The following is a 72,089-nucleotide window of genomic DNA, read 5'->3' on the forward strand; positions in this document are numbered from 1 at the left end:
GTATTGGTACATCCCCAGCAGTACCTGATATTAACTATGGAAAAATAATGAAAAAAGGTCAAAGAAACAATGACAAAAATCAAAATAGACGACACTGACCCTACCTATGATGCAGGAGGAACATGGTAGAGTCCAATTGGCAATCAACATTATTTAATAGGGTTGAGCAAATACTCGGCTTAAACAAGTATCCAGTACAGATAATGTGCTTTGTAGGATTAAGAATATCATCTGGGCAAAATATGTCAATATCCTTACCTCATTGGGTAATTATTAAAGAACTATTTCCGTAAATAGTTCTCTTACTCTTGTGATCAAAAACATTGATCTGAAGCTCAGTTCTGAGGCTGTTATAAATAATAAATATAGCAACTTCAGATCAACTCATATCAATTTCAGACTTAAATGAAAAACTTCCAGTTTAAGCCCCACCAATCTCGAGTATGGAAACGAAAACAGATCATTCAATTGGTTGAACAAATACAGGTAATGGTGTACTCGCTCATCCCTTTTTTATTTAAGCAGGTCTGATGCAGGTCTATTGTTGACCCGCCTGACAACTCCAGCAGCAATCACCAGGAACTGGTAACACAAAGGAAACTGAATTAATGTCATGAAAATGAAATAACTGAAGTTAATAGAAATAATGCAGCAAAACTGTGCTGTCATTAATTTCTGATAAAAACTGAGAATGTATTAAATGAGACATATATAGAGTATACTGTATCTTGTTGCTCATATCCATAAAATTCAAATGGGGTTGTTATTATTAGAGGTAATGTCAGCTGTTTAAAAACATCTACAGTGTTCACTCTTGTCTCTGCTGCTTTTATTATAGACATGTCGGACTCACCCTCACAAATATGGGGCAATATATCACCAGAGTAACAGCCAACGGCTGCTAACTCTAGCAGCCGTTAGCTAGTTTGCTTGGTTAACAGTGCATCTAGTGGTCCAGACAGGGAGTGTTGGTGTTTATGCCATCAGCACAGGAGCTTTGGACCAGGACAGGCCGGGTCCAGCCGGTTAGCATGCTAACTTCAGCAGATGTCTCTGCAACTCAACACATAGACATAATAATGTCTATGTGTTAAAAACTGTCATCTCTATGTGCTGTATCGTAGGCAACTGGATGCGTTTCAATTTTTTGAAGACATTTCACCTCTCATCCAAGAGGCTTCTTCAGTTCTTCTTCAGACCACTTGGCTCTACCGACTCTGAAACTCAGAGCTCACACGTGTCCTTAACGACTCTGTCAGGACACTCCCACACAGAGTTTAAAAGCCTGCAGCTCCCCTCCAGTTAGAACTAGAGCCCAGTCCAGTTGCCAACAGTACAGCACCTAGAATAACCATGGCCTGGATGATTGAGAACCTTCATCAACAAAACTGTTATTTCTTCACATTCTGTTGATAATTTCAATTCATCTTTTGAAAATTAAATTCCACTAAACTTCTTACATATTGCCCCTTTAAGTAGACTTATAATTGCAGGACATTCAATTGTAATTAAGTATTTCTACACTGTTGTATCTGGCTTTTTTAAAAAACTTAACTAAAGAATCCTTGTACTTCTTCCACCACTTATAAGTGACAAGATTACATGATAAACAATGAATTATCATCTCTGTGCAAACACTAAATGATTTAAGTGAACAGAGTTGTGTAAATGGTAAAGACAAAGATTCAAAAAAATCAATTAAATCAAGCTGTTGTTTGTTCGTGGATCTGTTTTAAATTGAAGACCACAGCTTCCATCAGCTCTATTTCCCATGAGAGTGAGTTCCACTCTGTGTTACCCTCGCTCATGTATATGCAGTGATAACTATTCAAACACTGTAACTCAAAAGGCAGGTAGTCATTGGTGTGCATTGCTCGTTGTGAGACAGCAGCTTCGAGATGAATGAGTAAATAGATTGATTCAAATAGAAGAAAGACAGGAATAAGCAACAGATGGCAAAAGAAAGAAGCTGCCATAACAATTCACTGCACCTCTTTTTGTCTCCACCTTCTCCATCACCCTCCCAAGAGAGAGGAGCAAAGTAAGGATGGAGGTAAGAAGACACAAGAGGGATGATGTATCATCCTTAAAACAAATATATTTCAGAAAAGTTTGTGTCAATCATTTATTGAATATTTCAATTTCTGTTTCAGCCAGTCACATGACAGTTTAGATTGTCTTGACACATGTCAGATAGTCTGATGATTCATCTATTGATCACTTGTCTCTTCTCCACCTGCAGGAACTTCTCCTCTCCCACATTATCAGGGTCTGGGATGTTAACACTACTAGACTACTACCAATGTCAAGATCATAAAGAAAACAGAACAGGGAAATGTTGTAGCCTGATTATATGACTGATCTGACTTTACCCCTCACTACATTATTCAGTATGATCAATTACTAAGTACGTGTACCTGTCCTGCCAACAAAATTTTCAATCTATGAAGCTGTGGGAGAAAATTGCAATGAAGACAATTTTAGATGTGGATTGAGGAAAATACAGTTGCGTCAGTTTGCAGCCATATTCTTGTGATCTGTCCTGTCCAACTCTGTCTCCTAGAAACTGGAAACCAGAAACTACAATAAAAACTACAATAAAAGATTGGTAAAAATGTAATGCTGCTCACATTACATTTTTTATCAACATAATGGAAAAAACATGTGAATTAATGTATCTGGCAAGTTACAAAATGTTGATACTGAACATATCAGCAAAATGTTCATTGACTGTGTGAATTTCATTTGTTTTCCTTTGATATCCACCACTGCAATACCAATGTCCACTCATGGCAAATACAGCATTATTGAAATTGTCATGGCTATGGTCAGGCCCAGACATCTTGGTAAATACCTGAATACTCAAAGCTGGGGTTGGTAAGAACGTAGAAACGAGGAAGCACAAGCTAAATCTTTAACGTATCCAAGCGAAAAAAATCCAAAACACGTGGATGCAAACAGCCTGTCTACACCAACACTGACTGCCCTGTAGCCCTCGCTGGCCAACTGAGAGATGTGTTAGTGGTTAGTTAGCTACGTTACACAAGCTTTTTTTTTTTACTTCATTAATACATGAACAACATAAACAAATGCCACAATCATAAACACAAGCTAAGTATTTGTCACAAATGTACCTCAGTCCAAAGAGGCTACCTAGTGTGATTGTTACTCCTTACTGCTGTAAGTGTGCTTTGTGCTAACATTAGCTCCTGAACGAGTCTGTTGCTGCTGCAGTGGCTCAGTTCTTTGGCTCAGGGGCTGTGTGCTTTTTGCTACTTAGTTAGCTGCTGAACGACAGACTCAGGGGATGTGTGCTTTGTGCTACTTAGTTAGCTGCTGAACGACAGACTCAGGGGATGTGTGCTTTGTGCTACTGAGTTAGCTGCTGAACGACAGACTCAGGGGATGTGTGCTTTGTGCTACTGAGTTAGCTGCTGAACGACAGACTCAGGGGATGTGTGCTTTGTGCTACTGAGTTAGCTGCTGAACGACAGGCTCAGGGGCTGTGTGTTTTGTGCTACTGAGTTAGCTGCGTAACAACAGGCTCATGAGCTGTGTACCGTGAACTCAGAGCAATGTTGTCATTGCTAACTGTATCCAATGAGTTTTACCTCATGTCTCATTCACATTTAAGAAAACACCTAACTTTATCATAATGAGCATAGATGAAAAACATGGCTATTGTTCATACTCACCGTTGTCAAGACAGCATGTTAATATAGGGAAATTTTGGCTGCTCTTTCTCTTCCATTCTTTGACAACTAGCTTTGTTAAAAGCTTTAGCAACACAGCCGCCTAGCCCTGTGGAAAACTCTAGTCATGTGCAGTGAGTGCAGAGTGCATGCAGGTAGGTGCGTAGGTATACAGACAGGTAGCCTGGCCAAACTTTTTAAACGGGCTGAATGGGACAATTGGATGGACTGTCAGAGAATTTGTTTTTTTGTTTACTGTCGGGATGTTAAGAGATTTTCTCCAAATATAACAAAAAATACCTCTGGAGTAACCTACCAACCATAGGGTATAGCAAGCACTCCCTGATCAGCTACAAGCTGCTCCTTGCTCCAGATCCTTCACTAAAGTTAAAATGATCCACTGATCTGTCTTGAAGATACTGTTTTCATGAACCATTACAATCACAAATACATTGTGTTTCCTGTCACTGCTCCACAATACATAAAATAAACCATTTTTCACCAATTGAATGGTTTAAATGTGACATTAAAAGCAAAGAGAAACTGGGATTGTTCTATGTGTAAACATACTTGGACAATAACGCTGACCTGGCTGCAGTCTATTCCATTTGCATTAGCAGTAACTCCACACAGCTCTGACATGGGGTGGTATTAGGGTGATATTAATGCGATGAGTGAAGGATTACATGCGTACAAATCCCTTATGATTAATCTGATCCCAACGCTGGAATGGCGGACTCCACCACTACCAATTAAAACTATAGACGTATATAGAGGTAGTTGGTAAATGTAAATACATCGCAATGGCGACTGCAGAAAAAATGCTGACCTTAAAAAAACAAAAAATTTGATTTCATGATAATCTTAAGGATTGTAACTTTAGAGGAAAGATTGGCAATGTTGGTTTAATGCAGATAAAGTCTGCAGTGAATTGAAGCAAAAGACACAATGTGTTTACTTTACAAAACCACATTATCCAACCAAAAAGCTTTGATTGCCCAAACCTAGCCACACACTGATATGAGTCCCATTTTCCAATCTCTAATACTAATACATCAAACATGATGGGAAATCAAATTAGTATTACTGAAACGTCTATTAGACAGGGTTTTCCTGTTGCTACTTTTCTAGCTCAGATACCAATTCTTAATCCTGCCTACAAAACTCTATTTGAATCATTGATAAATCTTGAGATGCGGGTGGTGGGCCCAATTTAAATCTCTGAAAACAGGTCGGCAATGTCAAGAAAGGATGAAGAAGCGTTGAGATGAATGAGGGAAGTGAGATCTGAAATTTAAAAGCCTGCGATGGAATAATTCTATCTTCTGTTCTTATGGCACTTTACCTCTCCTCCAAGTCTTCTCAGGGACTCTGATTTACATTCATTTGCCGCTGCTTAAAAGATGAGAAAGGATCAGCCTAATCAAACAGCAGTGCCCACGTCCAGCTTTCTGCAGTGTGTAAATAAAAGGCTAAGTTCACTGTGATTTCAGTACTCTGTAAGTGGTGGTAAAATACCAAAACGATTGAATGATTGCTAATAATTATTTCAAAAGACATCAAACAAATATAAATCTCCCTGGAGGATTTTTTCCTCCTCAAGTCGGACTCAACAAACAGCTTTGGGGCTTTGATGAGATGCTGTAAATAACTATGTACAAAGTAAATGACTTGTGAGACTTAGGGGTGTGTGTGTGCGTGTGTGTGTGAAAACATGAAGCATACACTGACTTTGATACGTCAGAAGCTCCAGCAGAAGAAGAAGCTCCAATAGAGAGCCGAAGTCACGCCTCTTCCGGTTTCCCTCATGGGACCTTATTTCAGAAAAACTTCATATGGTGTTGAATGGAGAGGCAAATAAGTTTCTGATCCTGTTTGAATTGTGCTGTGAGCTAGACATATGATGTCTGTCAATTTAAAAGATCATTTTTCAACTTAAGAAAGCCGCAATTTGTCGTAAAACTAATGAAATAAAAGACGTGTTAGTGACATTTCTCTCGTTGAACGGTCACCAAAACCCGAAACTTAAACCTTATAGAGCTGCTCCTGTATATTAGCAGCTCGCAAAACTGACAAACTACCCTTTCACTTAACTGCACTTGTCAATATGACCAGTTTTATTGTGATTGTCACCTTTGTTCGGCCATGTTGGTGTTGGTGAATTATGCTTATGAGACGATGTTGTTCACTCAGCAGTTTAACACAAAACCAGATGATATTTTATTTTCTTTAAGAAAAACTATGACTTTCTTGACTTGGAAACTTATCTTTTAAATTGACAGACATCATATGTGTGATTCATGGCACAATTATTATTATTTGACTCTCTCCATTCACTACCTTAAAAAGGATTTTCAGAAATAAGGTCCCATGGAGCACACCAGAAGGGGCGTGGCTTCAGCTCTCTATAGGGGTTTCGCCACACATTCAGACATGAACAACAGATTTCCTGTTGGGCTCCTGATTGTACCGTATTTTTTGGATGGAGTTACATTTACACCTGCCATTGAAATGCATCTACAATATACACTCAAAAAATCATTTCCCTGAAACACTGACTTTATGTATTTCAATCACACATAAAATGTCCATCTCATTTTTCTACATAACCTCTACGTACGGTTAGATTACTGTTAAGAAATCCATGAATAATTAATTTGTGGATAATATTTGAAAAATTGCATTAACTTAATTTAAGCTGACTCAACATGATGAAAATACTTTGCATTAAATGACATTCTTTATGTGGCTCATGTAATACAATTAGATGGACATTTGTGTGATTGAAATACATAAAGTCAGTGTTTTGTGGAAATAATTTTTTTTGTGTGTAAAAATCTGCTTCCTCTCTCTCCTGCTGAAGTTCATGCAGATCATTTCCTGCCTTAATCTTTAGAAGCAGTTAGAATTGACAGTAAACACCTCGTCTCGTTTCCATGCTGACAACTGACAAGAGGCTGCCTGAGCTGCTCGACACCCAACATTTGTTGTTGTCACTTCTCTAAAAGATTTGGGTTTCTGCAGTAGTAATTGTGGAGTTTAGAGGCACTGCATTTACATTTTACATTAAAGCTACAATGAGCAACATTTCTTATATGGAGTGGACGAAACGACTTTGCGTAATGAGAAACGGGTTGTTTGTAGTGATGAACCCATTCAGAGTTATAACCAAACTCTGCAGCTCCCCTCAGCGTTTTCACTTGTTTATGTCATTGTTCTGTTTTTCCGGCCTTCACAATCATGGCACTCAGCTGTGTCGTTTTTGGCCACAGCTGGCAGATGTTTTCAGCAAAGATGCTTTAAAAACCCAACATTCACAACTTGATTAGCTTCAAACAGCAGACAGACAAAGTCAACAACTAGCTGGTGAAAACGGGGAAGTGTTTAGCAGCTAATAAAAGAGACACTTCTCTCAGAAATTGGAGGGATACCAAAACAAAGCCAAAAAGAGAGCTGAAGGTGGTCATAAACAGAACTCTAAATGAATGCTAATGTTGCTCTGTGTATGAAGGAAGGGTAAACTGTTTTCTTTTAATTGATAATATTTGAATTTTGTGTTTGTAGATTGTTCCACTGCCCCCAACTTTCAGACATTAGTCTAAGGCCCAATCCCATTTCCAAGTTTTACCCCTACCCCTGCTTTTGAGTGAACTCCTGCCCCTGAGAACAGAGTAACAAGGGGTAGTGGTTGAAATCTTCCCCTTTGAAATGGGACAATCCTTCAAGACCCCCATAGGTCATCAGTTGACGTCAATGGTGTTTACTTTATGACCGAACATTTCCAGCATGATGTCCTCCACTGTGGTGATTTCTCAAGTGTTTCTGTGGCAATCCTGGTGTTAAATAAAAAAGAGCACCACTTCATTCCCTGGCCACTAAAGTTAGCTGCACTTAGGGGCTAACATTAGCGAACTGTGCTCCTACTCTGCCAGTCTGTACTGATATTAGAGGAGCAAGCGCAGCAACTTCACTGCTAGACATTAGTTACATTGCAGGTGTCATACGCCAACCAAGGCAGGGATGCAACATTGAAATACCTCAAAATGTGGGACTATCATGCACAAATCAGTGATAACAATGTAACATTAGCGAGCTTGCTAGTTAGTAACCGAGACATGAGCAAACTGGTCGTGATCGTTTTTTGCTCATTACAAAGAAAAGTACTATAATACATTTGAAAGACAAAGAGAGCTCATAACCCTCAGTTTGGAGGGTAATGTAGCCCTAACACTTCACCTTACTCCTCTAGCCCAACAGGAATGACACCCTACCCCTAGCCGCGAATGCAAAACGGAGGGGTAGTGCTAGGAACAAGGGGTGTATTGGGTTTGGGCCTGATGTTACTTATGCTAGAAGATATGTCAGAGGGAGGCAGAGATCAGCAGCAAGTAGGATAATTAAAAAGAAAAGCTCACCCAGTATCTAAAAGCGGACATCTGGGCACATGTTGGATTTTATTAACTTGCTGAGAACTGGCTGAGACACGCTGTGTGTAAAATCTGCCTCATGACAATTACTTAGCTCGTTAGCTGTTTTCACCCTGAGCTAACGTCCGCAGTCAAAAAGAATACAGTGGGGGTTAGCTATTCAGTCATGAACTGAGGAGGCGCTGTCAACTTTGTATGCAGCCGAGTCATGTTTGTGCTGTTTGCCACGTTCAGGAAGTGCCCTGTCTGAGAGCTGCTGTGTGTTTTTGTAGATTACAGCACTTTGTGTGATGCACAGCAGACAGATTCACCCTAGCGGTGTTCCTTTAGCTCACTTGGTTAATTGGGTCTTGGCCGAATTAAAACAAGTCTGTGTGTTGTTTTCTCTGAACAGAATGTGATCACTGAGGATAAATACGTGTTGGACTGGGCTTTTCTCCCCTGTTGTGTTCCCATTTCCTGGTCAACGAGCCTTGACTTGTCTCGTCTTTGATGTGAGCAGTCGATCAGCAGCGGCCTTTAAACAATGAATGAGTGAGAGGGGAAGGGATTACAGATGGAAACAGCTGTCTGTAGCTCTGTGTGTGTGATTGATAATGCTCAGCCTCTGAGATCGTCATTGAAACAGAAAGATGATCGTCTCTATCTGTACACTTGTCCCATCTCCCTCTGATCCAACAGCTGCAGCTATTAGCAAAGAGAGACAGAATATATTTAATGTCAAATGATGCACTGATATTTCTGATGTTTTCTCAGATGTTACACAGTGTGTTAACATTCAATTTATCTTTTCTCTCTGTGTGTGGTTTTGTGTGTGTTTCCCAGTGCTGGGCCCGTGCCCTGTTGCAGAAGCCAGAAGGTGTAACTCCATCTATAAGGGTTTCGCTCAGTGTCTGATGGCTCTGGGCGACAGTCTGACAGACAGCGCCCGCAAGGATGAAGACACACACGAGATACACTCCATCTGCAGGTCAGTGTCCATTCACGCACATACACACCACATTAAACACAAACACTCTCTGAAAAAATCCCAAAGCACTGAGTCAGTTAAACAGAAAGTCTGCCAAGTTTCAGTATTCAAATATGCATTTCTAAACCTGGCGGGGCAGTTAGGGTCAGTATGAGTGAGTATTCAGTTTAGGAGAGAGAGTTTAGAAAACAAAGAGAAACTGTAGGGAGAGCAGTACACATTCTTTGAGGTGGAACCGAGTATGCAAGTCTTTTGGAAAGAAAAGTTTAGACAAGCATTTTTCAATTCCACAAAGTCATTCTGCTATCTGATATCAATAGGGCACATCCAGGACGTGCATCTGTACAATACCACAGATCCACGTCTTGGCTTGCTAATCCCTCACTGGACTTGCTCAGGACCTGCTCAAATGTTACGGACTGGGCGAATATTCAATTGTGATTGGCTGCAGGGTGTCAATTAACCCCTGATATACGAACACCTATGGAAGAATTCAAGTAGTTCCAGTGAAACTGTCTGTTCACTGTGAGTTTATTGAATTGATTTGGGGACAATAACACAGCTGGCTGGTCTTGTTAAACATACCGTCAAATTACATTTGAGGTTTTTCAAGCCTACACAATGTTTTTGACTTTGAATCTTGCTAGCATAACATTAGCTTTCTAGCTGAGCCATTCCCAAACTTAAGAATGACCCAGCCCAATTTGAAATTAGAACATTTTTCGGCGGCCCACCCAAAATTGTAATCACAACTCTGATCATCACGAGACTCAGATTAATTATTTACCTAAAAATAACACAGCTCCCTTGTTCTCTGAGTTCAGATACTTCTACTTACTATTTATTTGTTTAGCCTATTGTAAATGACTTCTCGAGGCCTACCTGCAGTACCTTCACGGCTTATCTTTATCTTCTGTTGCTGAGTCGTAGGTTTGTCCTATTTACTGAAGTAGTGAACAACGTCACTATTCCATAAGAACCTTTTGAGATTGTTATTATTGTTCCAGCTATAAGTTGAACCCTCAGCTGTTGCCAGGCAAACAGAGTTAATGCTTGTGAAAAACTTTAGGGTTATTTATATTGAAAATATTAATGAATGGACTTTTCTTTCTTTGGCAAGTGACCATGGTATAAGCAGGATAATGCCCTTCTAGGTGTCCATAATCAGGAATTATTGGACTCCGCTGCACGTCGAACGGTTCTGGCCTCCACATCATCTTGATAATGAACACCTCATCGGGCACAATCCCTTACATAAGGTGTACAATAATGGACGGGGGCTTTAAATGTGTTAAATTTACTACCTGATTTAAAATAGACTCCTCAGTGTTATTACCTACATAAATAAGAGAACAGTGCTGATACAGTAAGGTTAGCTGTCTGTATGATACATCTGACATGGAAAAGGGAATTCTGCACAGTGGATATTGAAGATGCTGTCGCACCAAACTGACATCATGACTCTTGATATTTCTTCCTCCATTGTTGCAAACTAAATTTTCATTTGCTATTAAGAGTGTGAGAGAATGTTCGTTTGACAAGCACACATCACAGGATGGTGATATAGTCTCTGATAAAATAAAAAATGATTTTACTGACTATGATTATATGTCTAGGGCTATTGAGTCTCTCATTCACACAAACAGAATGATTACAGTGATTTATGGAGCATGGCTGCTAGATTGGTGTCTCTTGAAGCTGAAGGAGAAATCACTTCCAATATGTTTATCTTGTTCATTGCATCATTTTTTATATGCACCGCTATGTTCATATGACACTGATGTAAAAAAAAAAAAAAGCTACCTGCAGCACCTTTAAGCTTTTTTTATGGCTTTATTGATAGGACAGCTCAGGGAGGACAGGAAATGGGGGGGTGACATGCAGCAAAGGGCCTCAGGTAGACGCCCGCTCTACCAACTGAGCTAGTGGGTGCCCCTGCTGAGTGCTTTTAACCTACACTATGAAGTCCTACCTTTAAGATAAATATCTTTTCTATTAGCTGCTAAAAATAAATAAACATGAAATAAACAGTAATATAACGGTTGTTCATATTATTACATTTTTCAAAAGTGGATAAAACCACTCCAGACCTCTGGCTGGGTGTTTCCTGTGACAGCCGTGACATTTGAGAATCACAGCCCCGTATAGCATACAAACATCGATACGAAACTTTTCTCCCCAGTTTTCAATTTGGCCACATAGTGTTGATTATTTAACAATGTAAGACGTCACGACGAAAATGGGGGGCACAACAAAGTGTGAGGTGGAGGGGGTTCTCAGCTTCTTAAAAGCAACACATTCTGATTAAGATTTCTATCATCCATAATTTAACACTCTCTGTGTGTTTAACCCAGAAATGAACCGTAATGAACACCACATGCTTTAGTATTCAGTAAGAGACATACTATATAGTTTAAAGAATAAGGCTGGCAGCATGAACAGATAATGTTCCATTTTCAGCTTTAATCAAAACACACTGTATCGGAAAAACATTAACATATAAAATTGAATTTAAAGAAGTCACACACACTCACTAGTTCTATTAAGATCAATGTACAGGAAATGAATGAATCTATCTATAATTAAGTTTTACATTTCGAAATGGTTAAAGACATCAATTAATCAATGACAGACGCACATCAAACTTTAATTGTAAAGAATGTGTCTGTCTTCTCCTCCTACATTTCTCCGTGTAGTGAACCCAAATGATAATGAACCAAAAATAGTCCGTTCATACTGTCTCCTCCCGTCACTAACAACTAAACACGCGTAGTCACTTGCAAGGATAAACTCCTGGCAAATGTTTTCTTGTTCACTTCATCCAGTCTTTCTTTGTGAAAATGGCAGACTCATCAAGATAACTTTGAAAACCAGTATAGTTCCCACTCTAGTCACAAACTGTCGGACTCACACTGCAAGAGTGAGTCCAAGTGATTACTCTCCCAGTGAACACTGGTGTTGCATCAGCTGGACACAGTTTGCCATCAAATGCTGGGGTGGTAGACTAATAAAGTGGGCCCAATGTTATAGGGGCCCATAAGAATATCAGATGAGAGCAGAATTTCACTGGATTTAAAAGTGTGTGTGGGTGTTGGGAGGGTTTCTTTGACTTTTTTTGACCAAATAAGCATATGAGTCAAAGCAAACACCAAAGATATACTGACTCTGTAGCAAAAATGCATTTTAACTTTCAACATGTGGCCCCTAACAGCACTGCCCCTCCTCCTCTCCAGCATATCTTCACTCTGCAGCTCTCTTTTTAGCCTCTCATTGTTTCTGCTGGAGGCCTGATGATGCTGATTAAAAATGCAGAACATCTCTCACTTCCCTTCTCTCCTCCCCACCTTTGATTTTCTCTCACCACTCCATTTCTCTATATCCTGTATCTATCCATCATTCCCGCCTCTCTCTCTGTCATCATCTCACCACTCTATTTATACATACCTCTGCCATCCATCTTCCCCAGAAGTTGTATCCTCTCGACCAGGGAAAGGAGCCATAATGTCTGAAGCGTTTCAGAGTAGGATCGCTGGTCTGAGAGCAATGTTTCTGTCGAGAGACATTTGTACAGTAACAAAATCATACTGAACTCTTTAATCGTCACAGCACACTGTACACAGATACTGGGAACAGCAGAGGTCAACCAAAGAAGTCAATGTAGGTGTTTCTCTCAAATAAAGTTGCACCACTGCAGAGCTGACAAGTTAAGTAGCTATTTAATGCAACATAACAGGAAGTGTGACCAGCACTCTTTTCTCACTACATTATGAATGAGGCTTTTGCAAACTAAAGAGCCTGATCAGGCAGTGACAGCGTACCTGCTCTATATAAAACAGCTTACAGACATTAGATAGTTCAGAGGGAAGTGTTGGTGCTCAGCTCACCGCGTGTGACTCAGTGGAACTGACTCCAGGGAGGATTTTCCTTTTGTTCAAAGCATATTTTCATTCAGGTCTACAAAGCATGACACTATAGTCCTTGAGAAAAACCTAAGTGAGTTATTTTGAATGTATCCTCCTGTGAGGGTAAATTATAGTATGGATTGCCATGACATTTAGTACACTTTCTCGTCTCCCTCAGGATGAATTGTAATAGATTTGGTGATCCTCTGACTTTTCATCCAACACCATCCATAAGGTCAAAATTGCAAGTCTGTCCAGTAGGCTAGTTGAAGGCTGTACCTGAAAAAAAGCATGACATTACAAGCAGACTCAGATGTACTTTGTTCTAAGTAGCAAAACGAATCTGACAAATAGCAAATCATTTCACAGCTTCCTGATTGATCAGCAACTGAAAAGACAATGCATAGTTAAAAATCCGTAAGGACACCACTATTTCAAGGTAAAACAACCCATAGCTAATGTTAGCATTCAACCACTCTTAGCTAACATTACCATTTAATAGTGTTACGATACGCTAGCTTAAGTTAATTCTCAAATGTCAACGCACATTTGGATACATTTATTTAAAGCTGGAATTGAAATTGTATGTAAACAAACGGTAATGTTAGCTTGGAAGTGGTTGAGTGCTAACGTTAGCTAACGGGTTATCACACATGTTGTTTGAACCAATGTCACTCCAGGTTTTCACTATCCATCATCCTTTTTGTTGCTGATTGATATTCAATCAGGAAGCTGTGGAATTGAAACAGTTTTACATTTATCTTGCAACCTCGAACACAGCAGAATAACATTAATCTGGCATTTGAGCTTCCCACCCTGAGCACCGTTATTATGGATCCCACTGGTGTTCTTGCAAGACCTGCTCTACTCTGCTTCTGATTGGCTTGCATCCATCGTTTTCATATAACGAAGGCCACACCAGCTTCATTGTTTGAATACTCCATTATAAATACAGTGTTTTGATGGAAGAAGGCATGAAAAACGACAGAGTTCAACTGATAGGTGTCCTCTTTCCCCGTCAAACAAAAGGAGAGATTTTTATGGCCCTGGTAGTCCGCTGATCAGTGAGACCTGTTATGGCTGTCCTGGCCTGTGTTTTTATTGCGGTTGGTTTGTAAAACAAGCAGCCAGCTGCAGAGGCGATAACAGTAGATTGTGAGCTGTAGTTTCCTCGGTAAACTCACTGACCATTTGGGCTGTTGCACCCGCTGCGTTTCAGGGCTACTTAGTGGATCAGTGGCAGGGCAGCCCTGCAGCAGACCACCCTGCGGACACCCTGCCTGTTTGCTCTGCCTAACCCAGAGACCCTCTGGCAGCGAAGTGCTGCTCTGGAGGGTGAATGACACGAGAGGAGCAACAGAAGACTAGGAAGGGGGCCAAATAGATTGGTGTGATTACCAGGCGGACTACAGCTCATAAACTGCCAGAACTAGAACTACACTATGCGTTAACAGTTTGAGTCAAGCATAAAGAACGCAACCAACAACAGCAACCAATCAGAGAAAGAGTAGGGCAGGTCTAGCAAAGAAAACAGTGGGATCCATGACAACACCCTTGTGAATATGGTCTATGTTAACCTGCAAAACAACAGCATTTAAGCATTGTTATTGTGAACACGTTAGCATGCAGGAACTAGCATTTAGATTAAAGAACCATCACCTTGAAAAGAGCTAGTTCGTCCAATGTGCCGACCGGCCTTGTTGGAAGGCCAAAGTGTTTATAGATGTTCCAAATGGCCACGCTCGAAGGTGGAACGAAAAGCCGGCTGTCCTACAGAGAGGGGACGTTGTTTAAACACAGGGGTAGCAGCGTGCATTTTCAGGCAGTCTCTCCTGTAGTCATAGTGTTGCATTCAGTTGTTCACTATTCAAAAGAAGTTGTGCAGAGACTGAAAAAGGAGAACTTGAGACAGAAGGTCAAACCCTGGCTCCTTCCTTCACAACGTGAACTGGATGTGAATGCTGGATTGTCTGTTTCGGATAAGTTACAGGAATTGTCAGACAAAGACCCCCAATCCCAGTGTCGGGAAGGTTTCTGAAGAGGGGGCATCCGACCATGTAACAACCACTTTTGATGAAGTATACTTACTTCTTTTGTCTGCATCATTTTATTTATGTAAGAATGATGTGTGCGTTGATTTGTATTTATGTTCGTTACCTTTATGCTCAAAAATTTAGGACCAGAGTTTTGATCAAATTAAGGGTACAAGAATGGTTCGAGAGAATTTTCTCACAAGGAGAATAACAACTTCTGGAAGAGAGGGAGGGAGAGAGAGAGAGAGAGAGAGAGAGAGAGAGAGAGAGAGTGTGTGTGTGTGTGTGTTTGTGTCACCATGGCCCTGCAGCCCACCCGTGGTACCACTCCACTGTTGTTAAGTCTCTTCTATTCCTTGAGGTACCAATTAAACTACTAATCCTGCAACCCAGCCACCTTAGTGTGAGTGTTGCCTAATGCAGGGACATAAGAGCTCGCTCCCTCTCTCTCTCTCTCTCTCTCTCTCTCTCTCTCTCCTACACACACACACACACACACACGGTCCACCCGCCTCTCCCCAATCTACACTCTGTGTCCTCACCTCACTTCTTCCTTCTCTAATTTTTGTTCTCGCTCATCCCTCTCTACTTGCCTCTCTTCCTCTCTTTGTTTGCTCGCTCTTCCCCTCCCTCTCTCCTCTCTTCCTCCACCTCCTTCCATCCCTCTTCTCTGTTTTCCTTTTCAGCTTCCTCTCTCCACTCAGGAATATGGCTTTAGTACTTCTATCAGAGCCACTTAATGAGGAGGTAGCATGGTGCTCCCCTCTGAAGATCCACAAGCACATTCAAATGTTCGCACACACACACGCTACAGTGTAGTCTGAATAAGAGGCTATGATTTGCATCTAGGCCAAGGCTGCTCCATTGTCAGAGTGCTCCCAGGAGTGCAGCACTGCTTTTATTCCTCATATTCACAATAGGCATTATGCGGCTGCAATCATTCACTGTGAATCGAGAAGAGGTTAGGTGAAAAGGGAATATTTGGGGCTAAAGATGCAGAGGAATTAGGCACAATAGACTTAATCAGTAACCTTTTGCTGCAGCTTTAAAAAGAATAGGGGAGGTTCGGATAATGGAAGCACACAATGAGGCAACTTCAAGTGTTTATGGGTTATCAATAATGCACTTAGTAATGGTTAAACCACTTGTTATCAGCTTTGAATAATTTAATTAAGTAGTTATGACTCGTCTCATATAAATAATAAGAAGGCTTGGGTTGCCAGGTTGTGATTTCATTTTTTTTTTTTTTTTTGCTGGGTCCAATCAATACGGCTCTCCCACATGTACAGACCGGGTGACGTTTACCTCAGTCCCAGGGTCAGTATCATGCCTCTGAATTTGTTATTTTTAAAACAGTGTGTGGGCGCTTTAAATAAAAAAGTACAAGGATTCAGTGACCACAAGGAATGTAGCATAAGCTGCTAATGGTAGTGTTACTTGGCCTGTATTGACTGGGGACTCCTTAAAAACACGGTGTTTCAGACTGTTGTGTAACTGATGCGCATTCTCGTCGGCTCACATTGGCTGTCTCACCGCTTGTAACTTCAAACAGAGTTGATTTTTTATTTTTGGTGACCATTGCTGCTCCTGTACCGTAGGAAACCAAAAGTGAATGCTGACTTATTGATTTAAGTTTAATTACCTAAATCTAACCAAGTAGTTTTATTGCCTAAACTTAACCAAACTGCACCTGAAAAATGGAAATATTTTTTTAAATACCTAAAACCTAAAACAATAGATTCACAAAGTCTAATAGTAAAAAGGCATAAACAAAACTACTTCCACACGGGACACTGAAACATTTTTGGTCTACATGGTCAGCGCATCAATTCAGGTGATGCATTCTTGAGTGCTTTTGTACTATATCACCTACATTTCCTACAGGTTTTCCAGCAGGAAACTTCCCATTAAGCCACCCAAACAGTCCAGAAAAGCAGAATATCACCTTCCAGGCACACAGATGAAGTTAAATACACAAATTATTGGAAAACAATGGTCAGTCAGAGCTGGCATATTTATATGATACGCTACAGTAAAGACTCTAAGCTTGTGCATAGCTGTCTCACCTTGTGTATGAGTTGAGCTGAGACCAGTCAGATGTCTCCAAAGAAGGGCTTTTTCTTCAGCTAGTTAAAGGAACTGGTGTGGCCTGCTGTGTAGGGCTGCATGATTATTTGCCAAAAAAACAACAAAAAAACCCCCATCACAATCTCGAGTCTAGTGATCTAATTTCTAAATGACTGTGATTCAATGGATTCTATTTCCCTACCTAGATAGCAAAATTACACCATCAAACACAGACACCATCATCTGGCCCACATCAGAGATGGGGACTCGAGTTTGCGACTTGGACTCGAGTCGCGCTTAAGTCGCACACTCAGTGACTTGAGACTTGACTTGAGACTCACCCTCAAAAGACTTGAGACATGACTCGGACTTGAGACATGACTTGGACTTTGGGACTCGTGAACAATCTTTATTTTTTATTTTTTGGCGCATCAACATAAAGAAAATGTCTGACGAGCTGAACATCATTCCCTCATACATAACATATCTGGTGCGCACAGCCACAGATGACAACAACACTATAGCGGTGAGCACAACTGCTGCTGCTCTCCCATTTGTCATAAGCTTTGTCTATAGGAAATACACACAAGGTGCAAACAGAAGAATCGCCAAATGCAACATTTGCAGAATGATTATAAAGGATGCTGGATTGACCACATCAAACTTTATTGGGCACCTGAAAACACACCTGGAGAGGTCAGTCACTTGGTAATGTGGAAGTTAACCTGAGCGCCTGAGTGCTACTTACATGTAAACCTAGAATTGATGGCAAGCAAACAATCTGAGAGAAAAGCGTGGTTCTGATGGGTTTCATTAAGTCAGCTGATGTTCCCTGTTGAACAACCCAGACAACTGTATCCACAAAAATGTCCTGTTCAGTAAGAAAATGAATTAAGACAGCCAATAACTCCAATGATATTTCATCATGAGTTTTATATTCATGCAAGGAATCACTTTTGTCACAAAGAAAGGAGCCAGTTTTCACAAATGGTAGATATCTCTTTTTGAACAAAACTGTTCTGTTTATATCTCTAGTTTATGGGCTTGCAGTATATTTCAGATAATTTGGCAGCAATAGTGTTTTGCATTTAGCAACTGTAGCTGTGTATTTATATTGCAAAGCAAAACACAGTTATTCATTTTAAAGAAAAGTTTTCAGTGTGTGGTTTTTTTCTTCATATTGCATTGCAATAGCCTGTTTAAAGTGATCATATACCAAACAACTAATCAGTGCTGACACTCTATGCTAATAGATAACGGCGTCTGGATGTGTGTTGTTATCTGGGTCTGCATTCAGGTCACGCTGCTTCTGTGTGTTGACTCATTTGCTTCACAACAATCCCAGGTGCTTCATCAACCACACTTGAGTGCGAAGCAAAACACGCTATCAATTCAACAGTCAGGCATACAACTCAATCAACTCTCTGATTTCTCTTTGTCATTCACAGCGCTCTGCTGTCATTCCCTGTCACTACAGCAAGCGCTGGGATGAAGCGTTTGTGTTGTGAGACAACAAAGCGCTGAAGGTGGGTTTTGATTGGCCCAGCTAGGTAGCTAACTTAAAGCTAAGCTAACAGTACTGACTGAGCTAACAACAATCTTCAAATGATAGGGTAATTAAAGAACAGTCACCAGCAACATTCAGTGCTGCTTCCACAAACAGACTTTTCTGTCTGTGCTGTTATATTTTCTGGCCTAAACACGTGAAAGCAAGATGCTTTTGTCACATCTGATGAACAATGAAGTCACAAACTCGCGTTCAATGCGCTAACGTTAACCTCTAACATCATAATATCAGAAGCGATGCCTCCCTCCTCCTCATCGCCACCTTCAGGTCCAGAACTAAGATATATGTTGTGTCGTCTGTTGAAAGCCTGTCTACAGGGCTAGTTTTATTACTTGAGTGCAATAAAACTTTTTGTTGAAAAAACAGGAAATTGTGTGAGAGAATCGTGATCTAAATACTCAGGGAGAAAAATCGTGATTCACATTTTAGCAAGAATCGTGCAGCCCTACTGCTGCGCCTATACTCATAGCTATTGTTAGTGGGACAAGCACAAAGTAGGATGTGGTCCATGCCCCTCCGTTGGGTACCCACAAGCATAAACACACACCCACTTTACGGAAATCAATAACCAACCCATACCTCGCCAATGAGTCACAGTGCAATGTTGCATCAGAGTATATCTTATGCTCACAGATGCCTGATATTCACTATGAAGAATGAAACTGGAAAGAAAAACATAAAACCTGCTGCTGTTAGAAGCAGAGGTTATTGTTACGCACACTGACAGTCCAGCAGAGAGAGGAGTGACACAGAAAACAGCTCTCCATGTGAATATAGAGGAATGTGGGAGAGCACCAGTTAAAGTATCATCACACTCAATACAGAGTGACTCTTTGAAAACTAAGAGGCATCCTGCAGATAGAGCAGAATGAGAGCAGGGGGAGAATAAGTATTCAATTAGAATAAGTTCTCTTCAAAAGCAAACATCTTAAAAGGTGCAATATGTAAGAGTCGGCCACCGTACTCAAAACAAATAGGGGGCATCATAATCAACAGAGGAACCTCTAACTGCTGCTAACTGTAGCTGCCATTAGTGAGTTAGCTCAGTTAGCTGTGCTGCTAGCATCTCACACTGGGAGCTTATAGGGACTAGGGGAGTATTAGGGCCTGCATCCCAGAAGCGTCCACCTTTTTTGTGCAGCACTTCGAGTTAAAACATCTCTCAACTGTTCAGAAAGGCGCTGGTGACGTCACTGTCGCTCTTTTTTCTTATTCCAGGCCTAGGCGATATCATTCACCGTATTTGTGTCTCCTATGGATCATGTCATACACCCACATCCGACTCGCTCTGATGTCAAACAACAAACAAAGATAGTAAAGATAGTAAACCACAAAGGGGCAGTGTCAATGACACAGCAGCCATTGTCAGGATATTATTGTCATAGTAATGTTTTTTCTCTCAGCGCAGAGTCAGCGCTTTTCTACCTGAAAAAAATGCTATGTGGACATGGACACTTAAGGTTTACACTACTGACCTATTTAAGATATGAGTGGAGAGTTCTTGCAACGGCTTTTATAACATTTCTTGACTCCTTCATTCCTTAAACACGTCATGTGATCTGCTACATCAGTACACTTTAAGACTAATAATTACTGGGTAGAATACACACAATCGCAGATGAACGTTTAATATCCATTAACATTATAGACACGTCCACTGACTGTACATGTCCCAGGCAGATACTAAGCTCAACTTAGTCTTGTTTTCTCCCTCCCCTACTATACATAAAAGGCATACACTTTGTTGGTATATTATAGGTGGACTTTTTTTTTTATTAGACTAAATGTGTTCTAAATTAATAATAAATACATAAAGGCTTTAGTGTTTGATTAGGAGAGCTTCATCATCAGACAGACAGTAATGACCATGTAGTTAAGGTAGGCAGTGGGGTTCAGTGCCCCCATCACAGACCTCTCTAATGTGTGAAACGTCACTGTGAGTACTGAGGCAGGTTGAAAGCCACACACTGTTGATCATACTCACTTTATGTAATTATGCAGTCCAGTCTGTAGACCTTTATCAGGACGGGTAGAGATCTAAAGGAACTCTGATGCTACACAGCAGCAGGGAAAAGGTCAGCGATGCGTCTCACATTATCCTTACTAAGTGGGGTCTTTGAGCAAACAGAAGAGTGTGAATGAGCTGGACTCACAATATAAAAACCCAGATCTGTTATGTTGATTAAACATGTCGGGGACAAATTAGTGACATTGTGAGTCATACAGTGGATACTCAATAGGATGGGCTTAATCAGAGGGATTAAAGACTTATCCAAGAATCTCATAGATTTAAATAAATCAGTCATCTCAAGATACACAAACTGTGCAGCAACAAACACTTAACAGCCCCTGAGAAGGACACGACCATTCATTTAAAGTTTAATCCTACAAAGTCTGAGGAGAGGTCTCACCTAAATTACAGGATGTAGCTGAAGCACAACACTGAGAAAACTCCTCACAGAAACTGTTTAGCTGAAGTATTTTGAAAGTATAAAGAAGAGCAAGGTAAAAATGTGACCTGTGTTTCCATGGTTACAGCCGCACAAACAAAAGCTGGAGTCTACCAGTCGCTACGATGGATGTTATCAGAAAACTGCTCCCTCACTGAGGAACCCAGCTCATAAAGGTACAGGCAGGCGAGGTGTCTAGCACCGTTGCCTCACAGCTTGAAGGTTGTGGGTTCCAATCCCAGCCGGGGCAGGGCCTGTCTGTGTGGAGCTTGCATGTTCTCATGTGCTTGTGTGGGTATCCTGCGGGTGCTCGGGTTTCCCCCACCATCAAAACATGTATGTTAGGTTAATTCCACAGTCAGTGCTCTAAGATGGCCCCTGGGTACCGTACGCTGGCACACCACTGCTCCTCCATGATGGATTAAATGCAGAGAACCAGTTTCATCATGTTGTACGTTGTGTGATATGTGATAAAAATTAAGATTCTTCTTAAACTTTCCTTTTACCGTCTGTAAGAAAATACAATACATCCATTTAAATTTGAAAATGAATAGGAATTGAAGATTGATTCCTTTGGCATTGTGTTCCTTGGTGGTTACTACAGCAGAGGCCAGTAACTGTGCTCGGAGTGGTGATGTGGGTGTCTTATGAATAATCCACCAACTCTTTTCAGCTTTTGCACCCTTTCAGCACCTGCGACTGGCACACACATCTCCTCTCCGCTATCTGGAGAGACTGTGGATGCACAGACTGACAGCTATTATGTTAGTCATACGAGAAAAATAGCATAAACTCACTGTTGAGTAGACTGTTATTATGTGATGAATTAATACTAAGATAATGTTGGGTACGCCACAAGGTGTAAAAATGAAAGAAGAAAGTTACTTTATGAATATTTGAAGTTTTATTGAAAATCACATGCTAGAAGGCAAGCGTTTCTTTTTTATTATTTCTCTACTGTATTAATGAACACTAATCTTAATACTTACTCACTCAAAGACTGTCAAAGAGGGCCCACAAACAAAGCTCCACACCCTTTCCCTCAGCAGACACCCCCTCCCTTCACCCAGCAGTGTTTCCATTTGCCTTTATATTTTTATCCTCTACAGATTTAGATAAGGCCATTCATGCTTTCATCGCATCTCATTGCTGCGTCTCTATTCCTATTCCTGCCTCAGTTTGAAGTCACTTTGAGCTCTACAGCTCATTTAGGATGCAGCAGTTAGGATTTCAACCGCCGCCAAACAAAGATGCCATAATATTCCCAAGTTCTGCGTCGCTTTCTGGTGTAGATTTAGATATGGTTGAAAGGGGCAAAAAGGAAGAGTTTTAGTTCTTCCTTTTCTCATTTTTACAAAAAAGCTGCCACACATACAAGAAAGTGGGGTTACAGATCTGTGAAAGCCTCTGCCGCTCACGAATTCCACATGAAATTGGTTGTTTTACATGTACAAAAATAGTTATTTACTGCTTAAGCCTTTACTGCAGAGATCAAGCCTTGTGTGAGTGGGAAATATAAAGCGCTTTTCAACTTCAGCAAGGTGAAGGAAGCCTCCTTGAAGCACACCAACCCGGTAACCCTGATGAAGGCCACTGCAGCTGAAGTGTGATGATTTTAGTATAAAAGCTTTGTCAAACTCATCAAAAATAGCTGAATTCTTTTCATTTCTATGCTTCTTGCAACTCACTGGAGCTGAGAGGCTGCGACAGGGTTTTTTTTTAACCTTTAGTAAAACAACCTTGGACAAAATAGTCACGATGCTTTCTGAGGTTTCTGCAGGATGTGAAAAAAGATCCACATTACCGACGTCTTCGACAAAATCACTTTTAAATCCATTTTGTGTTATTTCCAGCTCTGTTGCAAAAGATGATTGGGAAACTTGCTGAATGTTCCAAGATAGTTTGGCACTATTTAATGATCTTTTTAAACTTCTGCGAAAAGGAAGCGTCTAGTTTTTAAAATTGAAATATTACCAAAATAATGCAAGTATAGCTGGGATGGAAGTGGGAACTGTGATGGTGATGTATATTATATCATGTTAATTATATATTATATATATATATATATATTATATTCATTAAACCACACCAGAACAAACATGATTATACACACACACACCACAGGATCTGACATACTGGGGCTGGAGGCCATCTATATTGTTATGTAAGTCGTCCGCATATGTTACAACTCCCATGTAGTAAAGCATTAAGGAAGTCACGGACAGATGTGAGGGCCCCTGGGTGCCACTCCCCACCTCATTTAAGCCTTCACAAAAAGGGTGTCGTCACACCATGATTGGCTGTGAGGGGAATGCCCCAAGCTGCTTCCACTCCTCAATCAGGAGTCAGTCTCCCCACCCTGGGCACAGGTGATCTGCATCTCCTGCAATTAGAGGGATTTTGAAAATCAGCCCAGAACAAAGAAAGATAGCCAGTCTTAAACAATGGGACTGCTACAACTGCTCGAAGGTAAAATAAATAATCCAGCATGTAACCCCCTGCAACACTGTCGTTTTACTCTAACGAACAAGATATAACATGCTAATTAGTTAGCTTAAGAGCGTTTTGTTGAGCGCAAAATCATCAGTCAGACATTTGAGGGGAAAAAGCTAGTGGACTGGGGTTTGGGGGGCAAAAAGAAACAAAAGACGCCAGTGTTAACAGTTATCCAGGATCGCCAATGCTAGCTTTAGTGAAACAAAGATATAGAGACCTCAGGACAATGTTAAGCAGCATGGAGGTCAGCTGCTCGTAAATAGTTGCCAGCAGTTCATATATTATTGACTTCACACAAAGGTTTGAGACATAGTAAAACACCTCACATACTGTTGCTGCGTACTATAAAGCATGTTGATAAGACATTTTGGACGCGGCTGTGGCTGAGTTTTGGAGACTTGTAAAAAATGCTCTGATAACATCAACCAAGACAGTGAAAAAACACTGCGTGGCTTTTAGATATATTCCATGTTTTCTTCAGGTAATACAAATATTGCAGTGTGTGTTGCCCTGACTCACTGTGACTCTGTCTATGACCTAACTCTAAGGTTGTGCTGTCAGGTACGGGAATTTTGCACTGATTGATTTAACATGAATCAGTACTCGGTAGTATGGATGTAATTCTGGCTGTACCTGTAAAGGTGCAATATGTAAGAATTTTAGCTTAAAAAATGTAAAAAAAAAAATTTACTAAAACTATCAACAGAATGTAAAGATATAACAGTTTTGACATCATGTCAAAGATGTCTGTCCATTGTGCTGCAGAGATCTACTGAAGTTAGCATGCTAACCAGCTAGCCCCAGGCCTGAAAACCTCTTTCTCCCAACAGGCCAAAGCTCCTGTGCTAGCATGGTAAGTAAACACAAACTATCCCCAGGTAGTCCGGCTAGCTGCATGGCTAACTGAGCTAACAAGCTGACAGTAGCTTCAGTCATGGATATGTAAACAGTTTACAGTCAGCAGTTACTTTTATAAAATGCTACCTCCAACCGACCAAGTGTAATTAAACACAGAAAAGTCTGATCTTGAACCTGTGTCGATACGTGAGTTTTGTGGGAGGGCAATTGTGGACGCGCCTTGAACAGGGTCAGGCTGGTTGTTTTCACCTGCTTCCATTCTTCATGCTAATTTATGCTAAGCGGCTGCTGGTGTCAGCTTCATGTTTATAGTACAGACATGGGAGGCTTCTCATCTAAGTCTCCACAAGAAGGTAAATGAGCGTCTTTCTCAAAATGTCATAAAAATCCTTCAAAGTTAGAAGCAGCCTATCCTGCTCTCTGCTTTGACGTTAGTGCACTCTGAAGCTAATTATGTTGATCTAATGTAAATGAATTGTACTCAACTATATACACTTTCAATGTACTATACAGTATACTTTAGTCCTATGACCTGCCCAACGTCATCTACTCTAGTGTTTTTTCAGCTCTTCTATGAATTCCATCATATTCATACCTGTATAAGCTGCTGTTAGCTTACCTAACGCACATCTAAATAAATCTGTCCTGTCATTATGCATTTGCTCTTGACCCTAAAGTGGAAAACTCTGCTCAAACTCATGCTCCTCCGACGTACAAGGTGCAGACTGTGTCACCGGAGTTGAACACGCAGTACCTTTTAGTTCCTTGTGTTCCCTCACCCACGTCCCATGATGCTCTGCTGTTTCTCTGCTCTCCTCACTTGCACTCTGTTGCCTTCTCCAATTTCCCGAAACAACTTTGTTTAGCTAAATGTGCCCCATATGTCAGGAAATGCCGTGACACAGAGCCACGAACACTCGGTTGACCGTATTGCTGTTTATATTTCAAGTAAAAAAAAAACTGAGCCCAGAGCTGGGGTTTGGAGGTTTTCAGATGTCAGCAGCAGCATGTTAGCTGCAGAACAGACGTACTCTCAGGAGGTTTTTATTATTGTGAAAGCAGCTGGTTGTCTGTCAGTGTCCTCAACGCATTTCTGCTGTCTCTGCACCACCTGTGACTTGAGCAAAGACCCACACACCTACACCTACATACACACCGCAGGAAGACACACACAAGTTCCGACCGTACAAACCGACAACTCTGCACCACTGCACATGACGCCATCTCTTTCTATTTCAGACTTTGTCACACACTCTTACACACACACACACACACACACACACACGTACAAAGATGATAGCCAGATGCTGGTACCCCCACAGCAACCTCCTCCCCTCCATCAGCAGCTTCTCCCACAGCAGCAGGCAAGCAGACGTCCTCCTCCAGCAGCGTTCTGTCAGAGGTGAAACACTGGAGTGTTTAAGCCCTGGACACAGGCCAAACACACACACACACACACACACACACACACACACAAACACAAACACAAACTGACATGCAGAGTCATCACGGAGGCCAGGCCTGCAGGGGTGATGGTTGAAGATTTTGTAAAACTGCTGTGGGTGTGTTCATGCGTGTGTCTTCCCTGCTGTGTCGACAGTCACAACATTCATTAAATAAGTGGGTAGGGCGGGTCTAAAGAAATTATATCTGTGTACACAGTATGTGACAGCAGAGAGACTATTATGTGCTGCAATCTGTCAGATGCAGACAGAGAATATGTGTGTCTGTGTAACTAGTTGCATTTTTCTACTTATAATCAGCAGCAAATGTCCTCAAAATGAGAAAACGTTGTCATTTCTTTCTTTTTAAGGGATTTTAGTAAGAGTTATGATTCAGGAGTTCAGTTCAGGTGAGAATTACAGCTACACTTGGTAATGATATAAGCCTTCAGGGCATCACAATGCAGGACGGAGGAGAGCATCCCATTCCATCATGACTTACCTTATTTGTCTGGATTAGATTCTGGTAATCAATCCCTCATCAACTGCAGTAATAAATCAAAACTGCTAAACTGCTCCATTCAGAGGCTGCTGGACTCACCCACAATGCATTAGATCCTTGTCTCTCTTGTGAACCTTACATGCTGAATTGAATACGTACTTGATTTGGGTGCAGTGCACTGTAAATGTACACTTAGATCAGGACAACCGCAGTGCAAAGCTGCCTTCTGCTCTTTAATGACATACCGTGTATATGGTTAAAGTAACAGCCCTGACATTTGGCGAAATTGAGGAGCAGTCAAACTTGAACTCTGATGAGAAGTTTGAAATTAGAGTCAGACCTTCAGTTCGAGCAGCCCATCAGAAAATAATTCCTGTTAGCCTTGCAGTGGTAAATTTGAGTGAGGAGCTATCAAGAATTTCTCCCAGGCTACGTCTCTCAGTCTCTGACTTGGCGAGGAGAAGAACAGAAGTGTCAACACACCGGTGGCAGAATGGCTGTAAAGTCATAATTGCAGTTACATTTAATCAAATTTACTAGTCAATCAGCTTGTTTAACTAGCTTGAATCCGTTTTGTGTTAATACATTGTGACAAATACATAACACAACAAAAGTAGTTCATCCGGGCCATTGTTTGGTGTGACTGCCAGGCTACCAGCTGTCTTGGAGGAATCACGTTGTGATTATGGGAAGTTTTCCTGTTTTTTCCCTTTCTGCTGACATCGTGTGACTCACAGCAAGTAATTCTTTTTTTTTTTACAACTTTATTTCATAGTTACAGTGAATGGAAGTATACTTAGAGAAAAAAAAAGGGTTAAAAAAAAGTAAAGGTCAATGATAATTACTTGAACAGTTTTGGTAACGCAAACCAAAGTCATTACATACACTGATAACAATAAAACCAGCAAGATCTTGCCAACACAGATGCTAAATAAATGTAGATACAGTTTCCATCAGATTCAAGTTTTATCATGTAATACTTAACTGGCTGATAATCTTACACAGGGCGTGCTCACTCGAGCTAACTCGAATGGGGATAAAATGATTTAATCGTGCTTCTGCTTCTTCCTCCAGACTTTCCAAATTTCATTGGACCTAATGGCTCAAATTCTGAGTCATTTCGCAGGGGTTGTGAGGCTCAAAATAATGTATTGCGCGTCTTTCACAATGTTAACTTTTTTTATCACGTGACGATGTAGTTACACGGTTTGGCCACTACGAAAACTGGCTTCAAGGCCTGGCGCTGTTCCTGGGAGCTTGATCTCGATGACGAGGCCACCCGTCTTCTTTGCAGAGGAAGTTCCGGTCAAGCCAACCGCGTTCAATAGTCCTCCTAATCTTCTTTGTTGGTTTTACCAGCAAACTAAAAACCACACCTCCAAACTCCAACACAAACTGTCTTCTCTTATTCCCAAATGTCCACCAGATCACTTTCAGTAACATATTCAGTCCCAAACAGTATTTCATGATTAAATGGTGACAAAATGGCAAAAAATGTTTCCTCTATACTAGAGGTCCTGAGATGGCAGCCATTTGATTGACAGCTCATTTGAGTAGATAGGAGCTTCACAATATATATACAAAAGACAATTAGTGATCGTTTGGACAAATGACCCACTCTCTTTTCTTTGTCCTTTCTCCTGAGCCACTTACATGATGACCTCCGGATGACTGATGTATCGCGTAGCCAATGAGATTTCAAATCCAGTAACATGTAGTTTGTATCAGTTTTTAAAGCTTGTAACTTGGAAATTATGCAAATCTATGTGGCTTTATGCATTTTGCTCTTTGTATAGGCTGTTGTTCCACTTTAGCACTTGTTTTTAACTATTTCATATGCATCAAGTTAGTGTAAATAAGGAAAGAAAGACCTATAAAGAGTTTGACCTGTTATTCTCCAGCAGGGAGATGTGTTTAGTGTTCATTTTCAGTGATACTGTTATCTAATTTGAACTTGGACCAAGCCAGTCTAAATGGAGTGGACACGTTGTGTTTTCCAGTGAATAAGGGCAGTTACAGGTCATCTGCAGGGTGGTTCAACCACAGTTTTGAATTCACTTTAGACTGGGATCATTTTATAGACATTTTCAGATATATGGTAACAACAGGTTAAAAGGGGCTCTACTGAATGTCATTCTAGTTTGTGATTTAATATGTATGGTCATTTCCATCTACTCTTTGACTGTAAATGCTCTACATGGCATGCAGCTTACAATAACTGGGGCAGATTTAGCTCTTGAAATTCTTAGCAATATTGGAAACATTGTGCCTCTGATTTCAGAAGTGAATAAAATCAGCCTTCTCGATTCTATCCTGACATTTTTCCAGCTGAATTCACAACTACAGCAATTAGATTTTATCAGCTGCAGCTGACTAGATAATTAAGCTGACATTAGCTCCATGAATCAGTTTAAAACGCTGTTACCAGTTGACTTGTTAATGTTTCCGGCTGACTTGTTTTAAAAAAGCACTTGATGGCTGCATACATACCCTGCTGAAGCACCGGGGTTAACATGTCCTCAGCAGAAGTTATTTTAAGTAAAGAGAAATTACAGGTGCAAAGCTTTATTGGACAATTGCCAGTCGAAGGAGGGGATTAGCTAATAGTCTATTAGGCTAAACAATTTCTGGACCAACCTTTGTTCATAATGGACAGGGAATCGATTGACATCAACCTTTTTATCCGACCACAGACGTAGAGTATATCAGACTGTTCGTTTCAGGTTCAGAGCAGACACAAGTGAGAATATTCATAAGTGTAAGACAAAACACATGTACAGTGTGTATTGTGAATCAGGATGACATGAGTGCAAAGCTCTTTTGCTGTGACAGTGGGACATGCTTTTCGGGTTAGTATTATTTATATGGAACTTTATGTTTTTTGTGTTTAAGTGTTTTAAGTGTTTCGTGTCAGGCACATTTTGAACAGAGCCATCTGTTTCTGTTTCCGCTTCCTCCAGCAGCCCTCCCTCCCTCCCTCGCTCGCTCTCGTCTAGTTAACACTCAGCCAGCATCACCTCAGAGACAAGTTAGCCAACACGTTCATGATGAGAGGAAGAATTAGCAGCCAATTACACTCAGACAGACAGAGCTTTGGATGTGGAACTTGAAGGTTATTAGACTAAAGTTTAATGTTGTTTATATTCCAGAGCTCTGTGTAAGACTACTTCCTTCTGTCTCCTCTTCATCATCTTCCCCAGCTTTACTCTTTCCTGTTCTTTTTCTCCTTTTGTTACTCTTGTCAGGTCTAAGAAGGTGTTTCAGAAGTCAGTTTTGCTTCTGATAGATGTAACGCAGCAGTGGTTCAACAAACACCCTGTCCGTGATACCGTTTCCAGCCCTTGAACTAATGAAGGTTTTTCCACATTTCAGTCTAACCCACAGGGCGACCTTTGCTCTCAGAGCAGTGGAGATCAGCAGATGGTCTCTTGGCAACCGCAAAATGTAGTAAAGGGGGCAAACAAATGGACTGAATTTGATTTACTCAGTGAACCAACGCTTCACTGTCACTACATCTGTGTCAGTTATTTTCACAGCTTTCTTGTTTAAATCTTCAGTAGTTATACACTAGTGAGGATAATCATGTGGCAGAAGGAGATTATTGGCTCGGGTGCTTCGTACTAGGGTGTGAAATTAAAATATTTTGTATATTAATTCAGTGAAGTGAGGACACGTCAGCAGCAAGTTGAATATTTAGTCAAGAGACGATGCTAACATGCTGATGTTTAGCATGATGGGTACCAACTATTTTAATGTGTCAGCACACAGCAAGTACAACTGAGGCTGATGGTACATCATCAGTTTTGCAGGACTGACGATGGTGCTTGATGAAAACCAAAGTTTATTCTCTTGAGGTTATGAATGAGTCTACCAAATTTAATGGTAATTGGTTCAATGGTTTACGAGATATTTAACTGAAACCACTTAAGTCAATATATTTGTATTATTAGCCTTTCACGAGACCCAAGGACGCTTTACACAGTAGAATAAACGCTACACAAACAGACAAACATACAAATTGAAACAGGTAACACAGATGGATGTCTGCCAGGGAAGCACAGTGAAGAGAGTTTGTAGTGAGCAGGTGGTGCTTAAGGAGTTTTTTTAAACATGTCCAGACATGAAGCGTTATGGATGAGAGGATTCCAGAGGGTCGGGGCTGCGACACTGAAGGCTCTGTCTCTGAGGGTACGCAGTCTGGTGTGGGGAATGAAGAGCAGGCCAGTGTCTGAGGTGTATGGGTGAAGGAGGTTGGAGAGGTACTGAGGGGCGAGAGCATGGAGGGATTTTTGCCAAATTATGTGAAGAATTGTACTGATTTTATGACCTACTATCCCCTTTTTGCTCATTTGGTTTTAGTTCTGATACAAGTTTTGGCTTTTGGGCCCAATCCCAACACACCCCTTGCCCCTACAACAAAGCCCTAGCCTCCAGTCCAATTGTTGGTATAGAGTAGGGTGAAGAGTTAGTGCTACATCGACCCCAAATGGAGGTTTTTCAGAAGCAAACTTCAAACTGAGGATTATGAGAACTTGTTTCAAAGTATTATGGTCCTTTTCTCTATAACAAGCTAATGTCTCATGAGCTAACTAGCCAGCTAGCTAACTTTACATTGTTACCGCTGATTTATGCATTTGATGCCCAAAACTGAACTGAAGTCCAGCAGCGCAGTGGCTTGGTACTGCTCCTGTAATATCAGTGCAGATCAGCAGCAGCATAGCAGCACGGGTTAATAATGTTAGCCCATAAAACACCACTAGCGGCCAGGTAATGGTGCAATGGTCATATTCATCTGATGACTTGAATGCTAGCATGAAGTTGTGAACAGATTGCAGTTGAATGGCAAATGGCATTGTGATATTACCAAGACTGACACAGCAACGCAGGAGAACATCACCACAGTTGAAGACGACATATTGGAAATGTTGGAGATGTCTGGTTGTATAAACGCTATCACTGACAGCTGATGATGTACGGACCCATGAAGGGTTGTCCCATTTCAGCCTTCTAACTCTGCTCTGAAGGTCAAGGGTGCACTTGAAAATGAGGGGTAGGGGTAGCATTTTAAATGGAATTGAGTCTTGGTGTAATGTGTCCCAAGTCACATCTTAAGGCATCTTCATGTATCTTCATCTGTCTCCTCCTCCTCCTCTTCTTTTCCTCAGATCGTGGGATCAGTTCCATGACTGCGCCAACATGGCGATGGCCGGCTGTCCAGAGGAGGCAGCAGCTGTCTGGGAATCTCTCCGCCAGGAATCCAAGAAGATGCAGTTCTCAGGAAACCTCTACGACATGTGCTCCAACCGCAACAACCACCCGGTAGCCTCGGTTTCCCCGCGTGGCTCATCCAACCAGGAAGAGATCAACCAGGAGTCTCTAAGAGGGTGCGCTGATCATCTGGCAGGCTGCCTCCACCTTCTCATGCTACTGTCTCCTCTGCTGCTGCTGCTGTTTTGGATATAACTACCCCAAAGAAACGGGACTGGTGTGAATAGATATAAACTCTGTGTTTTTTTTCTTTTCTTGCCACATGTCCATAGACTTTCCACAGTTTTTTTTCCTCTGCTCTGCCAGAGGTTGAATATTTCTAAAGTGCATGTTCAGAGACCCAGCAGTCTTTTTGATAATCTATCTTTAAACTGCCTGTGTCTTTTAATGCATATTCTGCCTTTTAATCAGTCTCTCCAACACACAAAAATGTATACCAAGAAACACTACTGCGATACAAACAGACCTGCAAACACATACATAGTTAAAAAGATGCATACAGCAGTCATGTGTCATCTGTCTTTATCTCCTATCCCCCTACATTACATTAGTGTGAGCTCGTATGCACTGGCTCCAGGTGGAGTCTGTCTCCATGAGAGTAATAAGAGAGAAACGATGAGGTCCAACCGGATAAACCTGAAAACTGTGATGAAGAAGCCAGATGTCACAACTAGCTTAGTGCAATCATTTGTCAGCTTTGCAGTGTGAAGCATTGGATATGTAAAGCATACCTGGTTTGCAAGCTATCTGTCAGTCTGTCTCAGTGGGTGCACGGTGCTGCAGTCAGTCCACAACTGGCTAAACGTTCATTTCTCTTTTCAGCTTGTTCTCTGAGCGCAGCACGTCGAAGCCCCCGCTTCTTTGACCAAACATGTAAGCTAAGATGCAAAAACCTAAAGAATAGTTTTTATTGTACAGTCTGGTTCAGTTTGTGGATAGCTTGTTGAGGGGGGGCGACCCCCATTCCGAAGGACCGCCATTCCGACGGTCCGCCATTCCGACCGGGTTAGGGTTTCAGGTTCGGAATGGCGCCCTTTTTTCAAAAATAATTAAGGGCTGGCATTCCGAAACATGAAAGTGAACGTTCGGAATGGCGGCCCTTCGGAATGCCGCCCTGGAACCCTTGTTGAGATGTTTGAGGGGAAAAAAGTTATTAGAATTTGATATTAAAAGTAAAGCAAGATGTTCCTCAAGAAGACACTAACACAACTGAAAACACAGTGAGATAAAAATACATTTTCAAAGCTCTGAGTCTCTTGTCCTGCATTAATTGTTCAGCTATCTCTTGTTATGCTATCTGTCAAATATATAAAAAACAAAACAAAACCCAAACATTTCAAACGTTTGGATGACTAGCTAACCCCTCTTATCTCCACCTAACTGCACCTTGCATTAGCATTAGCTCATAGGTCATAGCATGGAAGCTATCAGAGTCAGCTGGTAAAACCATTCACGTCTATATTTTCAAAAATGTTTGGATGTAGTGTGATTTTATTAGTTGCTCCCTTTTCCTCGACTTTCTGATGTGACAACAAAGATTAGCAAATTGTGGATGAAGATAGATAGCAACCATAGATTTGCTGAACTGTTTTGTAATGTGACAACACTGTGGTTGAGATCTGTCTAGCCTTAGGAACCAAAACACTTGGTTCAGTTTAGGGAAAGATCATGGTTTGGATTAAAATGATCACTCTCGTGGGATCTTTCGCAGGTCTTGCCATCTGGACACGACCTGGATGAGGCTCACCTTCCTCTACAGCTCCATGTCACCTCAGTCATCCAGACACCCTGTGCTTGCTGGTCATGTTCACTTTTTCAAATCAAATCCCACATTTGATACAATCCCTCTCGAAATTATGCTCTACCTGCATTTCCCATCTGAGTCAGAACTTTATCACATTATAGAAGCTTAATATTCCCCTAATGACATTTAGCCCCTGTCTCTTTAAGGCCCTCCTACCGAATACTGAATGAAAGTCTCCTCTGATTGGTCAGTACACACAAGCCTGACTCACCACCGCTAACAACAACAAAGCAGCTTTGCTAAATCAATTCTTACGTGCCAAACTATCAGCTGGACATAAATTATGCAAATGTGGGACTCTGTGGGACTACTGACGAGGCGTTTCAGGAGCAGTGTTTTCAGTGGGAGAGAGGAGCTTCTGTTGTTACTGACTTTGACCTTTTTAACCTTCAAGATTGTTGACATGCACAAGGACATATTAAACACAGAAGGAGAGGAAAAATATGAAAAAGCAGAATAGCTCTTCTTTAAACAGCTTGAACAAATCATCCACAAGGTTGAGTAGGCCACAATACATTCTGCTCACATATGACCAATGATAAATAATACATGTAAATTGCTACAATATTGTAATATAGAGCAAGATGCATTTTAAACAAACAATAATGGCTCTTCAAGAACTTTCTTGTTTGCTAGCAAAGCTAAAATGCATTGTGTATGTAGCCTGTATACCTTCTATATGTAGAAGGGGCCCTGAGTTCTTTATATCAAGCAACTTAGATAACGCTGTTTAACTTAATGTTATTTATCTTGGGTCACTCTAGAAACCTTCAACCTCCAACCAAAAATGATGAGCAGAAAATTTGAGTGTACTCACCCTTTAACACTGTATATAAGCACCAGTCTGATGAATATGTCCCTTCACCTCTAAAATAAGAAACACACCTGGAAACAGTTTTAAAATTAAAATAAGTCATTTTTTACTTTAATTATGAGGCAAAAATAAACAAAAATATGAACTCAAACTCGAACTCAAAAGTGTTGTATCACAGCTTTCCTGTGCTTTTCTTTTTAGTTTTAAGTGACCAAAAACACACTATGCACACATCAAAAATCACTCTACAATAACACGGCGAAAGGATGTGTCCAAAAAATTAATCGTTGCAGGTCTGCGTCGATGCTCGTGAACGTAGAGACCAAAAAATTAGCGGTCGCTTCACTCAAGCAAGATCACAAAACCAAACTGAGCAGTACCTCTTTTCCAGAGTATCTGTTGTGATATATGACAGTGGATTACAGAGCTTACCGAGCAGAGAACTATCGTCAATACGTTCTCCAACAAACTCCATGTTGTTGATGGAGAGTACAATCATGTTCACGGCGATGTCACATGTCATATGTCACGGTGACGTACCAGAAGTGCGCTCACTGTGCACGCAGACGTATCGAACGATGGAGCTTATCTGTAACTTTGCGCGTGGTAAACGTACGTGTGGATTTGCTCTTGAAATATGTCCACGTCTGGAGAAGCGTGTGATTAAGATACAAGTGGATTTGCATCTGTTTGACGTCCATGTGGGTAACTTCTAGCATGACGACCGTCTGCCACCATGAGCATAATATAAGGGGGCGGTTGTTACATCAGTAACAACCACAGGAAAAAAGTGCTTACGTCTTTGAAACATTCTTAAATGTTTTTAACCATTTTACCATTTCTTAACCATGAATTCCACATTTTACAACACAATGACAAATGTATTTTTAACCACTCTTTTTAAACCAATCCCATTTATTTATCTATTCATTATTCTTCTGGACAACTACTTATCTAAACCTAGTCTAATCTCAAGTGTTTTCTATCTTCATTCAAGGACTCTACACAGAATATTGGCTCAGTACAGTGTATAAATACTTTTGTCATTCGGAGAGACATAACAGAATGCTCAAGGCCCTGAAACACAAAATTGAGGATGCGAATAGAGGAATTATTGGGACCAAACAGTGGTACATACAATTTCTAAGCATTGTAAATTGGCTTTAGGTGTACTGATGTGTCCATAAATGCTTTGGGACGCAGAAAATTGTTCCGGATGGTACGAAAAACTAAATTGTCTTTTAGCTGCTCTTGAGAAAAAAAAAAAAAAAAAATCAACCAAGGGTATTGAAATATCAATGTCATCCATCTGGGAGTAATGGCTCCTGCAATTTGTCTTCATACTGAACGTGTAGGCTACTGTTGCCCCATAGGATCATATAGGACCTCGACAACTGAATAAATTAGGGATGATGAAAGAGACATTTGCATACCATCTCAACTGCAGTCGTGGAAAGAAACTCTGAAGCCTTTAAGACTCTAAAATTAGACTTGATATAAAACCAGACCATATATATGAATAAATTAGATCTAAATGATATATTTGTTAAGAGATAAAAATAATAACATTAAACATACAATTTATTTTATTTGATAAAATGAACAAAAATGACTTGAATTTCTTATTGACCAAAACAGCATGACAGCTTCACCGCTTGTGAGCTGAAGTTAAAGTGAAGTGTTCTGGAGCAGTTTTTATTTGGTGCTTGCCCAGGTATGAAATCCTCCGGGGCTTCTTCTTGGCATCCTGCGCTGCAGCCCTACAGAGTGGGACCAATATGTTCTCCACTCACACTCACGATCCTCTCGCATGCCAAGTGTATTTCATGCTCCAGGAGTCGTAGTTTGGCCCTGCAGGCCTGCTGAAGCTGCTTGTTATTCTAAGTGGCTGTGGGTAACAGTTGTTTCTGTCTGGCCCGGATTCAGAAATACGATCAGATTAGAGACAGACGGACAGAGGGAGAGATGAGTACACCTGGAAAACAAACACAGGTCTGCCTATTGAAGATTGAATCCACCTGTCTCACAGCAAGTGTGTCTTACACAGAGGGCTTCAGTTTGCAGGTTTACTTTTCTTTCTTCACGAAAATGAAATCAAAGCAGGGCCGACTTTAAAGAGTTACTCTAGAATGTGAAAAAGCGCCAAAAAAAAAAAAAAATTCTCAAAGGCTGCAACAGTAATGCACACTTTAAGAGAGGTAGAAGTAAATAAAAGTGGATTAGACAAAGACATTCAAGCAGAACCTCGTTTCACCTTAACTGTTGATTGAAGCTGTCTACCTTGCCAGCAGCAGGTTCATTAAACACACCTTCAGGGCTGAATTAAACAGATACATATGAGACTGTTATGATAAACAATAGTGACAGTTTTATTGATCCTATTTGGTTTGTGACCTCAATTTCCAAAGTAGACTTTTGATTGAAATATTTTGTTATTCCTGTCACACAAAAGAAATAAACCTTTGACCGATGTTACATCTCGACGCTGGATTTCACTCACTGGAATGTGTAGAGAATAAACCCAGTAGCGATCGAACCCCACTGGCTGAATACACTGTGAGGAAGTGTAAGGCCAAAGGACTTGAGCAGAAATAAAGAGAGCAGTCTTTCAAAAGGAAAAAAACCTCCAATCAGCCCAAAGCTATTTTTTTTTTACATAAGGGACTTAGCCCAGAGTTATGCTTGGATGGTTTAAAGAGGCTGCTGTAGTTCTGAACTTTAATTAAACTGACAGAATTAGCAATTAGTGGCCTCAATGGCTGATTCACCAAGGTGCAGCAATTTGAAAACCATCGCCGCAGAGCTCGGATAAGATGTTGTCACTGGAGGCTAAATCTGAGTAAACCATAAACTTGAGGCTACACAGGAAAATCAGATTGGATGTGATTGTATAAATATAGTGAGTTCAGTCATCATAGCCCCGGCGATAGCTTTGTTTCATGGGAAAATAACTGCTTCAGATTGGATTTTAAAGTGTATTTTTGCGCAGAGGTGCCCTAAAACACGAAAAAACTCACAACATCTCTTTTATGAGAAAATATCTTTCATGTACAGCAGGTGGACAAATGTGATTTCAGACTGGTTTTCAATAATGCTGCAGGGTAATGCAATGTTATTGACCAGAGCAGACCAGGGAATTATTTCCAGCACTGCGTTTGGGACTGTACATATCTTCGCCTCCGGCAACAGCTCGGTGCTCTGACAAATAAGTTAAATTGGACACAAACGACTACAAGAGAAAGGGAAACTTTCTTAAACACCAATACATCATTGTCACATTAATGGTCCAGTATATTTGGTGTTATTACTGTGAACAAATGGCAGAGACGACTGGTAGCCTCTATATTGCGCGGTTGTTAGTGCTAATGTTCCTTCACATTAAGAGAAGATTTTACATAAACCGTTTGCTTCGTGTCACAACAAAGATGTTGCAACTTTGTTCGCTCTTTCTCTGGTTGGGAGGATAAATACGTTTAGAGTCAGGGTTTTGTTTTTTATTGAGTTTAAACCCTTCGAAATCTCTTGTCAAAGATAAGTCCTCAGGTTCAATGTGACATCTTATTGGTCTTGCTGAGCTGCAACAACAGCTCAGCAGCTGATTTGCAATCCCGGTTCTGTTCTCACATCTGCTGTTAAGCTAAGTTTGTTGTAACTTGGCGCTCTAAGTCCGACCTGTAAGTTAGGTCGGGAGCAGGCCTAAATTCAGGCCATAATTGCATGGGCATACACGTGGACACTCATCAGTAAGATCGGTCGTAGTTAAAGCTGGGGCTGGGAAGTTATTCTAGAAGAATTTTTTGTTATGTTTGTAGAAAATGTCTTTACATCTCAACAGCAATGAATAAATCAAATGATCTGACAAATAAAAGAAAAAAATGCAGTGACTATGGCTGTTGCAGGCCTCTAATAAGCCCATCCAATCGTCTGATCTGTCAACCTATGCATCATTGCTACGTACCCGCCTACCGGCACTCATCCCACATAACTGGAGTCTTCCAAAGGGCTAGACAGATGCAATGCTAAAGCTATTAGAGAGCTAGTGGCACAAGATTGGCAGTGCAGCCAAAATTTCCCAGTTCTAATAAACTATCTTGACAGTGGTGAGTACTAACAATAGCCATGTGCATTGTTTATGTTCATTATGTGAGTGAGACGTGATCAGCGATGACAACAGGACACAGCCCCTGAGCCTGCTCCTCAGCAGCTTGATAACTCAGTAGCACTAAGCCAAAAAATGAGGGAGCAGCGGCGACAGTGACAGACTGTCGTTCAGCCGCTAACCGAGTAGCACAAAGCACACTGCCCCTGAACCCAATAAAAGAGCCACAGTGGCAGCAACACACTCCTGTAGCCACTAACATTCGGCAGCTAATGTTAGCATAAAGCACACGCCCAGAGTAAATGTTGCGCTTGGTTGCGTTTTCGGACTGCAGTTAGTTTGTGGTGGCGATTTTGCTTGTCTTTTCATGGTTGTGGCATCTGGCATTAAACAAAGTTGTTTGTTTATGTATTTATTGGTCTAAAAAGCTAAGAGAGCATGTTGAACATAGTGAACTGGTGGCTAACACATCGCCCAGCCGGCCAGTAGCAAGGGCTATGGGGCAGTCGCTGTAGGCGGGCAGTGCACGTTCATGTGTTTTGGAGGAGTGGCTTTGAAGGGAGGAGCTAGGATTTTATTTGGTTGGATACTTTCAGAATTTATCTTACCAACCCCAGATTAGTCTAGTCTAGGCTTAAGTTTAGTTGGTACAACCAACGTTTCCTACATTGGTCTTTGCTCATAAAAAAGACTGAGGAAAGACAAAAGGTGAGACAGATGATTGATTAGAACCAGAGCGACAGTATAAGGAATCTGTCTATCATAGCTCAACCTTGAATATATCAAAAGTGAAATGACCTTCAACCTTTCATTCCTTCCATCGTTCTGCCCTGATCGTACAGTGCCAAAGCAGTAGATACAAGTCTTCTGTCTCTGTCTAAATTACATTGAGTCATATCTATCTCATTTAATCTGTAAACACAAAAATAACCCAACACAAATGAGAAGTGGTGGTTCTAGGAGTCGTGCTGTTACTATTTAATTATTAAGCTTTAGAATGTGAGTTTTGGAGCTTGGGACCGAGCCAGGCTGACTGTTTACTGCTGCTTCCACTAAATTAAGTTAGCTTCGTACATGAGATGCCGATTTCCACATTTAACTCTCTGAAGGTCAGCAAATACTGCTCCATGTTTGACACTCACTTTAAAGAACATAACACCATGTTGCAGTGGTCAAACCAACAGAGAGAACAGCGACTTAGAGCAAACACATGTTACGTGGCAGATGGCAACAGTGAAAAATGCATGACATTTTGACTGGAGGTTTAAGTGGAACAGATCAGACAGGAGACAAGTCAGACAGACAAACTCTCACCGGGGAACCAGATTCATACACTCGCCTTCAGCAAGCGGCTGCAAGGAAAGCTGTGTTTTCAGACTCAATCCCCGAACCTGAGACCTCTCAGTTTTTAATTACTGATAAGACAAAAGAGGAATTAAAAACTCAAAGAGAAAGTAAAGTACAAGATAAGGATGGCACCGACCTATGTACGTTATCAAAGATGCATTCTGTGGAGATTGACGAGAGCGATGATAGAAAAATAATTCTAGGTTTTCCCTTTTTATCTGAACTATACTGCGAACAGAAGGAGAAGAGAGATTTGAAATACATCTAAATGCCTCCAGTCTCTGTTCACACACACACACACACACACACACACACACACACACACACACACACACACACACATACACATACCTTCCTCAAACAAATCAAGACAGCTATTTCTAAATATGGAAAATGAAATCACTGATTTATGACAAGAAATACACAGACTGACACTGAGTTAGGTCGCATCACTGTGTATAGTGTGAATAATTACAGCTCTATGAATATCAATGTATATAGCAGTAATATATTTCATATGTGTATAGACAATGTCATATATGCCCTGCAAGTGCTACTTTTGAAGCTTTAACATTTTCTATTAGTTGTGCTGTACATCCTGTCCATGTTATTCACAGCCCCATGATATCCTGCGTGAGTTATGGGTGAAACCTCTGATTATTCCTTTCACTGAACCATCTGTGGGAATGAGCAATACGCTACAGGTTTTCTGTGCTGAGAAATAAAAGATGTGGAAATACATCCTGTGACACACATTAAAGGTCCACTGTGTTGGATTTAGGGGGATTCAGGAGGATACATCGGCAGGAGCATAATAATTCTAATTATGTTTTTATGAGTGTGTAATCACCTGAAACTAAGAATCGTTAGATGAGAATGAATGCTTTAAATATATCTACAGATGCAGGTACTCTTCCGCAGAGTCCAGCATGTTGCAACCCAGAACCATCCCAGCCACTGTTTCTGCAAACCATAGATACGTCTGAGGTTTGACATTTATACAAAAGGCATATCACATCACATCTCACACAGGTGAGAACTGGATGGTTTTTTTTAGGAGACCTGGGGATATTTCTGGCCATTTTTGTGCCGACCAAAACTGGCTATTTTTCCCTAGAATTCGGACCATCCGTGACTGTGTCAGCACAACAGGTTTTTTTGTTTTTCTAACAATAACCAGGTGGTTTTTGTGCGTAAACCTAACCAGAGCATAAGCACAGCACTGTGGCAAGAGAGAAAAGGGAAGTTCAACCCAAACAACCATAAAGTTGAAACATAAAGAAAAGTTCAGTTTTGCAGAATCTGACTTAGCTAACATTTACTCTGGCATTGGGTTGACCAGAAAACACAAACTAAACACTGGCTTTAGAGAGGGCCCTTTGTGTTTCTGTGTTTTGGCGACCGCTGTAGGGGAGGGTGATTTGAGGGGTATTCAGGTGGTTTCAATCTCCAACCACACTGCTGCATGCTATGAAATCCTTCACACCTGACCTTTAAATAATGGGATCTTACATTAAAATGTGAAGATGACCAAATAAAAAAAGGTGCTTAGGACTAAAGAGTTCAGGAGCAAATTGCACTGTTCATTGCTGCATCAACAATCAAGCTGAACAAAATTTTGTAGCGTGTTGCCAAAATTTAGTGAACACCGACTCAGTGAATTAGGTCGCCTGTACAGGGCCTAAGTGATCGTTTAATTTTGATGTTCTGTTTCAGAAGAAAAAAACCTCATTCAAATCCCATTGACAATGATCATAACTAAATATCCAGGGGGGACCAGCACTCGCCAGTGTGGACCAGTATGGTGGCCAACAATTATATCAGAGGGGCCTGGCCCCCTTGGCCCTCCCTTGGGGGCACCACTGAGGACAAAGAGTAAAAAAATAGAGTCAATTGAAAACTGTAAACAGAAATTGGAAAAATTACATGAGGAGAGAGCTTTGGTTCTTGGCCATTTGGTTCTCTATAATTCACACATGGTATCATGTGGCTAAAAATAAAGTGAATAGGCCAAACAGAATACACATACTGTGTTATTAAAACAACTAGTCTTACAGGAAGTCAATCCTGTCACACACTTGATTTCCACCTTTAGTCAATGCACAGTATTGCAACTGTAAAAAAAGAAAAAAGAAAGGAAAAAAAGCAGCTCAGCATTAACTCCATGGAGATATTTACGTAGATTGTTTATCCTTTTCTCACTTTATTGTCATTTTACAGCAAATAGTGATTGTACTCTGTGTTCAAGGTTGTGTGCAAGTGTGTGTATGAGAGAGAGAGAGAGAGAGAGAGAGAGAGAGATCAAATATCTCACTGTGGTGTAAATTAGCTTGTTGAATTAATCATTCATCCACACAACATGTTGTACATTTCATTGTAACTGATTAAACCACTCCTCTCTGACGCTTTTTGATCCAAATGTCGCTCACTGACTTTGTTGGTTTGTGGAAATAGCATGCGGTGCTGAGCTTTCTTTGCCTTTTTCTGTGTGAAAAAACTAAAGCCAGTGTGAACATGTATGATCCTGTGACAGATGTCCACTCCATACATCAACCATACACCTGCAGTATGTAAAGCGAGAAAGAGAGATGAAAAAAAAAAATGCGGGGTGGCTTTAAAGTGGCGCAGGCTATGCTTCTTTGGGCTTCCCATCAAACAGAATGGAGATCCAAACATCTGGGATCATGGATGAAGGATGGACTTTTCCAGGGATGAAAGCAGAAGCTACACAACAAAGGCCCTGCGCACATACAGATCACATAGCTGTATTTTTCTGTGGACAGAAACAAAAAGCTCCATATTGTACATCAGTACAGGCCAAGCATTTTCTGCTTTCCAAAAAAAAACTATGTGAAGAATTTCTGTATTTGTCCTTGGCTGTATTTTGATGTCTGCTTCTCTCCCACTTGTACCTCTTCCTTCCTTCCTTCCTTTTTCTTTGCCCATTAATGACCCAGCTATCTACTCATCTGACAGGTATTTTCTGTCAGTCCATCCTTCTATTCATCCATATGTAGAAGGTTTTGCTACCTTTATAGAAAATCATTAAACTGGTGCTGACTGACTAATTGAGTGTGTTTATATTGCTCTCTGATATTCAAAAAAAGGTTTCTGGATGGGAGATTAAGTGCTTGGGGTGAAAACGAGGGTACTTACACAACAAAAAAGGAACAGAAAATGGATAAAGGCTCAAAGGAAAATGGGAAATAAGAACGCTTCGTGACAAGGTTTTATGAGGTTTTAGGAGCTCTGTTTGGACTGCATCCTCTAAAGCTCTTCAGCATGACAAACAAGGCCAAGTACACGAGGTTATTGACAAACTTTTGAAAAAGCACAAGAGAAATTCAAACAGAAATCATCTGCAAGTCAACATGTTGAGACAGAGTACAGGTTTTAAGAGATACCAGGGCCGGAATACAGTCTTGAATGCAAGTTTTAAGCCTGGGTGAAAAGCAGTTTATGCAGTTGATGTAGTTTAGATTGCTTTGCTCGGTATCTTCAAAGCTGTGTTCTCACTGTTTTTGACAGTTTGCTCTCTTGTATACAAATTCAAATTAGGGGATTTGAACGCAACAAAAACTGGCACCCATTCAAGTGATTATTCTGGTTTATTACAATTCCTTTTTTATGTCTATACTATTGGTCAACATTTTGGGAATACCATTAATTGCTGAGATCTGGGAATGTGGTGTTGTAGCTGAAAAGAAATCAGCCGGCCAAGAAACACAGAAAGTCAGACAAGTTTAAAACAAAGCCCCCTGATCCGCCAAACTCACATGTGAAAGAAAACAAAGGTTAACTGTAAAATGATCACCCAAACAATATGTTTTAAACATCCATCAATGTTAAAGATATTTGTGAGATTTCTGCATTAAAATGTCTAAAACAACCTTTCTCACATATTTTGTTGAGTTGTGTATTTATGTAATGTTCAAACTCAGAGAAATACACAAGTTTACTGTCACTACTTTGGTTCTCTAAAAATACTTAATGTACATTAGCCGTATGCTGGTGAGCAATGGCAAGCACCAAGGGAGTGTGTCTGCGTGTGTGGATTCAGGTCAACCTTAACTCAACTAAGCACTCAGCAGAGACTCCGGTTCTCCCTCTTCTTTCTCCTCTATGGTCCAATCCCAGTGTCCACACCCACAGACTCTGAGGCGCGTTCCCATTAACTTTGCAAGGGTTAAGGGCTGTCCCACTGTCAAATCGTAACGGGCATGAGGGCTCTCTGGCAGACATTTTGAGCCACAGAAGTCCACATTTCTGCAGACTTCACCTGAGGGAATTACCCACAGTTCATAGCGTTGTAACATTAAACACAGGGTTACCATGGGTTACCAGGGACGCACGAAAATATTTTTAAAAACAACTATAATCCTGATGCTTTCATTATTCTTTGTACAACATTTTTCGTAAACGGAAATTTTCTAAATCAGTACCTAACATCTGAAAGTCCCCGAGGGCTCAGGACTTCAGGCTTTTTGGAGGAACATTGGGATTGGGTGTCTGCAACGTAACGCAAGAAGCACGTTTCCCCTAACCCTAACCTAAAAGTTAAAAAGTCATCTCTGAGCTCTCCTCCCAGTACACAGCAGCACACACAGAGTGTTTATTCCTCCAGAGCTGGCCGGGTCTGAGCAGCTGAGCAGAGTCTCTGCCCCCCACACTTTGCTCTGCGCTCCCCACAAAACACTTGGCAAACGTCTTTAGTTTTGATTGAGAAAGCCCAAGCGGCAGTAATTACATATTGTATGTTTAATCCCTGTGAAATGAGGCCTTTAAACTGACATCTCAGGACACACTTGCAGTCTCACCTCCAAATGAAGTGTTTTAGATAATCTGGCTGAACTGATGGCTCGCTTGCGTTTCTAACTCTGTTGCGCTTTGCTGTAGCAATAGCTTGTGATTCCAATCTTTATAAAACATTACGCTTCTTCCGGCTTTCTTTTTTGTTTCCTCTATGAACAAACAAAAATTAAATAATAAATACAAAAGTTGATTATGAGCCTAACTGCCAGCCAGATATCTGTTGGGGTACGTTAGCCAAAAAATTGTGAGCAAGTTAACTGAATTTGTTATTAAATTGTAATTGATGAGTTCACATACAGTGAATAAAGAAACACATTTATTTGCTTTGATCTGAAAATTGTATAAATCTTCTCATCGAACTCGCAGCCAGAAAGTAATCAAATAGTCGTATTTCCAAAAACGTTGACCTACATTCTACTGCACACTGTTGTTTTTTCTCACCTCCCTCACTTTTCACTTTTGAGGAGTATTTGTGTCACGATTTAAATTTAAAACACAGATGTGTGACGCGGATGTCTCTGAAAAGTTGTTAAGATTTTTTTTTAAGTGGCATTTCATGACTCTAGATTAAAGGATCGCCGGGCAGCTGAGCATGTTTACAGCTCCAAATGGCAGCAAGAGATAAGTGTTTGAACATTTATGAACTTCAGTTCCCTGAAATCCTTTAAGGTGACATCAGATCGCAGAACAACATTCTTGTCTGTGATGCTTTATACCAAAGGAGAGCAAAGTCATAGAGTTGGAAAAGGTCTAACATTGCTGAGTGCAGCTTTTTTCTGGATGGGGCGATGCTCTCTCTGCTGTGTGGGAGTCAGATTGGATTTCACTCTTAAACTTTGATTCTTCATTTCCTGCGGCCAGAAAAGTCAACACATCCAATAGTAGAATTTTATCCGGGCATGACAGGAAGAATCTGCTACAGTTTAAAGAGCTCGGACATGCTTCATGATTTATTCTTATAAATGAAGAACATTTGTCACTTAAAATTGTGTCCAGTGCAAATAACATGATGTTTTTGGGGTGGATCATTTTTGGAAAGAATTCTTAGTTACATTTTGAGGTCTTACTGCACCAAACACCATGAAGGAGCTCTGGTTGAACGTGTCTGGAATGAAGCTAGCGAAGTGGACTTACAGCGTGTGCCTGACAATAATGAGTCCTACCAGCTGAAAAGGAAAACGTCCTGCTGCTCTCTGTAACAACAGCTGGATATGAGTACAAAAGCTGAACACACAGCCTCACTTTGATTGAATCTTCTCATTTGAGCTTTTTTCTCCTACAACCTATAAAGAAGTTACACACAAACATGATGTGTCTCTTTCCAGAAAATAACTCCTAGGTTCACTGTTTTTCCCTCGGGTAAGGGCTTCATAGTGCTTTCCAGGAACACTATTTTTTCACATTATGGCCATTATGTGAAATATGATTCAGGATACTTACACGCTGCCTCGGCTCCTCGCGTTCATGCTAAACCACCACAGGGATAGTTTTACCCTCAGGGCCTCCTAAAATATCTCCTGTGTGAATGTGGTAAGAGATGTTGTCCTAAAGTGGGAACACTGCCTCCTGACCTTTTGCTGCTGTTTGTATACAGTGAGCTGAAGATGTGTATTGTAATGTAACCCATACATAAATCTGATATATGAGGATATAGATATTTACATAGTGTCCATGTATGTCTATTTATATATAATGCATGTCCATACTGTGTTTACCACATATTTCAAAATATAGCATTTTTATTTTATATATATTCAATATAGCTTTTTACAACTATGCACATTTATGATTTAAGAACATGTTCAATATATAGGGTAGGAATATATTGTTTTTTATATCATATACCAACACAGCTTGCTTGTACCAACAAGTTTATTCTTCAGGAGATGTATTTTCTGGAAGCTCATTGGTGGAAGTGGCTAATTTTTTTAAATTAACACTTCTGTGTCCACATATTGTTTTTGTTCTGAGCACCAGCGTCTTTTTTCTATTGTTCCTATTTGTCTCCTATGGATCATGTCATGCACCCACATCCTCCTTGCTCTGATAAATAAAAAACAAACAGATAGTATTGTAAGTATTGTATTACTTACTGTAATTCGCTTTGGACAAAAGCATCTGCTAAATGCCCTAAATGTAAATGTAAACCGCAGGGGGCGCTTTACGTGCACATGCAGCGTTTTTTTCCCCAAGCAAACAAGAGCTTCATCTCAGCGTTCCTGAGCGCCCAGCCAGCACTTTAAAAAAACGTTTTGTGGAGACGGGCCCTTCTGGTGCAATATGTACCAATTTTAGTTAAAAATATTTAAAAATTAAGTTAAACCAACAACAGAATGTGAAGAAATACGTTTTGATGTTATGTCCAGGATGTTTGATGTTACGTCTATGGTCCCACTAGGCCTGTAAAGTTCGGCTGTCCAAAGCTTCTGTGCTAGTGGTGAGAACACCGACACTCCCCCAGTTCAGAGCTGTCATTACAGGCCGAGTATCTATAAAAGGACTGCTAGCTACACGGCTAACTGAGCTAACTAGCTAATGGCAGCTACAGTTACTGTTACAGCGGTTGTACTTGTTTTTTGTACTTGTACATTGACTCTGATGTATTGCTGCCCCCTATTTGATTGGACTAATTCAACATGTGGCCAATTCTTACATATTGCACCTTTAGTTTAGGATGGTAACACATTACTGGACATAGTAACTGTATCTTATAAGATTATATAACTGTTACCGTTTACTGTTTAAAGCAATATACAGTATATCTGTAATGCTTTACTTTTGTAGTGCGTTAGCCCCAATACTGGTAATTTATGGGTGTACTTCTATCATTATATCATTATGTACAAAGCAAATATTTCTGCTGTGCATATGCTATATGTCAGCATATGTAGCCCATTATTATCAAATAAAAACTATCACTGTCATCCTAAAACTGTAAGCACAGTACCTTTAATATCCATATATTTATAAGCCCTGGAAGATTTTTGTTCTGGTCATCCAGACGGGGGCCCTCAAGCTGTAAATGCAAGCCCAAGAACGAGAGAAGGCTCCAGAAAAACATTGGTGCTGAGAGCGTAACTCAAGCTCTGAGTGTGTTTGTATCTCTCTGGACCTCATTCATGCCCACTCTGTGCTCTATCACCACAATATATTATGAGAGAGCGTGAGAGAGAGTCTCAGGTGAAAACTATGCATGTTATGCAGGAGTTGCTCGCAGTTATTTAGATGGTTTTTGCAGATGAATATTTTATTAGTGCCGGATGCCTCAGTAAACAGAGAAGCAGCAGCAGTTTATAGAGTGAAGATGTCCCAAACCTCTCTGGGTTTACACACTAAGTGCATAAGCATGTGTAAACATACACTCCAATACTCTGGGACACTGACACACAAAAACTACATCTGTACTTATGGTCAGTGATGGTGAAGGTGCTCTAATATTGTTTTGGACTTTTGCAATCTTCTTCAAACATCATCTCCCTTCCTACAGTTTCCTCTGTGTTTCCAGCAGGCAGTGAGCGGTGAACCTCCAGCTCCCGTGGCCTCAATTATAGAGAAAACTTCTTCTCAGGTTTGAGCTGAGAAAACTGTGGGTAGAAATCTGTGTTGGTTATTTATTCATTCTGACCTTGCGGTGTAAATGTTTCCAACATGGCAGCAGCTCTCCTCTACATACACAAAACAGCTGTGAAGCGCATGATTATAACCATGATGAAAGCCAGCATTGAGTTGTAGCACACTTTATTGTAATAGTAATTAATTGTGAGGGTTTAAAAGGAAGTGCTTTCAAGCACACTCAGACCGCTGCATCCCAAAATGATGAAGTGAAGTGTTTCTTTTTTCTAAGCTGCCTTTTGGTGTGAATTAGTTGAGTTAAAAAAATCATCAGGACATGTAGTCAAAGACTAAATCTATTTTCACTAATGAGACCCTGCTTAAAATTCATTTTTTTATTAAGAATGGGCATGACACATGCTGTACATGCTGTTGTCTGGGGATGTAATTAAAGGATTTCAATCATACAGACAGAAAATTGGAGAATGAATTAGACCTGAAATCAATAGAGTTGCCAGTTACCTCACCTGTGTGTTTTTTGGACTGTGGGAGGAAAAACTCAGAGGCACAGGGAGGGAGGAAAAACCCTGTTTCCAGTCAGGAAACAGATTTTAAATCCTGAAACTTCTTGATTTAATTCATTTTTTGAGCATGAAGTTGTTATTAAGAAGCTGCGTATCTTTACAATACTTCTTTAACTTACTCACAATTCCATGTCTGTATCATTTCTTAAGATTATTGAAGTCTTTTATTTATTAATTTAATTTGATAGATATCTGATACAGAAATTAAACGATTTAATTACACAAAGGCCTATTAGGGTTTATGACATATCTAATAATTAGCCAGAAATTACTGGCTGAATGTATTGATAGCTTGGTGTACAGAACAAGCACAACTACTCCTCTCCTGCCACTTTTGCCATTATATTTGTATTTTATAAGGAAACATAGTATGTATAGTATTTGTGTATATTTGGTTAAATGTCTCTTGGCCATTTTCACTTTAATTCACTTTTGATAGCCATCCACAAGTTTCTGGTAGTAGTCTGATTTTTTAACCACTCCTCTTGACAGAAATGGTGAAGTTCAACTAAATTTGTTAGCTTCCTGGCACAGACTTGTTTCTTCAGCACAGTCCTCATGTACTCGATGGGGTTCAAGTCAGGACTTTCAGAAAACCTTTCCAAAACCTCAATTCAGCCTGATATAACCAGTCCTTCACCACTTCTGATGTGTGTTTGGCATCATTGTTCTGTTGGAACACTCAGCTGCACCCAAGAGCCAATCTTCTGCTGATGATTTTAGGTTTTCCTGAAGAATTTGGAGCAGCCCCACCACATAATACTACCACCACCATGCTTGTCAATAGGTATGGTGTCCTGTCTGTCTGTCTGTTTGTCTGGCATGCCCCCCATTTAGAGAAGCACTTTAAGCAGCTTGAGGTACATTTCTGAAGTGTACAAACTTTTTTTTAAAAACTGGAAATGTTTTTATAGTTTATATTTCTTTGTCTCAAACTGATTTTGGGGTTTGAAACCATCTTTATTTCCTTTTTAACCAGATACTTGACAGCTGATCAGCAATGAAACCATTGTATTTGCATATTTCATGCCAAAGCACTGTATTTCATTGTCTTGTCTTTGACGAATGTTCAATTACAGTGTCGTTTTAGAACAATCTGTAAACAATAATATTACCTGAAGTAAATGAAGTAGCAGCAGGACAGCCCTGAGTAGCATCTGTAGCAGACTGCATACTGTCCCAACAACATTTACCAATAAGATAAGGCAGCCCTTAATATCAGACGTGACATGCAGGGTAAAAACTGCAGGTAAAGCTTTGCTGCTGCTCGTCTCTCATTATTTTGAGTGCAGGGTAACACCTGAGGACATCTCAGAGAAGGGGATTTCAACATTTTTATCAACTCAGATCTCCTGGAATCTGGACTCTGGATTCAGGACAGTAAGCATAATGTCCAGAGTGACTTCAGCAAGAAGATGAAGCTGAGAGAATAAAATGTAGGGGTGCATAATTAGGATTTACGACCTTACTGTAGTGACAATGCAAAAGAAGAATTATGATGCACTGCTATAAAGTGAGGGAATGCAACTCGCAAGTGACAATTACAATAATGATAAATGCTACACCATAATGTAACAGTAGCACAGGTAGAGAAGAGTGGTATAGTCTGTGTAACTGACTCAGTAATGTCTCTTGTACAGCCATATCAAGCTTTAGTTTGCTAAGAGCTTACAGTACATTTGCCACCATAAGCTGCTAGTCATAACAGACCAAGTGTGTGAAAGTGTGTTTTATAACTCGGAACTTCTTCATTTTCAGAAAGATTATGGTATTCTTTCTACTAAAGGTGAAACTAAAGTTAAAGGTTTTGTTTGAAATTACACAAACAACATATTCTGGCAAACTCTGCTGAGGGGATGTAAGATGTGTCTATCTAAACTTGAGGTAGCTTTATTTTTGAAGAGAACATTAACATGCATTGTTACTCTTGTCAGTTTTGGAGGCTGCAGGGCAGCCACCGTTTGAGGTACCATATGGCTAGGGGCTAGCTGATTAGCATGCTAACTTCAACATCTGTCTGCAACACAATACGTAGACATCCAGCCATAACCATAACCATACCCAACACACAACCAAAATCAAACTGTTCTTTCTTCATATTCTGTGGATAATGTTAAATTTTGCACCTTTAAGTAACAGAAACGTATAGAACGTATTTATCAAAGCACAATGTTTTTGTTGTATTCTAATTCTAAACAAAATTCAGATCTGAGATCAGATATCTGACTTTGATTTTGCATCGTGTCACCTTTTCACCTCTAGAATTTACAGACAGCTGTAGAAAGATTCAGAAAGATAGAAATGTAGAGTTGTCAGTGGGAGAGCATCTTCCCTTTTCCTCTCAGTTCATTTGCTTCTCAACAGCATTCTAGTTTGAGTGTATGTAGAGCAGAGAGAAGGAAAAATGAATGGATCAGTCAAGTGTGGTGACCAAGAGAGCAAAGGAAAAACTATGAGAGGAAGAAAAAGACACACTGAGGGATACAAGGACTTGAAGGACAGATTGTGAGGTTATATTCAAGGGAGGAGTGAACACGGGGGAAGAGAAAGAACAGAAAGAAAGTGAAGGTTATACTAATGAATGGTTATACTAGGGAAAGCAGAGAGGAGAGAGGAGGAGGAGAAAGAAGAAAGCAAAGAAAAAGTGAGGAGAAGGAGGTAAGGAGGAGAATGTGAGCGTGTCAAGGGATGTTTAAAGAACGATGTTTTAAGAAAAAAAAAAGGTAGGTCTCTTTGTGTGTGTGTGTGTGTGTGTGTGTGTGTGTGTGTGTCTGGTGTGACCTTGAGTGACCAAATCTAGCTACGTGTAATTCACAAAAGTGCAGAAACACACACACACACACACACACACACACACACACACACACACACACACACACACACACACACACACACACACACATTCAGTGTTAGTGAAAACGATAATGTAACAGGTGAGTCAATGGTCTGCAAGGCTCATTAAACACGAGGAGGATCGATCCAATGTTCTGAACAGCAATCAGTTAAACAGCAAGTGCGTGGGTGTGTGTGTGTTAATATCGGTTTGCTCCACTTGAATAGTGTGTCATAGACATGTAACTTCTGTTCCTCTGTCTCTATCGGGTGTGTTTGTGTGTGTGTTGTCACGGCAGTAATCCCAGTGACTATAGTCTTATTACCCCAGCTGTGGCCTGACCTTTTTGCTAATTGACTCCAATCAATTGAGCTCTGTCCTTTCTATCAAGCCTCTCTAAAGGGGGATGATTCTCATCTTCACTCACTGCGTGTTCCAATCAAGCTTTCAATGTGGGATAGCACTTAATTCAACATCCATGTGTAGTGTTTCTGCTTCAAAACCTGGACATCTTCACATTAACGCAGTGATGTTTCGGTCTGAATGCAGAAGCTGTACTGAACTACACTGAATCCTGAGCAGTTCTGCAGCTGCAGCACTGAGATGCAGTATAGTAGTGAATTTATTGTCCATTTATGTGAAGAGAAAGTTAGTTCTTTCCCAAGTTCTGCCAGTATCCTATTTTGTTATTCCACTAAATCTTGTTATATTCTCGTTGGTAAATTAGTTCACATTCCTTTTCTTTAAAAGGGAGTGACACTAATTGCAGTGCAAATGAAAGGTTGTTTCTTTCATCTCTGTTTTTCATGAGAGCCAAGTTCGGTACCCACTCGCTCGTATTATTCTTGTTCATTTTTTCCTTGCAAAATCCTAACCCTAAATCCTACTATTAAAATGAATTCACTATAATGAATACAGTTGGCATTTCCCCTTCAGTGGTCAATATAAAATATCTAAAGTTATTATCTATGAATTGAAAAGCAGGGACAAATACAGTTTCATGTATTTTCACTATGGTAACTGTTGTACTCTAATAAACTATGGTGCATGCAGTGAACTAACTTTATAAATCTTGAAGCTGGTCTAATTGTTAAAATAAGTGTGAAGTGACTGTTTGTTCCAACAGTCATCACTAGCTGCATTTACATGGATCCTTATATTCCACCAATAATCAGAATAAATGCCCAATCAGAATAAAGTTGCCTCACATAAACTCAGAAATGTACTGAACATACAGCATATAACTTTTCTCCACTAAAACCCCTGAACTTTGGTTTCATTGAATCAATATTATGAAGAGGAGGACACTAACACACACACACAATACAACATGTCAGCAGTGACACAGTAAAGACTTATATCTTATATTGTGAGGTAGAGTGTTGGGTTTCATCAGATAGAGAAGCCAAATGACATCATTATTATTATTATTTACATTAAAATGCCACAGATTAGTACACACGTGTAACTAAACACCACGATGAAACAACTTCTAGGTGCATGCTGTAGATGCAACATGTTATTCTAGAGAAGAGGCTGTTCTAATGCGGTCAACTCTCAGCAGACCGTCTCATATAGCTCTGTAAGGGACTTGTGAAGTCCCTGAACCTCTCTCTATCGCTATGTCTCTCTCACTCTCTCCTTACCACCTCACACACACGCACACACACACACATACACGCACACACGCACACACACACACACACACACACACACACACACGCTTTAAGTACTGTGAGTGTGCGTAGTGACATTCACTGTGCTACCAATCCCTCCTCTGGTGCTCACACTGGGAGCCACTCGATCCCTGATCAATACACTGCTTTCTCTGCATTCACACACACACACACACACACACACACACACACACACACACACACACACACAAACTGAACTGTGTCTCTGCTGTATCTAATTGTATCCCGCTCTGTGTCCATCTCTCCTCTCTCTTTTCTTGTATCTCAATTGCTCTTTCTTTCTCCTTATACCCTTCTTCTTCTTCTTCTTCTTCTTCTTCTTCTTCTTCTTCTTCTTCTTCTTCTTCTCCCCTTTGCCTTCTTCCCATCATATTGATAATCAATCAAATTACTAGCTGTCAGACAATTTCTTCTATTTGCTCTGATAACAAAAATATTCTGATAAGACATCTTATAGGTGTACATGAACGCCTCTCATTTGGTCTAAAAGATGTCTGCGTGTGTTTTTCAGTGTGTGAATGCACCTTCACTGTAGAGCTGAGACTGTATTATTGGGGCCAATGCCAATACAGATATTAGGGAGTAAAAGATTCCAATATGGATACATCAGCTGATTGCAATGATTCCTCATATGTGGTTATCAAACTCTTGTGACATAATGTGTATATGTTATGTGTGCAGAATATTTTACAAGTTAACAATGAACTTTATTGTCTAAAATGACATCAGTGAACTGATGAAAATGAGTTTTTAGATCGCCGCAAAGATGCCGATACCGATATACCTGTAATAAGCCTGATAATATTGGCCAACTAATATATCAGTCGGGCTCTAGTTCCCTGACTTGCATGGAGAAAACATAGATTTCAGCACTCACATTTATTCGAAAGCTCTCACACAGTTATATCTTGACTTCTGCAACAGTCCAGTGCACAGCCACGAGGGACACAGCTGATCAAAGATCAGTGTCTGTGTGTGTTTGAGATAGTGAGTGTGTAAAACAAAGGAAAGTATGCTTGAGAAAGTGTGTGTGTTTATATGTGCATCTGTGTCTGTGTGTATGTGTGTCTGTGTGTGTGTGTGTGTGTGTGTGTGTGAAAGTTTAAAGTGAAAGAGAGTTCAAATTAAAAGCAAAAGAAAAAAGTTGAGTGGAACGTTCTCCTGTGTCTATATGTGTGTGTGTTCATGTGTGTGCGTGTGTTTGTGTATACGGGTTAGTATAAGGTGGCTGTGATTAATTTCCCTACATAGCCGTGCCTCTAATTCCCAGCTGAGGTGGGAATGGTCCCTGAAAGAGTCCCAGTGGAAATCACAGTAGGCAGGCAGGCAGACAGCAGCTCTGAGAAACACTGATGAATTATCCATAGAGAGAGGGGGGGAGGGGGTGATGGTGGGAGAGATACAGGGGGGGGGGGGGGGGGGGGGGTGTAAAGAGGTAGAAGGAGAGCAGGAAGGAAGTTATAGAAAGACGGAGGGACAGTAAATACAACAGGGAGGGGAGGAGGTGTGAGAAACTGCAGACTGAAGAAGAGAGAGACTGTTTGCTGATGGATGGAAGGAAAAGTGAAAACCACAACATGTTTTTCCTCCTGGAAAATTTCACAGTCACTCTGCTCATCCCCCCCCCAGCGTGTTCCCTCACACTGCTGGATCAGTGTGTCAGTTTGGTCTGTTATCTGTCTGGACACAAATCTCCAGTTTTACACCTCGATACCAGCAGCGATCCAGACAGTCTCAGATGTGGTTCAAAATCATCCCTGAAATGAATTCAGCACAGAGAGCAAAGGTCAAGCAGACACTGACCTCAAGCGTTCATACTCTACATACTGTGACATTTCTCTGTTCATTTATTCAGCCTGTTTCATTCAGTTCATCCCCTGTGTGTAATTAGTTAATAGAACCAGCTTTGAACAATTTGTAACAAATCATATGTGATGCACACACTTGTAGCTGCAGGACAAATGTAGTGCTCGTGTGAGAGACATTTTTAGTTCTAACACAGAGTTAAATTCATGACTAATTTAAAAATAAATCAAAGAAACAAATGTTCGGCTAATTTAAGACTGAACACAGCTAATGAAGAGCCTGGAACTATGAATGGGACACAGGAAATAAAGGACTTTGGTGAGTAAAACAACACAAACTTGTTACACATTGTGCAGCCAGTCAATGTAAGCGCATTTACTCATGCACACTTCTGAAGGCACTTATGTGAAATGTATTGAATAAGTTATACTGACCCCTTGCTTCCATCTACTTCTATCTTCAGTGACAAATATTGTAGTTTTTACTTTAAACTTCATTTATTTAAGCACACTGCAGTTAGTGACTTCCAGATGATGGCTTCATTCCATTTAGCTTCAGTTAAGGGTATTTTGCATGCTAAATCTCTAGAGTGGCTAACTTGGGAGATGATTTATAGCTATAAACCTTAAGTTAATTGTTATCTCACTATTACAACTACGAATACTTATAAACCATTTATTAAGTCATTTTAAAGGTTTATAAAAAGTTGCAACTTTATAATTGCCATTCAAATAACATTTATGGATGAACTACGTAGTATTTATTAACCATTGCAAAGTATTATAAACATTAGTAACAACATTACAATAAACAATTGCTTAATAAATGGTTTATAAAGCATTTCGTTGTTAAATAACTATTATCTTAAGTTTAAATTTACTATTCATTTGTTGTTTATCAATGATAGTTATTATAAAGTGTTACAAGGTCCAAGGTGATTTATTTGTTATTATACAACACCGGGTTGCAACACCGGGAATGTAAACAGCCATAAGAAGATGGAGATGATAATATGGTTGGCATCTTCATATTAAAAGTTCGATATCTGGGAAACACTGTTTCCAGTGAGATCGCACTGAGCAGCAAGCATCAATGTTAACACAGAGTCCACTGCTCCTCGTCCTGCTCTCTGTCAGCTTGGAACACCGGCCCATCAAGTGCATCAGCTTGATCCGGGATGTTGAGGTGGACAGGTCTCCGTAAAGATGCAGCACAGTCTCTGATATGAAGCTCAGCGTAAGTTCAATCAGGAAGACTATTTTGATTCACCTCTCTCCCTGCTCCCTCCATTCACCTGGCATGGGCTTAACCAACCAGATTCTGCCACGAACACTATCAGCCAATCACGTCTCTGCTGTCAAACTTAAAACTGCTCTCCTCTCTGCTGTAAACTGTCATTTCAGGCATTTGTGTGACCCTCCTCCACCCCATCCTCCTCCAGCTCTTCATCCAGTGGCTAGGTTCTACTCCCCCCATCATCAAATCACCAGGATCTTCCTTCCTCCATCACCGCCACCAGGCTCTAGACTCCATCGGGGGGTTTCCTATTCTACGCACAGCTTCATCAGCTCCCTGAATATTACTTCATCACGATGGAGTCTGACTGCCAAACTTTCTCATTCATTTTTTTGTAGACATGGCAATAAATCTTCATGTTCACTCAAAAAAAAATACAAGTCTCCCCTGATTGAAATCCCGTTGTTTGGCCAGTCTGAGTCCCATTTGTCCATTTTACTTTCCTGCAACCAGACATTAGCCAGGAGCAGCCTTAAATCCAAGGATCTCTCCCTTCTCCTCCCTGGGGGTGGTCCAGCTGGTCAGGTTGGATGGTCAGATGCCGTGGGCAGTGATAGTTTCTGTCTGCTGCTCTTAGTCCAAAACCAACTTTTTTTCTCCAATGTTGATGAATGTATTTCTGTCATAGATACATACGTGTTTTGGCAATAAAGCTGAAAAAAAAAAAAACTGTTAAAAAACAAAAACGTTTGGCGAAATTTAAAGGAGCTACTGGCCGCTGTTGCCATACTCTTCCATCGTTGTGTACAAGCAGTTATTAAAAGCAAACTGCCATTAACACAAAGCTAAAAATGTGTCACTATGTTCATCTGTATGTGAGACTGTACAAACTGATGAAAGCTTATACAGTGTGAGAGTAATTACAGCAAATGTATAGACATTATAATGTATGTAGGGATCAATAATGTGCAAGTGTGTGGGTGAGAGGGTGTGTAGCTTAATGCATGAAACGTCTCCTTCATTTCAGAATGCACAGGCAAACAGACACGTTGCTAACATATCTTTACATATTTCATTATTTCACAAGGCCTAATACATGTATTTTTAATATCTGTTGAAGTGCTGCCTGTCTTGATGATCATGATGTTCTTCTGTATAAAATATGTACATCTGGAGTTGTAGATTGTGCTGTTAGTGACTGAGCTTATGTTCTGTGTGTTATATTGAGACAAGTGATTTCTGCCATTTGAAGGACATTTTCCACGCTGACGTGGAGGTAATTAAACCTCATCATTGACCTGTTGTGTGAAATGTGTTTGACCAAATAGCTGTTTATGGCAGTCTTGGCATTTCTCTGTGACATGAAGTTCTCGGTTTTGTGCATTATGCATTTCATTATTATGAAAGAACATGCAATCCATCATCATGTTCTACATTATGGATCTGTAATGACTGTGTTATGAGGGTGTTACCCACACAATTCCTTCAGAAGGTACTCACTGCCTCAAGGTTTAAGACGTTGTGCAAATTGCACAGAAGATTATTAGATCATGATCATTATGGCTGTAATGAACTCATAAGCTGCTTTTAATGTCTAATGACCAGTACTTAGAAGAGTAGGGCACAGACATTCACCAAAATACAGGACATGAGCTATTGTGTTCTTTTGTTACAGCTCCACAGAAACTTCACTTCTTACCTTGGGGACGTGATTTATATTCTAAAATTATCTAGCAAGTTGAAGGAAGTTGTGAAAACAGGTATGTCAGTGTTTTATTCCTGGACCTACATGACAAATGCTTCACCAAATTATGCAGCTGACACCTCCTTATTGTGGACGCTGGCTCCTTCAGAGGATGACTTTGTGGCCTTCTCAAATCCCTGATCACAAATCCTCCACTACCTCAGTAATGTAGATTGCAAATATGACTACAAAGCCACACAACACCCAAACAGGATTTATGCTGGCTTTTCTTTTCTCTAATACATATCCCAATGGCACGGACAGCTCCACAAAATAAACAGTCCTTTGAGTATTGCGCCAGGATACAAGGTCAAATGTTAAATCGTTGACTGTCTGTCTCAGCTGAGAATACACTGACCTAAATCTACCAGTATTCCCCAATCCCCGGTTTACCAAAAATGTCCTACCATGTGCTTACACAATAATACACCCCATTCAGCATTCAAAGCCAGTGGTTCAGGGTTACTCTCTCAAGGGCAGAATAATTCATTTTTGTTTATGTATTGTCATGTGCTGCTGCTGCAGCTCTATCAGCAGAGATCTGGATCATCACAACGCATGCTAATATTTTGCAGTTACAGAGCTGTAGTCATATGGGAGTTCAGCAAAAGACAGTCCACACAGAATGAATGTGTGTCATTTGTTAAAACACTGGTAGAAATGGTTCAACAGAGATACGCTTAATCATGAAATAAGGTTAATGCTGTTATTTCTCCTCACGATAATAAAATAACATTTTTGAATGTTTTAAACTGAATTTCTTACATATTGCATCTTTAATGGTACTGTAGAGTTTGTCACTTCCTGAAATGCGATGACTCAGCGTTGACGCTACCATGGATGTATCAAAAGAAGACCTTCAGAGCAGTGTGATGCTCAGGGCCGGACCTCATGGTGTACTGTACAAAACCACAACTTTATAACTTCATTCAGTGATTTGGGTGAAAGTGGGTCATGTTTTATGGAGATATTTTTGAGTTTTCCCTCTGCTGCCCTCAGGCTCTTATGCCTTGAGCAACTCTGGACAGAAAGCTTTACTTGTTGCGAAAGTAACTGCTAACAAACATGCTGCTAACCAGCAGTTTTTCAGTAAATACATGAGGTGATTGATGGAGTCTCCTGGTAGACAGATACTGGTAGCTTTGCTGCTAAAGTAAGTGCTGACTTGTGCTGAATGTAGCTGCCGTTAGCTAGATAGCTGTCCTGGCTCAGCCCTGGGGTGCCAGGAGCCAAACCTGGCAAGAAAACCACCTCGGTACTGTATTACCCTTCGTAAAACTGGCCTCCGTCTTCTTGGAGGCTGTATTGTTCTGTCCCGGTGCAGCCCTGTTTACTGGGTGGTGGGGCGCAATGTACATTCTGTGCTATTGGCTTCTGTAGACGCCAATCAGCATCCACGACAAGTCCCTCCTGAGCTGCCTGTTTTTACAGGAAACATGTAATATGACAAAGCTAAACACACTCCATTAGTCATTTCATGGGGATGTTAAGTATAACAATGGTAATTTGTGATTTTATGGGAGGTTGTGTGCTGGATTGGCCAATAAACTGCCAAAAAGTCAGTGACTTTTAAAGGTGATGAACAGAGGGCAAAATTATCACACATATATGATTATTATCACACATCTGGTAACTCTGGGACAGATGCATGTTAGCTGTTTCCTTCTGTTTGCAGACTTTAAGCTTACCGGCTGGCTCCAGCTACATGTTTTACACACAAAGATTAGAGTGGTGTCATCATTTACATAGCTCCCTCAGTGGTTTCTTACAGTTACGGTCACATTGCGTGGTGACCTCCCTTAAATGATGTGCAACAAAGAAACAAACAGGACCAATCAGACGTGATGTCGCCATTTTCTGAGAAAGTATCTAATATCTCAGTGCTGCTCCACTGAGCAGTGATGCTTCTGTACCTGCTTCATCTTTTCGTGTGGCGTTCCTTTTTCTAGACCAGATCTAGATCTGCATCACCCTGTGTAAGTACAGCTTGTGCTGAACTGCTTCTTCCGAGTTTGATTTCCACTCAGTAATGAGATGCAGCACCTGTACTGTCACATTTCCACTCTAGCGGCATCAATTCCAATCAAATTCAGCACATTTGAATCCCCCCATTCAGCTACACAGAGGTAACTCCAAAACTAGCTATACTCCAAAGGGAACCTATGAGCTATTCCCCGACAAATGAGATAATCATTCTCAATTGTAACATTGACCTCTCTGTGCACTCTCTGTTTTCTCTCAAAGCCTCTCCTTTTCCAGTTTTCATATTTTTTGATAAGTTGATGCTTCTGGGTTGAGGAAGTTATTCAACCTCCTGGGATCTCATAACTCCAATTGGATCATATCAAAAATGCATCATCATTCAGCAAAAAGTAATGCTTCTTTCTTACAGTTGTAACTGTCTTTTGTGATGGATGGAATACAAACATATTCCCCCACCTTCATACTCCACCCACAGCTCACTTTTACAACCTAACATTTGTATGCTGTTGTATAACGAGAATAAGACCGGCAACTTGAAAACAGACTTTTACTGGAGGCCATCTTGTGATGGGCTCACACTTGCTGCTGTCACCATGTACATGTTCTGTCTTCATTTTAATCTCAACTACACACCTGTAAAATGTTATGACTGCTTCTTGCAGGGTTGTGACATTATCATAGTGACAAAAAAATCTTCTCTGGTGGTTTACGTTACAGTAGGTGTCCCAGGACCACATTGTGCCATGATGACACGCACACAGACTCACAAGGTGAAAACATTAGCTGCTGTTTCGGCTGGTAACCAGGATTTTAATGATGTTTATGAACAACATGAAGATCTCTGTGTTGTTGTAGTAAATAATGTTAAAATCTGTGAAATCCTTTATATTTCTGCTTATTTGGGACATTTGTTTCTATCAAAGCAATTGCACTGCTGTGCTGCTATTAAAGGGGATCTTCACTGATTTTACACATCAAAGTGTGTTTACAGGTCTGGAGAAGTAATACTGCATATGTGAAAAAAAAGTCGTATTGAGCCTTTTGTGGCACCTGTGTGAAATCTGATAAACTGCCTCAGTGATGTCACTTTAGTCACCATATGTTGGATTTGAAGACTACAAAAGAAACAAATCCGGGTGTGTGGGGTGCATTAGTTAATATTAAAAAAGTTTGGTCGACTGAACTTTTTGCAAACTGTGCGTGTAGATGTATAGGGTTAGGAGGGGGTCAGTTCACAGCCAGTATGAAGAGGAGGAATGATAACAGTCAACAACTCTCTTAATGTACATATGGGCATCGTGGTGTAGTATAAGTGTTGTATCAAGACAGGATCACACAACTGAACTGTATCCTTTAAAAGGCACATGAGCTAAAGCTGATGTGTGTCTGCAGACACACTGATTTCACTTATTTGGCCCTCCTTGCTGCTTTCATGAGCCTCCATAAAACTCACAAGTCATCTTGTGCACTGTAAACAGGAGAGGAGACTCCACTGGGCGCTGGAACTGACAACTCTTTTATGTCCTGTGCCTCTTTTACACCTGTTACTATTTTGAAGGGTTTTCAGCTGTTTGGTCTAGCAAGCCTTTGCAAAGATTTGATTAACACATTTAAAAGAATCCTTGTTTAATGTCTTGAAAGCCTTAAATCTTTGTAATGGGGCTTTGAATTTCTCAGTACTATCAAAGAATTTCCTTCTACCTATATGCTGCCACAAAGTTGTCTTTTCCAGGGTGTCAAATACCAACGTTTTTTCACGTCTGTCGGAGATGATGCAGAGGGTTTACTTTAGCATCTATACGTGACACACTGGGCTTTAAATTAACTATAAGTTAAAAACATCCAAGGAAATATGAGACGATTGCAGTCGCAGCTCCACCCAATCTACACAGCAACAAGTCTTAAGAGGGGTGGAGGACCTAACCAGGTCATTGTTGTGCCTAAACCTAACCACACACAGGACCTTCACCCAGGAGACCAGAGTTTGTGTCTTGTATGGAACCAAAATGTCAACCATAATTTCTGAAACCTAACCAAGACGTTTTTGGCCCTAAACCTAACCAGACTGCCATTTCACCCAAGCCAATTGTTGGGTTTTCTGGCAGAAAGGCTTTGCGCATCACACACAGATGCTAAAGAATACCTTGTGCATCTGAATGAGATGCAGAGAGGCATGACAAAGTGGTGCTGCTATGTGACAACCTGGAATGAGAACGCAATGGCTGATACCATCTTTTTCATTAGGGAAAGCAAATCTTAGATAGTATAAAACTAATCTAAAATGATCCACATCTTGACTTCAAAAACTTTTCATCTTGACAGCTTTAAGACTATATCTTAAAGTGCTTTAAAAGTGAACTCTGTAAAGAAAAAAAACAGCGTATCAGACAAGATCCAACTCAGTGGGTTGTTTCAGTGGTAACATGATGACAGATGTCTGCTTTCAGAGTCTCATCTACCACCTGAGCTGAGTAACAGTAAATAAAGAGAAATATTGATGGTGGGGGGACGTTCAAAACATCCGGTCAGGCCTGACCTATTGGTCCTAACTGGGTCATTGCTGTCTTTGTAGTTTTTCAGGAATAATTTCTCACCATTTCTCAGAGTTTTGTAGGCCAGTCAAGCATCCATGAAGATTCAAATGGCTGGACCAAAGAAATGTTCTACCAGTAAATCAAATAGCTTTTACCTGCTGTGGAGCTCATGTGAAGTGCTAAGATTTGTACATTAAAGCAGTAGTGGAGTAACTGTACGTGAGTAAATGTGGTCCTTCTGCCCAACTGTGTCTGTGGCTTCTGAAGCCCGCCTGCTCTATTTATCTCCGTCTGCCTGTGGATCCCTCTGTGCTCGCCTTTCTACTCTTGTCTCTGAAGCTGAAAGCTAATGAATTAACATCTACCCACACTGCACTGCCTAAGGAGTTCCTAAGTACTTCATCACCAGAGTAGCTTCTTACTCATTTCCACTAAAGTGGCTTATACGGCCTTAGGTTTAACTGGAGTTACTTGTTTCTTTTACTTAAGGGTATGTACTTTCCCCTAACCTCTGCTTACTTCCCACTTTCAAGAGTTGTTATTGGACAGAAGTTGGTCCAAACTTGGTTGCATTTGTCATTGTCACTTTGTCAGCCTGACACCCTGTTAGCTCTGTTTGTATGCTATCCAGACCATCTACCCTCAAGTCTACCTGTCAGTCTCTTTCTCCACCTTCTTGTTTGGATGCTTTTGAGCATTGATTGATTCAGCCGTTGATATATTTTTAAAAGAAGTAAGGGGCAAATCATGTTAATGTACCCCATAGTTGAATATCATATAGGCAACAATGTCCTGCTATATATAAAAGGATCAAACGACTGCATAATGCTGCGTAATGCGAAACAGGTTCAATTGTCACCAAACGACGCAATTCCCTCAGTTCTAAGCAGAGTTTTGGCGGTCGCTGGTTATTCCTTATCTTTCTGGCCCACAACCTTACAGTTTTGGTTCACTCTCGTTGCTTTCGTCAGTGTTGTTTTGGCTCAAAGCAGCAAACAGCAGATAGATAAAATTAGCCACTAGCTGAGGAACACATTGAGAGCTTTTAGCTGCTAAAGAGCTATATATTTCCCTCAGGAGTTGGTGGAGAGCTAAATGTAGAGTGAAAATTGGACTTACATTCATCAGGCAGCCAGAAAAACAACTCTAAATGAAAGATAATGTTGCTCAGTAACTCCTGGATGTGCATGTAGGAAACTGTTTACTTATGTTATTCATCAGCGTGTAGAATACCCACACATCAACCTCTCTGTGAACGCTTCTTTTTACTAGCTGGTTTGATTTAGCTAGCCATAAGCTATCCAGCTGTGAGCCCCTTTAACTTGCATTTTAAACTGGCTATAGACAACTTTTTTGCTTCTACTTATCAGTTTGAATACTGGTTGCACAGTGTAATGGCCCCGTGTATAGATTGGTTTCCTGTAAACCTTGCTTTCACTGTGCTTTTTTTGCCCACCACATGGCACGACGCAGAAACGAAGGATGAATTACAGCACAAAGGAAGCACGGAGGCGTTTTTTTCCCCGGTCGCTGTCCCCGGGTATGTGGCACTCAGTAGAGCGCATACCTCAGCCAAGGTCCAACAGTACCTAAATAAGCCTGATATTTTTCATCATCACCATGCATTGTTCTCTGAGAAATTAACAAAAAAATTGGAAAAAAGCCCTACCTCGCAATGGTAAAGAAAGAGAGAAAGATTTTTTGAGTCCGTCCCTTTCTCCTGACAGACACCAAAAGTTAATGGGGTCTATTCTAGGCCAAGACCCATCCTCCACCCTACTTATTAATACAACCAGGTGTTTTATTCTGCCTTTTCAGAGCACATTTCTAGGTCAAACTGGGATTCTTGCGGTTATTTTTGACTTTGGGAGTAGCCAGGCCGTTAGTGGTAGCCATGTTGCTAATGGTGTCTTTGCTGCAGCGGCGTCAACAGTAAAACCACGGGTAAATGCTGGAAGGGGGGAATTTCAAAAGTTGTGTGTTTCCACTTTAAGGACACGTGGTTGTGATGGTGGTTTTGAGAAACTTCAGGAAAAAAAAGTATAAAAAATTAAACACAGCAGGAGCAGTAACTTTGAGACCGTCAGCTGGACCATAAAAGTTAGTACCGCAGGTGTTCTGGACATGCACAGCTCAACGGGGACCAAATGAAATTCTTCTCCCTCAAAAAAACACCTGCCATTTAGATGCTGCGCCTTCTGACTCGAATAGAGAAATCACTGTAATGTTCTCATAATATTCCCCTGGAAATCAATAGCTTCCCTGAGGTTTTCAATAATATTCCAACAATGAGCATGTTGTATTTTGCGTTATTTTTACCTCCTGCGGTGTCACTTTAGTAGTCATGCAATATTCCTTCAGGGAATTATGCGCCCGTGGTAATCAATAATGAGTTTACTATGACCTGATTGTACTGATGGCATGCAGCGGTGGTCTCTCCATCTTTTTTTCCCCCCTCTTTCTACGCCTGACTCTCTAGGGGGGACCCCTGCTAGAGTAGGGGGGGGGGGGGGGGAGGAGAGGGGGAGGGCACTGAAATAGCAATATCCTCCAACAAGGATCACACCTGACACAGATGTTATTTTCTAGAGTTTCTGCTCTTGTCCCACTGCACCAGACTGGCTGTAAACACACACACACACATAAAGTTGTCCACTCAGTGTAAACCCTCGCTCACTCGCTTACTCATCCTCTGCAGCCTTTTCACAAATACGCAGAAACACATGGCACACAAACACACACACACACACACATACACACTGGAAAACTCCTCTCTCCCTCTCTCTCTCTCTCTCACATGCACACACACAAATGATGGGGGAACCATCATGGGGATATTAATGGAGCCAGAGACACAGACGGAGTCAATTGAGCTTTTAATAGAGCAGCTCCTCTTCCTCTGTAAGGATAAATAATACAGCAGTCAGCAAATCTAGATCTAATAGATGATATTGACCTTTGGGGGAGGGAAAGGGGAGAAAGAGAGCGAGAGACGGGACAGTGTAAGCAGCGGAAATGGATAGAGAGATCGAGGGGAAATAGAGAGTTGCGACAGAGGAATACACAAGTGTCAATAGAAGCGGAGCGCTCAGACAAAGCATCTTAATCAGAGTGCGACAAAGAGGTGATCAATCACGAGGATGACGATGTGGTTGCAGAGCCGGAGAGGCCCTGACCTGAGCTGCACTGCAGATAGAGCCGACTGGGCAGCACTGGCCCCTCAGAGACTCCCTTTCTTTCCTTTTCTCTTCTCTCTTTGTCTTCTCTCTGTCTCTCTGACTGCACCATGTCTTCCTTCCCTCCTCTACCTCTCCGTATCTCCCTCTTTCCATTTTGATTACTCCTTGCCGTTTCATCTCTCTTCCCCTCCCCTCCTTTCTCCCTATATTTCTATCAGCTACCCACCATCTGTCATCCGTTGTCTTCCTCTGTCACCCCCACCCCCTTTCTCCCACTCATTTTCACTCCCTCAATCCAATTCAAGGAGCTTTATTGGCATCATAAGATGAATCTTACTGTCTCTCTGACTCTTTTTCTGGAGCATTTGTCTTCCTTTTACTAATTCCCCACTTTTTAATGCTACTCCACAAAACTCTGCTGCATCCGTTGCAGACTGCAGAAGTCATGGTCAGTGTACAGTGTGTCCAGTACGCTCTGTCTCATAAATATTGAAGTCAAGGCCATGTATTCTTTATTACCTTTACTTATGAACAAGCAGGGGGAAGCTCGGTGCTCCTCATCCTAGGCTCTTTTACAAGCACGGTGGAGGCACGAGTGTCGGGATGTTACAGAACAACCAGCCTTATAAAATGACTAAAAAGTAGCCTCACAGTTTGAGATGGCCTTGAATGTGACTTTTATGTGTATAGTGACACCATGTGGTAATACCTTGTAACAGTATGTGCTGCCAATGCTGCAGGAACCACAACTGAAATGCTTTTTTTTTTGCTGATTTCTTCTGCAAATTAAAGGTGCACTATGTAGTTTTGGGCAAGAAGTTGTATTTATTTTTTATCCCTAAACAAACTAAATAAACACACTTTTTGTTTTCATGACTGAATAAACTGAATAAAGAAACTGACCTTAAAGGACAACACAATATCATACTGTTTACGTTATTGACATGTGGCGGACCCTGCCACCAGCTTCAAATTAGTTTATTTTCCTCTGAGAACAGCTTGTTTATTCAGATTTATTCAGTATAGTTCTGAGTTTGTATTATTATCTCACTGATATTGTATATATAAATATTCTAAGGTTGAACTTCTTCTCCAAAACCACACAGCGCCTCTTTAATATCTTTAAGTAGAGCCGAAACGCATATTTTACCACTTTAAAGATGGAAGAAAATGAAAACATATGGATACACTGTGAAACACATGTCTAAACATATGCTGAGTCTTGTGTATATGATGTGTTTAGATCGGCAGCACGGTGAGGTGGCTTGGTGGTGAATTCAAGTTGGCTTTACTGTGTAAAGCAATACAGAAACTGATCCATCTGCATGTCTGCTCTGAATTAAGAGGATTAGAATATCCTCAAAAGAAGTCCAGAGACCAGCAGGGGTCCTTGAGGTGTCCCAGTAGGACCGCACCACATAAATGAACAACTAAATTACCTATAATCTATCATTTTCACGTCAGTATAACTCCATACTATTCAGATGTTGCTCAGATGTCTGTGAATCAATGCAGATCTGTGTTTATCATCAAAAATTCTCTCAGATGTTCTTCCTTGAGGCGTGATCATATCAAATGAGGGTCAGACAAGAGTCATCCTATATGTAAATCATCTAACCTGAACTTGAGTTAGCTGTGGAAGAAAAGCGCCTTCAGGACTTGTTAGTACTTTTCCAAAGAGAGAAGTCAGCACTTTGACAGAGGGACTTCTCTGTGTATCCAGGAAGTGACGATGAGGACTTAATGGGGTCGAAACAAGCCGAGGGAGGTCGGCCCGTCTCTACAAAAGAAGTTGGGTGGAAGAGGAGCTCCATCACGTTAGCCAGAGACAGATAGAGGAGCGCAGGAAGCTGGAGGACGGCGCCTTCAAAATAAGACCATAAAAAGTGGACTAAAAAAAGATGTTTTAAATGACTTATCAAAGGCTGAATTCCTCCGTTTAGATAATTCTCATCACAACATTAAGAATATGCATATTGGTTAAATGTTCGATGATAACCGCATTGGTTAATTTTGTCATTGCTGAGGGCCCCATTTCTCCCTCGTCCAGTTTTTTCCATGCGACAATACTTCCAGATTTCCTTCCTGGTAATTTAAATCCAAACACAGTCACATACGAATATGCAGTGCATGTGCATGATTGACATAATGAACACCTTCAACACCCCGTCAAAACTGCATGATAACAAAGCAGGACCCATCACTAGGTATCACGTCATTCATTGTGCTTGAATCTTGCAAATTTGTAAACACTTTTTCAATGAACTGTCACAAACCAGTTGACACACAGTTGTGCTGGACACCTTTGGGCCCAAGGATAGTTGTCGACTTGGCAAGAATGTGGACATGGGGATACTGGATACCCCTCACTAATGTGACTTGTCATTTTAAGTACGCTCTCTCAAAGATAAAACTTTTTAATCTGATATTTGTTTGTTTTTTTGAGAAATATAACAGTTTTATAAATGAAAACTCAATCATGCTAACAACTCCAACATGATAAAATATATGAATACATTCAAGTCACTCATACAGAACATATTAGAAAAAGCATGCCTCGACTACTTGGCTTACTTTCTCCTTAGACCTCTAAACGACGGTTTTATTTTGAAAGTACAAAGCGGAACACCCGTGTCGCACTGCGGTGTTGACGCTCGTGTCTGGCTGTGGGAAGGTGGTCCTGGTCGAAAAACACCGTCCAGTAAAAGCGACCAACGGGGCAACTTTGCGTGTTTTTGTACAGTCCCGTCATTTCCAAAACACAGCACGAATCTTCGGAACTGACGCAAAATGTTGCTGACAAAGGAAGTGATGGATTTGAGTTGTTTGTCACCGGGAATAAAGTTGGGAAACTACGAGGTGAAAATGGAGAGCCCAGCTGAGTGAGAGTGGGGTGAGGAGGCTGGGTTTGGCAAAGTTGGGAGTCCTGCCCTGCTGCTAGCAGGCTAGCTAGCACGCTTAAACTGTTTCGTTATCTCGGATAAGTAATGAGGTGAGATGTTAAGTCACTTTTACACCTTTAATGTCGGGTTAATTGTGAAAGTATTAGAGACTATCATGTTAGTCAGTGCTGTCAAAATAATAACGGTCCAATGTGTTTTAAACTGAAGCCAAAACATTGACATGAGTAGGGCCTCGCCATTTTTTAATCTTAACTAAACTTGAATGCAGTTGTACAAGACATTGGTGATATAAATGAACTTTTCACCACCGCGTAGACTACTTTAAACCATGCTGCCAGCTGTGTTTCCACTTCATTTTCTGTTGACATGAGTGAAAAAGTGAAATAAGTTGCTAAACATTTTGTACTGAGAACTTAAACAATATATCAGGCTGACTTCCAACACTGAATACTCGGATAACAGTGACCATCTGTGATAGAGCAGCTATTTCTTAACATGGCAGAGCTCTCCCTTGTTTTCTTGGCCATTTCAAAACATGTCTGGGTAGCTGTAATCATAGTTTGGCTGGAAAGTTTTACAATATGGCCTCATCACGCAACTTCAATACAGAAATGGTGTTTAACTTTGGTGCTAAAATGCTCAGTCTGTTTAGGTCAGTTCCTTTTTTGCCTATCATTTGTTGGCCTGAATGTTAAGACTGCTCCTGTCATGTCAGCGCTCAGACACAGTGCCCATATGTTCGGTGAGCCAAACCATAATCACTCACATTTCATTTTGTGTTCTCCATTTCAGAGCTTCACTCCGCTGCTCTCCAGCCTGTGATTCTCCAGGGGAGCTGCTTTATCTGCAGCAAGACCAAAGCTGACATTACAGCGTCTCCCAATGGATCCAAGCAGAGTGGATGATCTTATTTTCTTTGGAAGTTCTGCCTGATTGTTTCTGCATTTCTCCAAAAGGCAGCCACATTTAAGCCTGTCTTGCTTCCTCCCCTGCCCCGATCGATCATTTTCTTGTCGTGAGCATGCATACTAACTAATTTTTCTCTCAAACATTGAACATATCACGCCATCTGAAATGGGGCCCCGGTTGGTTCTTCAAGGGGCTTGAAGTACCCCCTTCCTGCCAACAGTGCAGCCTGGCTGTACGTGCGAGACCCACCAGCAGAGGCCCGTGAAAGAACTTGTAAAAGACAACCAACAATAGAGCACTTGCTGATGGAGCCGAAATACACAATGTGCTTGCCCTAAATATATTCATGAACTCTTGGACTTTTTAAACTGGACTTAAGTGGACATATCAGGTGTATTCATGAACTGTGATGCTGATGCAAGCTCATCAGGACTTGAGTGGGTATAATCAGCTTTATTCATGAACCCCCTGTCTGAGTCTGGGTACGGCCTGGATGTTGGATACCCTGAGTGTGTTGAATCAGCTGTTGCGGTGATGAGGCAGGGCTCCTGGTGGCCTGTGAGGCTGACTGGGCAGCGGCCCAAGGTGATGTGATGGGGTGCAGGAACAGTAAGGTCCTCCCTGAGCCTCCAGGGGATGTTCAGTTGGACCTGGTCAAAAAGGTCAGTAAGACAATGTTTTTACTAGTACTGGCAATAATATTGTTACCACCAGATACTGTTACTGTTCACAACAGCAGCTGTAGAGCCATTGATGCCGTGTACACCACTACCAGTATAAGCATTGAAAATAATAACGTTTTATTAACTAAATTAACTAAAAGTGCAATTAACAGTTATTTTCTTTATAGATCAATTTATTGAATATTTTAATTGTGGAAAAGTCCTGGTGAACTTTGGTGCAGTCCGTGTGTTTCTTCCTCCATCATACATTATTTGTTATTCATAGATCGGAACGCTTTTTAAAATGACAAGTTGATGGATAGAAATTAATCATCAACTGTTCTGATAACTAATTAATCAGTGAGTCATGCCTTTGCTTTCAACCTGAATATAATTGGGTTCTGGACTGTTGGTTAGACAAATCAAGACATTTGAATATGTTACGATAAAAATAATTATTTGCAGCCCAACTACACACAGATACTTAATTGTTACCTATAATCTACTAGAGCTAGCCTGATTAATCAGCTATTAGCTCATATTAGCAGATATATAAGTATGTATGTTTGATGAAAAGTCTTGAGAAATTGTAATACTGAACTGCTAAAGTAGTTCTGAGATCATTTCGAAACCACAATTACATTTTCCACTTGAGAGCTAAGAAAAGTAGATTCTTCAGCTGTAAAATGTCCCACTTAGTTTTTACTTTGGTCAGCATTATTCATTTATGTGTTTATGTTAAAAAATACACATCGTCTGATATATTGTTTCTCTAAGTTTAAAAATTCTCAAATATCAATATCAGTAGCAGCCTTAAATCCAGTATTGGTCTGGCTATACTAACTATAGACAGAAGGCCTTACACACCGAAGACGTGGTGAATAAATTACACTAATATTCAAAACACTCGCTTGGGAGTATTTCTCTGTCCGTCTCTTTTTCTGGCAGCGACATGAAATTGAGATAATATGCTCCAATATGCAATTTTGCGACGCAGGTATATTATCACATTTAAATGATACTTACCTTCTATTAAGCACGACAGATACTGGCAGAAAAACGGCACCAGCTTGCGGAGCTCTAAGAGGGCCCCGGGGTTCTCTGGGGTCACACTGCAGCAATGACCTGGCTCGCTGACAGGTAGAGAGGGGTGACATTCACCAGGTTCATCCCAGGTGGCTGTCCCCGGACTCCAGTGCGGTCCGGTCCAGTCCGTTCCATTCAGACGTATTAATAAAATAAAAACACCAAAGGGGTACAAACAAATAACTGATGGAACAGTGGTAGAAATCCGCAACTCCTGTTTTCTGCAGGGTACAGTTACTGTTTTAATCAACATAGTCTGGTGGATTTAGGGAGGGCACAGATGGATTTAACGGCTTCAGTTCTGCGTCAGTAAATCTCACATAAAAGGGGCGTGTCAATCAGGGTTACTCATCCGAAATCACATCACACATTTGTCACATTGTCTTCATAATTTTTTGTCCTTAACATTAACAGGTCTGCCAACAGACGTCAAGTCACAACTCTATAACAACTCTATAACGCCATAGCATGATTGGTTGATGCCTTCATTTGTAGATTGACAGAGTTTTTACTGTTTACGACATTTTCTTCTCTTATCCACAGAAAAATATTCAACTTTTGTTGTTCTGCTCTGGTTTGTAATTTGCATCTGTGATGATGAAGTTTGTTCCTGTGTTTTTCAGGTTGATCCTCTCCCACCTCCTCAGACAGATATCTATAAGCACTTCATAAGAGGGGATGGCACTAGGAGCAAGATGGGTGGGGCTGGTGGAGGGGGAGGTGACAAAGCTGGCTCCACCTCCCCATATCAGGCTCAGGCCCAAGCCGCCACTCCCACTGCTTCTGCTCAGCCCCCTAAGGACCCGTCCGAACTGTCGGACCCTCAGCGGA

General features: G+C 40.8%; 2 protein-coding genes across 2 annotated transcripts in view; both read left to right on the forward strand.

The window, feature by feature from the left end:
• The first annotated feature begins 7,337 nt into the window (after positions 1-7,337).
• Positions 7,338-31,869, forward strand: nrn1la (neuritin 1-like a). Its single transcript, XM_073471346.1, has 3 exons — position 7,338; positions 8,945-9,089; positions 31,572-31,869. Coding segments are annotated over exons 1-3 (444 nt in total).
• A 36,536-nt stretch (positions 31,870-68,405) lies between these two features.
• Positions 68,406-72,089, forward strand: part of pskh1 (protein serine kinase H1) — a 12,385-nt gene continuing 8,701 nt past the window's right edge. Inside the window, exons 1-3 of the mRNA XM_073472779.1 lie at positions 68,406-68,690; positions 69,394-70,172; positions 71,882-72,089. The exon at positions 71,882-72,089 is cut by the window's right edge and continues 716 nt beyond it. Of these exons, the coding sequence (XP_073328880.1) occupies positions 70,104-70,172; positions 71,882-72,089 (277 nt within the window). The 5' untranslated portion in view covers positions 68,406-68,690; positions 69,394-70,103. The remainder of the gene's footprint in view (positions 68,691-69,393; positions 70,173-71,881) is intronic.

This window comes from Pagrus major, chromosome 8, assembly GCF_040436345.1.
Source record: "Pagrus major chromosome 8, Pma_NU_1.0".
In the NCBI taxonomy this organism is placed as follows: domain Eukaryota; kingdom Metazoa; phylum Chordata; class Actinopteri; order Spariformes; family Sparidae; genus Pagrus; species Pagrus major.

Coding starts and splice junctions, on each gene's coding strand:
- nrn1la (XM_073471346.1), top strand. Junction 9,090..31,571: donor GAGATACACTCCATCTGCAG/GTCAGTGTCCAT, acceptor TCTTTTCCTCAG/ATCGTGGGATCAGTTCCATG.